This window comes from Argentina anserina, chromosome 4 (assembly GCF_933775445.1).
Source record: "Argentina anserina chromosome 4, drPotAnse1.1, whole genome shotgun sequence".
Taxonomy (NCBI): domain Eukaryota; kingdom Viridiplantae; phylum Streptophyta; class Magnoliopsida; order Rosales; family Rosaceae; genus Argentina; species Argentina anserina.
Genome location: NC_065875.1, coordinates 19,632,257 through 19,704,345, shown reverse-complemented (window position 1 = coordinate 19,704,345; position 72,089 = coordinate 19,632,257). Strand labels below are relative to the sequence as shown.

At 37.0% G+C, this 72,089-nt stretch overlaps 4 protein-coding genes and 1 pseudogene across 5 annotated transcripts; 4 read left to right on the top strand and 1 right to left on the bottom strand.

The window, feature by feature from the left end:
• Nucleotides 1–12,022: 12,022 nt before the first annotated feature.
• LOC126792346 (uncharacterized) lies at nt 12,023–29,569 on the top strand (annotated as a pseudogene).
• Nucleotides 29,570–35,908: 6,339 nt separating this feature from the next.
• Nucleotides 35,909–37,958, top strand: LOC126789869 (protein TIFY 9). The gene is made up of 4 exons (XM_050515937.1): nt 35,909–36,370; nt 36,507–36,624; nt 36,770–36,827; nt 37,708–37,958. Exons 1-4 carry the CDS (start codon nt 36,020–36,022, stop codon nt 37,757–37,759), a joined length of 579 nt encoding a protein of 192 aa, XP_050371894.1. The 5' UTR covers nt 35,909–36,019; the 3' UTR covers nt 37,760–37,958.
• A 5,963-nt stretch (nt 37,959–43,921) lies between these two features.
• Nucleotides 43,922–45,353, bottom strand: LOC126792345 (cyclin-A1-3-like). Its single transcript, XM_050518793.1, has 6 exons — nt 45,258–45,353; nt 45,082–45,158; nt 44,955–44,991; nt 44,567–44,716; nt 44,333–44,467; nt 43,922–44,191 (listed from the first exon to the last, which is right to left on the bottom strand). Exons 1-6 carry the CDS (start codon nt 45,351–45,353, stop codon nt 44,120–44,122), a joined length of 567 nt encoding a protein of 188 aa, XP_050374750.1. The 3' UTR covers nt 43,922–44,119.
• Nucleotides 45,354–53,986: 8,633 nt separating this feature from the next.
• Nucleotides 53,987–54,811, top strand: LOC126789874 (40S ribosomal protein S27-2). Its single transcript, XM_050515943.1, has 4 exons — nt 53,987–54,068; nt 54,172–54,273; nt 54,367–54,395; nt 54,520–54,811. The coding sequence occupies exons 1-4, from the start codon at nt 54,066–54,068 to the stop codon at nt 54,644–54,646; spliced, it is 261 nt and encodes an 86-aa protein (XP_050371900.1). The 5' UTR covers nt 53,987–54,065; the 3' UTR covers nt 54,647–54,811.
• Nucleotides 54,812–55,236: 425 nt separating this feature from the next.
• LOC126789846 (putative pentatricopeptide repeat-containing protein At5g13230, mitochondrial) lies at nt 55,237–61,304 on the top strand. Of its 2 annotated transcripts, XM_050515907.1 has the most exons (8): nt 55,237–57,896; nt 59,146–59,265; nt 59,464–59,549; nt 59,639–59,716; nt 60,166–60,311; nt 60,447–60,525; nt 60,607–61,108; nt 61,195–61,304. In XM_050515907.1, the coding sequence occupies exon 1, from the start codon at nt 55,329–55,331 to the stop codon at nt 57,801–57,803; it is 2,475 nt and encodes an 824-aa protein (XP_050371864.1). In that variant the 5' UTR covers nt 55,237–55,328; the 3' UTR covers nt 57,804–57,896; nt 59,146–59,265; nt 59,464–59,549; nt 59,639–59,716; nt 60,166–60,311; nt 60,447–60,525; nt 60,607–61,108; nt 61,195–61,304. The 2 variants fall into 2 exon arrangements, with proteins under 2 accessions (XP_050371864.1, XP_050371865.1); XM_050515908.1 differs by lacking the exon at nt 60,166–60,311 and having other exon boundaries at nt 59,156–59,716.
• Nucleotides 61,305–72,089: the final 10,785 nt, after the last annotated feature.

Here is a 72,089-nt window from a genome sequence, read left to right as displayed (position 1 = left end):
ATCGTTATAATTAAACTTTATATATTGTAATTTGTTGTAGGAGAATCATCTCATATGCATACTTAGTGTATCTTGTCCTAATTTGTATAGCCTAGTTAGTTAAAAAATGTTATCTTATCTCTGATTCATCAGGATCTTTGATGTAATGCCGATATAGACTATATGTCTATCCATAAAATTATAGTTATTCTCTCGAATTCATTCTACCACGTTATCAAACACGTAGCTCTAGCCCTAAAAACCTTAGGCCTAGAACCCGAAAAAAAAAACCTAAATCCTAGATTTTTTTTTTCCGACCGGCTGCACCTTCCCTTAGAGCCGCCGGCCTCCCCTAGCCCCATGTCAGACCACTACCTCTCGGTGGCCTAGCCTCCTCTGCCGCCGCACCAAGTTGAAGACCAAGCTTCAAGATTATTGCCGAGCAAAGGAGAAGAAAATTCAAGACTTATTGTTTGCAAAATCAAGGTAAATTTATAAATTAAAGTTCATGCTTTCAATGAAATTTACTTTAATGAGATTTTTGTCTTGCACCGGGGACTTTCAAACTCCATTTTTCTTGTCAACCCAATTCTTCTGCTTCTCAGGTGGTCATAAGGATATAACTCCCATGATATCGAGTTTTATGAGCGTATGGGAGTGCCGCTGTTACGATCCGTAGTCGTTGGGAGTAGCTACATATGAAAAAAAATAACAATAAAAAAATTTGATCGTGGCAGTCATAGCCGCAAATTCACATCGATTTGACCCGTACAATTATTTTAAAATAATTTATTTAATCAAACTTGTTTCGTTAATTTGAAACTAACATCTTCAATAATTTTCTTGTAGATGCCTGAAAATACACGAACAAATTTCGACATCCTAGATTCTCTGCACGGCAACATTGCAGCCCCGCCTAGTGATAAAGCATTAATTAAAACGTCTATAATAAACCCTGTAAAACATCATCGTTAGTATAGAATAAGGAGGGATCGTTCTTTCCGGGGAATTGAAGGGAACTCTAAACTTTTAGTGTTAACAAATAATGGGGGGTTTGAGATTGATTATTAACTACTAAAATAAAACCTAAATTACTATATACATGATCGACTTCTCTTTAACAAACTTAAACCAAATTTACCATTACACCACATAATTACAAGTTTGAACCTATCATGCATTCTAATTTAACCAATTACATACTTTTTAGACACCAATACAATTAGAGCCTTAGGGGATCATCTAATCGTGCAAGATTTCAATTAACATTTAGATTGACTTAGGGCCTAATCTAAATTTGCATGCAATCGAATTCAATAACACTTAGAGTATAAATCAAATAAGATTACATTTAAGCACCAAATCTTTGTTGGAGACATGTTTCATGTATGACGTCACCCACTATAGTTTCACATGTAAATTTCCAGAATTTTTAGCACTTTTAATCACACAAATCGAACCTACTTAGGGCATGATTTGATTTGTGTCAATATAGTTGATGAATCTAGTACTCAAACACAATCTTAGGAACTGCATCCAAGCACTAAATTCATATGCACATATCTGAAAATTATCTAAAAGTATGAGAATGATGATTAGAATACAACAATAGAAATACAAACTCATTAATTATAGGAAACCATCAATTCGGCAAATATCCAAAAATCCAATAAAACAATCTGAAAATTTCGATTCTTAATACAAAACAATAATCCCACACAAACATCATACTACAATATTTATAGACAAAGTATTGTAAAAAATCAAAAACGAATAAACCCGTGGAGATGAGTTGCGAGAATCATAAGTAGTAGGAACCTTGGAGGTGTGCCTTCAATGGTGATTTTGGTGGAGATGGAATTTGTATATGAGGGAGAATGATTTGCTGTTTTGATGAAGGATGTTTGAGGTAGTATTTTGGTAGAGATTTGGCTCTTGAATGCAAAAGAGAAGTGATGTTATTTGAGAGGTGAAGCCATGTATATATAGAGGAAAGATTGAGAGTTTGAACTTGCCTCTTTCTTCCTATAATAATGTCATGATTTATTCCCTAAATCATGTCATGTTTTATTTCCTAAATCATGCCATGTTTTATGCCTTTAATGATCATCTTTTATTTAATTATTGCATGACTTAGCTCCATCTCTTTTTCTTTAATTATCTCTTCAATCCAATCTGAAAATAAGAAAATAAAATCATAAGTAAGAGATAATTAGTTTCGAAACCTAACAAGGATTCTTAGTCAAACTAGGGATCTAGACCAATTATGTGTTTTTAACTCATGTAAGCACAAAAATGCATCCAATCCAATACCGCCCAAGACTCTTACTACGATTCAATGACTCAATTGTACAATAATAAGGGCTAAGCAAAGTACAAATTGAGGTAAAAATATGTTAAGAACGTCGCACAAAGTGCTTCTATCACCTAGGCCCTGCAGCCTCGCCATGCGACCCTGCAGTGCTACTTTATTGTCTTTTTCCGATCATAGTTACATGATCCAATGGCTACGTGCTTACTCTTTGGCACACATAAGTTTCTCATGTGATTTCTCTAAGTATCTATGATACCGTTATGCATATTTAAGGGATCACAACTTGTTTTGACCCTTGATATTATAATTTTCTCTTCTCTTAGAGAATATTCGCCTTGTCTTTTCAAAGACTAATTATGTTTTATAGTTTACTTATAGATGTCAACCGACGAGATAGAATGCTTAGCAGATTGTGGAACGACTCACACATTTTTGTGGGATGAGCAACTCTTTACATAATTTGTGTCGTACAAATCCTCTGTAACTTGTCTAATTGGGACTGATCAATTGATCCAAGGGCGTGGTATATCGCAATTCTTGTCACCTAATGGTACTCCCATAACAGTCAAAGATGCACTTATGCACCAGAGGGGAACCAAACCTTGCTCAGTTTTAAGGATATTGATGCCAACGATTATCACCTCAATACCAAAGTTATTAATATAAATGAGTATCTATGTGTTACCTCTTATTATGGACGTCATCATCGTACCCGAGAGATATTTGAGCGTGTAAGTAGTGGGTTGTACTTTACCACACTACGTGCAATTGAATCCAATGTAGTTAGCAAGTCTTTCTATGATTCAGACGCTTACAAAATATGACATAATCGTCTAGGTCATATTGGAAGTGATATGATGATTCGTATATTAAAAAGCATGTGGGAACCCCACACGCCATAGGTGATGGTGGCACAACCATGGCACTTGTGTCTGGCCATGGCTCAGCCTCACAGCCTGCCAAGGCTTTCCCACAGTCCTCTAAGGCCGTGATAGAGCCTCAGGAGTTATGCGATGCCTTTTCCGCGATCTCTAATGCCCATAAATCATTTTGTAATGCTTGTGCATTCACAAAGATGCAGGCAAAGCCTTCCTTTGCAGTTGATAATACACAAAACATTTCATTCTTACAAAGGATCTAGGGTGATATATGTGGACCAATACATCCAGAATGTGGACCATTTAGATACTTTATGGTTCTGGTAGATGCATCGACACGCTGGTCACATGTTGATCTATTGTCCACACGCAATGCTGCATTTCCGAAGCTCCTTGCTCAAATAATGAAACTCAGGGCTCACCACCTTGACTGTCTGATTAAGTCTATTAGACTAGATAATGCAGGAGAATTCACTTCAAAGACATTTAATGATTATTGCATGTCAATCGGGATATATGTTGAACATCTCGTACCCCACGTTCATTCTCAGAATGGATTGGCAGAAGCGACAATTAAGCGGTTACAGCTTATAGCAGCTCGGGCTTTAGTTATGCATTGTAACTTGCCCATATTGCTTGGGGAAATGCAATCATGCATGCAGTTGTACTTATTCGTTTCAGACCCACCGCCAAATAACTTATTAGTGCTAACCAGTTGGTAACTGGATATGAGCCTGACATTTCACATTTACGCACGTTTGGTTGCCCGGTTAATGTGCCTATTAAGCCTCCACTGCGTAAGAAAATAGGTCCACAGAGACGAATAATAATTTATGTTGGATATAACTTTCCAACGATTATCCACTACATTGACCCTCAGACATGAGATCTCTTTACTAATAGATTTGCAGATTGTCAATTCGATGAGACACACTTCCCACATTTAGGGGGATATAAGAACACATATGTTCAAGATAAACGTCGAGAATTGACGTGGAATACCCAACTATGTCTCTTTGGGATCCCCGCACATCTTATCCTGACGCCTTTACTATTGCAAAAGTAACGAGATTGAGTATATCTGCTGCAAAATGTCCTGCGAGGTTAGAAGTCCCGAACTTCGAGCAAGATGTCACCGTACCAGGGCAAGGCTCGGCCGAGCCTACCCTAGGTGGAGGCACGACGACGCTTTTAGCTCCTCCCAAGAAGAGAGGGAGGGCGAAAGGTTCCACCGACTCACAGCCAAGAAAAAGAGCTAAAGTCAAGACACAAACTGATCCACTCATCATAGACTCGGATAACCCGAGCTTCAAGATTATCTCTGATTATAGTTATGTCCATAAATCGACACTTGATGATCTGAGGGACACTTTAGATTCATTGTTGTCATCAAAGAACAAAGAAATCTTATTGAGCAAGTTAAATGCTCTAGAAGTCATGGATAGGAATTTCATGCGGATAGATGATGTGTTTGCTTATTTTGTCACTCGGGAAATCATCGACGACGACGACATAGAACCGCGCTTAGTTGAAGAATGTCAACAAATATCAGATTGGCTGAAATGGAAGGAAGTAATCCAGACGGAAGTAAACTCTCTGAATAAAAGGCAAGTTTTCGGTCCGGTCATTGAAGTACCACCGAATGTTAAGCCTGTTAGACATAAATAGGTCTTTGTTCGCAAGCTAAATGAGAAAGGCGAAGTCCTGCGGTATAAAGCGTGACTCTTTGCTCAAGGATTCTCTCAGCGTCCTGGTGTTGACTATGAGGAGACGTATTCTCCGGTTATGAATATCATTGCCTTCTGATATTTGATAAGTTTAGTGGAATTTGAAAAGCTAGACATGCATCTGTTAGATGTGGTGACTATGTATCTTTATGGGGATCTAGATACGGAGATATACATGAAGGTTCCTGATGGACTTCAAGTACCCAAGTCAAGTAAGTCACGCAATACCTATGCCATTAGGTTACAATGCTCACTTTATGGAATTAAACAGTCCGGTAGAATGTGATATACATGTTTGAGCGAATATTGATTGAGAAGAGATACAAGAACAAGAACTGTGCCCTTGCGTGTTTATCAAACACAATAGTTTTGGTTTTGCTATAATAGCTGTATATCTCGATGACATGAACATAATTAGATCTCTTAATGAGATTAGTGAGACGATAAGCTACTTGAAAGCACAATTTGAGATGAAAGACATGGGAAAGACTAGGTTTTGCTTAGGTTTGGAAATTGAGCATATAGTTGGTGGAATCCGTGTACACCATTTTGCATACGTCCAAAAGATGCTCATGCGATTCTGTATGGATAATGTTATGCACCCTTCTAGTACTCTCATTGTAGTAAGAAGTCTGGATACCAAGAAAGATCCATTCCGTCCGAAAGATGACAATGCATATATACTTGGTCCTGAATATCCATATTTGAGTGTTATAGGAGCTTTGCTTTATCTAGCTCAATGTACTCGTCCAAACATTGCATTCTCAGTGAATTTGTTGGCAAGGTTTAGTTCTCCACCAACTTTGCGTCATTGGATCAGTACCAAGAACATCTTTAGGTACTTGAAAGGTTCCATTGATATGGGGTTATATTATCAGTATTCCGACAAAAAAAATGTTATTCCGGTAAGAATTGATGGTGAAGATCGACACAACGTCGCTGCCATGCTCTCCCGGAAATCTGGACATGGCCATGTCGCCGCCGCCAGTGTCACTGCCGATGCTGGTTCTCAGCATTTGAATGACAATACCTTTCGGATCCACACAAAAGGACGTTCCCAAACTAGTTATGTTTTTATCATGGAGAATATGGCAATTTCTTGGAGATCAACCAAGCAAACGCTTGTTGCTATTTCCTCGAATCATTATGAGATTATAGCATTGCATGAAGCAGTCAAAGAGTGCATTTGGCTTCGAGAAATCATTACTCATATTCGAGAGGCGAGTGGATTAAGTTCTACTACAGCTGCACCTACATGTCTTTACGAAGATAATGCTGCTTGCATTGAGCATATGAAGTTAGGTTACATTAAGGGTGATAACACAAAGCATATTTCGCCAAAGTTATTTTATAATCAGTAACAATAAGAGATGTTGAATACCCAAGTTAATTAGATTCATTCTGAGGATAATGTGACAGATTTGTTCACTAAGTCTCTTCTAAAATCTACATTTGTGAAGCATGTGAGACGCATTGGCTTGCGTCATCTATCAGAGCTCCGAGATTGAGTTAGAGATCAGGGAGATCAGTTTTGTAGGCATCAGGGGGAGTCTACGTCACATGCATTGACCATTTGTAATTAGTGCGTTATACTTTTTTTTTCTTCGACCAAAGCTTTTAATTTTACCCAAGAGGTTTTTGTTTAGCTTGGCAATGTTTTTACCGAGGCAACAATATTGCACTATGTCACATTAGGATCGCGATACAAGGGAGAGTATTGTAAGAGAATCATATCATATGCATACTTGGTGTATTTTGTCCTAATTAATATAGCTTATCTAGTTAAGGAATGTTATCTTATCTCTGATTCATCAAGATCTTTGATGTAATGCATATATATAAGGTTATATGTCTATTAATAAAATTACAGTTATTCTCTCGAATTTATTCTACTGTTTCATAATTATAATTAACACTCACCCCATCACATGTGTTTTATTTTAGTATAAACCAATGATCAGTCCGCTAGGATACGATGTGCTATCGCGGGCTTCATCATGCTGATTCTGGTCGAATTAATGAGATGTCAACCCGTTTCAATATTTGCCTGTCAGAATCTAAATTGGTTAGTATTAGACATAAAAATTGATAAGAACAACTTTGACGCTTTCTATTGAAGATAATGGATATATGTGTGAGTTGGAGCAGTTGGCTTTAGTTGACATTTTTGGCTTTGGGTAACAATTCTTCTATGCCGCCGTGCTTAGCATTAATTGCTTCAGCTTGCCAAGCTACTCCATGCCTTGGAGTGATGTTTCTTCCTTTCACACTTTAGTTGTTAAGATCGGATTTGTCCCTCAACTGGTTCAAATTATCTCTCTGGTTTGTGTATATATACCCCCTCATGTATTGTGTAAATGTCATGAAATATATTAGAGAAAATTCATCTCAACTTCTCCTTCTTGTTCCTTCATTTTTCTGTCACACATTTAACATGGTATCAGAGTAGTGATCCATATCGGACCTGCTTCTGCTCTTCCATTCTTGTTCATTATCATTCTCATAGTTCCATTTTATTACCCCTTATCATTATGACTGGAGGAAACAATGTTTTTAATTCTGTTTCTTTTCTAGTTCTAAATATGAGAGTGTTGATTATAGTTCAACTCCTTGTCTTATGTCTGCCTTGCTTAATGAGTTTAATTATATTTCTTGGTCTAATGTCATGACTCTTGCCATCGGTGGAAGACACAAGTTAGGGTACATCAATGACACATTCAAAAAACATGCAATCTCAGCTCCTGAGTATGAGGCTTGGTTGGCTCAAGACCAGTTGGTTCGATCATGGATGATCTATTCTATGGAACCAAAGATGCAACAAATTTTCCAATACTCAGACTTTGTCTTGAGTATGTGGATTGCTATCAAAGACCTGTATGGTGATTTCAATAACTCTGCATGAGTTTATCAGATCAAGAGAGATATTGTTGACCTTCAACAAGGTAATTTGTCTTTCATTGAGCATTTAGACAGCCTCAAGGCTAAGTGGAATGAACTAGAGTTATATAGACATTTTTACCACTGATAGAGCCACTCTATTGAAAAGAGAAGAGGAAGATAAAGTCTTTGAGTTGTTATCTAGTCTTAACTCTGATTTTAAGGATTTAAAGAGGCATATTCTTATGTCTTCTGAGTTTCCATCTTTCAACAATATTTGTAACACTATGCAAAGAGAAGAAACAAGAAAAATATTATGAATGTTGATGTAGATGTGAGAGAGAAAAAGTCACAAGTTTCAGAGGCTAGGGCTTTTGTGAGTAACAATAGGCCCTACAAAGGCAGAAGACCAGATCTAAAATATTCTCATTGTGAGAAGATTGGTAGGTTTGGTGTTGGTCATCAGAAAGAGACTTGTTGGATTATTTACCATGAGCTCAAAGCTAAGTTTCATGAAGACAAGAAGTTAAGGAACTAGTCCAAGTATGTTTATTCACCAAAGGCCAATATTGCTAGCAGCAGTTCATCAGAAGGCATGATGGATTTTACTGCAAATCCCATTAATTTGATTAATGCTTTTGCAAGCTTCATTCAACAACAGCAATGAGGAAACAAGAGCAATAATTCTACTGCTATGCTTGGAAAATTCAAAGGCCTTCTTGCTGAGACTAATGCAATGGATGAGCAAGAGATTCTATGTATCATTTGTGCAATTTCTACAGCTTTAGAATTGAGTAAAAATCATGATTTTTAGATAGTTGACTCTGGTGCTTCTGATCACAAGCTTAATGATGCATCTTCATTATTGATAGATCGTTTTATTAAAACGTCTATAATAAACCCTGTAAAACATCATCGTTAGTATAGAATAAGCAGGGATCGGTCTTTCCGGGAAATTGAAGGGAACTCTAAACTTTTAGTGTTAACAAATAATGGGGGGTTTGAGATTGATTATTAACTACTAAAATAAAACCTAAATTATTATTTACATGATCGACTTCTCTTTAACAAACTTAAACCAAATTTACCATTACACCACATAATTACAAGTTCGAACCTATCATGCATTCTAATTCAACCAATTACATACTTTTTAGACACCTATACAATTAGAGCCTTAGGGGATCATCTAATCGTGCAAGATTTCAATTAACATTTAGATTGACTTAGGGCCTAATCTAAATTTGCATGCAATTGAATTTAATAACACTTAGAGTAGAAATCAAACAAGATTATATTTAAGCACCAAATCTTTGTTGGAGACATGTTTCATGTATGGCGTCACCCACCATGGTTTCACATGCAAATTTCCAGAATTTTTACCACTTTTAATCAACACAAATCGAACCTACTTAGGGCATGATTTGATTTGTGTCAATATGGTTGATGAATCTAGCACTCAAACACAATCTTAGGGAATGCTCCAAGCACTAAATTCATATGCACATATCTGAAAATTATCTAAAAGTATGAGAAAGATGATTATAACACAACAATAGAAATATAAACTCATTAATTATAGAAAACCATCGATTCGGCAAAGATCCAAAAATCCAATAAAACAATCTGAAAATTCTAAAACAAATACAAAACCAATATTTCCACATAAATAACAACGTACAATCTTCAATAGACAAAGAATTATAGATTAACACAAATAGACGAAGCCATGGATATGAGTTGCGAGAATCACACGTTGTAGGAACCTTGGAGCTGTGTCTTCAATAGTGAAACTCGGTGGAGATGATGATAGTTTTGGGGTGGACGGCTTGGCTAATTTGTGAGGGAAATTTATGGTGGTGTTTTGGTAGAGTTTTGGCTCTTGAATGCTAATGAGAAGTGATTTTATTTGAGAGATGAAGCCATGTATATATAGAGGAAAAAATGAGGGTAGTTGCATCTTTCCTCATATTATAATGCAATGCTTTAATCCCTTAAATCATGTCATGTTTTGTTCCCTAAAACATGCCATATTTTAATCCCTAAAACATGCCATGTTTTATGTTTTTAATGATCATCTTCTATTTAATTTTTGCATGACTTGGCTCCATCTCTGTTTCTTTAATTATCTCTTCAATCAAATCTGAAAATAAGAAAATAAAATCATAAGTAAGAGATAATTAGTTTCAAAACCTAACAAGGATTCCTAGTCAAACTAGGACTCTAGACCAATTATGCGTTTTTAACTCATGTAAGCACAAAAATGCATCCAATACCGCCCAAGACTCTTACTACGACTTAATGACTCAATAGTACAACAATAAGGGCTAAGCAAAGTACAAATTGAGGTAAAAACATGTTAAAAACGTCGCACAAAGTGCTCCTATCAATTATCAGATTTTATATTGTTTGAAAAATCATCACAAGTGTCAGTTGCAAATGGGAAGAAAGTTCCTAGTTTGGGAAAGTAAAACCTAAAGTTGTTCTTTGAACATAAAAATTCAAATGTGATGTTTGTTCCTTCTTTTCCATTTAAGCTTCTTTCTGTTAGAAGGCTTACTCACGTCTTAGATTGTCTTGTCATATTCTCAATTATAAGTGTGATCTTTCAGGATCGAGTCTCGAAGAAAAAGATTGTTGAAGGATTTTTTCTAAATGGTTTGTATTACATTTCTTCATCTGCAAGCTTTTCCAAGTCTCTTCTTGTAGAATCAAACACCACCTCTCATCAGCATGATTTGGGCACATGCGATTAGCTCATCCTTCATCTCAAGTCATGTATTTTATCTCTCCTAAATTATGTAAACACTCTCACATTTGTGATATTTGTCAAAAGTCAAAGTCAACGCGTCTGCCATTTTCCAATTCTATGTCTAGATCTTCCAGGAATTTTGAATTGATACACTCTGATGTATGGGGACCTGCAAAAATTGTATCAGTTGATGGCTATAAATATTATTTGACGTTTATTGATGATTTTTCTAGAACAACATTTGTGTATCTCTTGAAATCTAAGACTGAAGTTGCCAAATGCTTCCAAGTCTTTCATAATCTGGTTAAAAATCATTTATCTTCTAATATTTGCACATTAAGATCAAATAATGACACAAATTACACTTCAAAATATTTTACTCAATATCTCAGTGATCATGACATTTATCATCAAACATCTTGTGTTGGAACACCTCGGCATAATGGAATAGTTGAGAGGACGAATAGAGATCTACTTGAAAAAACCAAATCTCTCATGTTACAGGCTAATGTTCCAAAACGATTATGGTCTTATGTTATTCATACTGCTGCATATTTGATTAATCGTTTACCTAGTAGTGTTTTGGAGTTTAAGTCACCATTTCAAGTTCTTAAGGCCAGAGATATTGATGTTAGTCATTTGAAAATTTTTGGCTGCATCTGCTATGTTCATCTGCAAGCTAAGCAAAGAGACAAGTTTGAATCTAGAACAATTAAGTGTGTGATTCTGGGGTATTCTATTTCTTAGAAGGGCTATAAATGCTATGATCATGTAGCAAGAAAAACATATTTGTCAAGAGATGTCAGATTTGATGAATTAAATTCTTTTTTTCAGAAGCATGAATATGACATTCATGGGGAGCTGCAAGGAGAATTATTTGATGTAAAATCCAACTCATATCTTTGATGAGCCATTAATGTCTGAAAATCCTATTGTTCGGACACCATCTGAAAATTCTCCACCTATCTCTCCTCATCAAACTTCTAGGGTCATTAATACTGACATTCATAATGACTCTTCTGATTCCCAAATTGTGGGCCAATCTTAGCAACAATATGATCAAACTGTGGAACAACCAGTTCAGCAAGAAATTAAGAGATATCCTAGTCGGGATAGGATACCTTCTGTTTTGCTTAAAGGATATGAATCATATACTCCCAAACACATTGCAGTGTTGAACAATGTCTCTCCATCTCACATTGTTTTTCTCAACAAGATTTGTGAAACTTATGAGCCAAGGAATTTTGATTAAGCTAGCAAGTCAAAAGTATGGAGAAAAGCTATGGCATATGAACTTCAGGCATTAAATGAAAACAAAACTTGGAGTGTGGTGCAACTACCTGCATGACATAAGGTGGTATGAGCACACTGGATTTATAAAATCAAATTTCACTCAAATGGAGATATTGAGAGATACAAAGCTCGGTTAGTGGCTAGAGGGTTTACTCAGACATTTGGGGTTGATTACAAGGAGACATTTGCTCATGTTGCTAAAATGAACATTGTTAGAATGTTATTATCAGTGGCAGTGAACTATGGTAGGAGTTTGTTTCATATGGATGTCAAGAATGCTTTTTTACATGGAGAGTTAGAAGAAGATGTATACATAAAGTTGCCTTCTGACCATGCTTAAGAAAATGAGCCTGGAATGGTCTGTAAGTTACACAAGACAATTTATGGTTTAAAACAATCCCCAAGAGCTTGGTATTCCAAACTTAGTTATGTGCTCATTGATTATGGTTTTCAGAGAAGTCATGGAGATTCCTTAATGTTTGTGAGAAATGGTAAGATTGGAAGGCTTGTTGTACTTGTGTATGTTGATGATCTAATTATCGCATGTGACAATGAAGAGGAAATTCAAAATCTCAAGTCCTCCCTTCATGCTACATTTGCCATCAAAGATTTGAGACAATTGAGATATTTTCTTGGAATTGAGATGGACCATTCTTCCAAAGATCTATTTCTAAATCAAAGAAAATATATCGATGATCTATTAGAAGAAGCAAACATGCAACATAGCAGCATTGCAAAAACCCCTTTATCAAGCAATTCAGACATTGAAGCTGCTGGTGATGCTCTCAATGACATCTCTATTTATTAAAGGCTAGTTGGTAAGTTGATATATCTTATAATAACTAGTCCTGACATTATTTATGTTGTGAGTCTAGTTAACCAATTTATGCATGATCCAAACACTCATCTGCTTCAGTTGGTTAAGAGAATTTTGAGATATTTCAAAGGTACTGTTACTAGAGGAATTCTCATCCACAAACATAATCACTTCAATTTGGAAAGTTGTGATTTTGATTGGGTTGGAAATTCAATCGATATAAAATCTACTATTGATTTATGTACACTTGTGGGTGGCAACTTGGTTACTTGGAAGAGTAAGAAGCAATATGTTGTAACTAGGTCAAGTGCAGAAGCTGAGTATAGATCCATGGCCTCCACTGCTTGTGAGTTGTTATGGCTGAAGACATTGCTTACTGATTTAGGGATCAAGTATTCTAAGCATGTTAAGTTGCATTGTGACAATCAAGCAGCTATGCACATTGCTGCTAATCTTGTGTTTCTTGAGAGAACTAAACATATTGAAGTTGATTGCCATTTTGTGCGCAATCAAGTTCAGTCCAAGGTTCTTGAAACCGAGTTTGTTCGTTCTCATGACCAACTAGCAAATGTTTTTACTAAAATCCTTCATTCTACTTAATTTGACAGGTTATTATGCAAGCTTGGTTCAAGTATGACTCTTGAGTCAGCTTGAGGGGGAGTATTGAAAATAGTGGATATATGTGTGAGTTGGAGCAGTTGGCTTTAGTTGACATTTTTGGCTTTGGGTGACAATTCTTTTATGTTGCCATGCTTAGCATTAATTGCTTCAGCCTACCAAGCTACTCCATGCCTTGGAGTGATTTTTCTTCCTTTCACACTTTAGTTGTTAAGATCGGATTTGTCCCTTAACTGGTTCAAATCCTCTCTCTAGTTTATGTATATATACCCCCTCATGTATTGTGTAAATGTCATGAAATATATCATAGAAAATTTATCTCAACTTCTCCTTCTTGTTCCTTCATTTTAGTCACAAATTCAACACTTTCAGCAATTCTCTTGAATTGTCGCCACACACTCATCTTCTAAACTTGGATCATTGCTAGGTTATGCACAACACGATTACTCACCACCACCATCATGTTATCCATGTGATAGGAGCACTTTGTGCGACGTTCTTAACATGTTTTTACCTTCATTTGTACTTTGCTTAGCCCTTATTGTTGTACTATTGAGTCATTGAGTCGTAGTAAGAGTCTTGGGCAGTATTGGATGCATTTATGTGCTTACATGAGTTAAAAACGCAGAATTGGTATATAGTCCTAGTTTGAATAGGAAACCTAGTTGGATTAGGAGTCTTCATATTTCTACGTTTTAGTCGTATTTGCGATATTTTGAGAGTCCTTCTTGTACTAGGAATCCTTATTAGACTAGGAAACGTATCATTTGGGAAAGTCCTACTTGAACTGAAACTCTTTTTGTGAAACTTTCCTAAATGAATTTTCATGTTCTAATAACTTACTTGTTCTAGTAAGTTTCCTTTTTCCAAATTAGAAACTTTCCTAATCTAGCTGAGCTCATATATTACATGTGTCTTTTTAAGACAATAATTGTATAGATTAGGACATAATTTTTGAAACTAATTATCTCTTACTTATAATTTTATTTTCTTATTTTCATATTAGATTTAAGAGATAATACTAGAGAAAATAAAGGAGAAGCCATGCACATGGAGTCATATCATCAACAAGTCATGCAACAATTAAATAGAAGATGATCATTAAGGGAATAAAGCATAGCATGATGTGAGAGAATTAAGAAACTGAGTCCTTGCCGTGGGAAGAAGAAACGAAGAATGAAGAAATAAATGTGAAGATTAATTAAGTGAAAAGAAGAGAGATTGAGCCATGTATATGCAACCTAAAAGCTAGAAGATGATCATTAAATGAATAAAACATGACATAATTTAGGGAATAAAACATGACATGATTTAGGGAATAAAGCATGACATTATAATAGGAAGAATGAGGCAACATCAAAGAGGAGACCGTGCATTCTACTCTCCCTCTTCCCTCTATATATACATGGCTTCACCTCTTAAATAGATCACTTCTCCTTTGCATCCAAGAGCCAAAAATCTAGCAAAATACTACCTCAAATATTCTTCACCAAAAACAACAAGTCGTTCTCCTCCCTATACAAATTTCATCTCCACCGAAATCACCATTGAAGACACACCTCCAAGGTTCCTACAACATGTGATTCTCGCAACTCATCTCTATGGCTTTGTTTGTTTTTTTATTTTCTAAATGCTAATTGAAATCTTACATGATTAGATGATCCCCTAAGGATCTAATTATATTGGTGTCTAAAAAGTATATAATTGGTCAAATTAGAATGCATGATAGGTTTGAACTTGTAATTATGTGGTGTAATGGTAAATTTGGTTTAAGTTTGTTAAAGAGAAGTCGATCATATAAATAGTAATTTATGATTTATTTTCAGTAGTAGTGTTATAATCCAACTCAAATCTCCCAATAACATGATAAGTTTTTAGGCTTTTGATTCCCCGGAGTGAACGATCCATGTTTATTCTATACTAACAATGATGTTTTACATGATTTATTATACACGTTTTAATTAACGACCTATCACCATGAATCTCACAGTCGTCCACCACCGCTGCCACCAACTGGCCCAGCCGCAGCCACCAGCTGGCCCAGCCGCACCAGGCAAGTTCATCACCTTCCATGGCAATTTAGGGTTTAGGGTTTTCTTTCCTAAGTCAGATCATCATTGTTGGGGTTTCGATTTGGGCGTATGATAACAACGGCAAATTTACAGGGTATCCGACGGAGTTTCCTCCACCGGCACATACACATCACACACATCATCAGCATTATCATACATATCAGGATTATTGGCACGCACCAACACCACCGTGGTCAAACCGGCCGGTGCACCCAGATCTAGGGGGTCATCATCATCATTCAAAGCTGCGGGATTGCTTAGTATGGTATCTGCTTTTTTTTAGTTACCAATCTATTTCATTGGTTAGAATTTATATATATTTTTTATATCTGGCTTTTATATTCGAATTGCTTCTTTTCTTATCTATGAATCAGTCCCATTGGTTAGAATTGTTGGTTTGGCCTGTTTTTTTTTTTTTTGGATAGAAGGGGGTCAAAAAGACCCAAGAACAAACACAAAAACAAACTAAGTAGCAGAGGCTACATATCTAAAGTCTAAGTGCCACACAAATCATCAAGGGCAGCATTGACAACTTGCGGGGAGGTTTGGCCTGTTATTGATTTCTCGCCATTCTTGTTTTATTTTGCAGGTTGGCACTGATCGGAATGGTTGTGTTCCTGTACGTGTGGTATATAGCAGGAAATTGATCGACTCAATGATATCTATTAATACCTTCTTTCATATTTGTGTTTCATTATCACTCTTCTCAAAAAAGACAAAATGTCATTACAAATAATAGAATTAGCTAGTATCTTTAGATGATTGGTTCTTTAAAACTGATCGAATTTGTGTTATGTGATTTGCCTTGTGTAATGTGTAGTACTTTGTGTATGGCATCTAAACAACGTCTTGTATAAGTCCCCATTTTATGGCTCACTATGAATTGGTTCTTTGCTTGGGTTAAACACATGTATTCGAATGTAATAAGTGATTAAGTCTGCATCCTCAACTTTCAAATCAAATCTCTACGTGTGTTCAAAACTCTAGGTTCTTCCCATCAGTCTATAATCACTTATTTGAGATCTAATTTAGTAATTTTTACAGTAATAAGCTATTCAATAGTTTAATCCGAGCTTGAATATTCAACTCAGTATTATACGATTGAAGTGGATATGAGATATGCCGTATCATTTAGCCCGCAGATCCGATAAGCCCAAGGAGGTCCACAAGCCCGATGAGTTTTTATCCGGTTCGGCCCGCGAGAAAACCCGCTTATGTGGGTAAAGAACTGAGCTTAGTTTAGAGGTATGAAACCCCGCCCGGCCCATAAAAAGCTCGTGTCTACTAATGTATCATAACATTTATACTGGGTTTAAAATAAAACTATCACATTATGAACTAACTATATGAAAGAAACTTCTTGGGATTAATCGATACCAGCCGATGTGATCAATACTTATATTTAATGACCTTGTAAAAATTTCATCCAATTCGGACCTCGCCTGACCGTCGGAATTTCCGGTAAACTGAAAACACCACTAATATACCATAAGGGAGGACCCATTACCAAGATGTGAACGCCGAAAGCCGTTTGCATATCTGAAAATCACCTAATTTTTGGCACCAATCGTGCGCGGTCGCGCATAGGAAACTCATTTGGCAAAGTCCCGGTTAAAAGGGTTTAAATATGTCAAAACGCCTCTTTTTTTGTTGACCGTAGGTACGAACGGTCAAACTATGTCCAAAACGGACGAAATTTTTACATGGTCCCTAAATATATATACCGATCACATTTGATGGTGTCGATCGACCATATTTCAAACTGTAGTTGTCGATTGCCGAAGTGTTCACTAATGTATCTTAACTTTTATATTAGGTTTAAAATAAAACTATCGCATTATGAAGCGACTATATGAAGAAAACTTCTCTGGATCGATCGACACCAGCCGATGTGATCGGTATATATATTTAGTGACTTTGTAAAAATTTCATCCAATTTTGATCTCGTTTGACCATCGGAATTTCCGGTAAACTGAAAACACCACTCATATGCTCTAAAGGAGGACCAATTACCTAGATGCGAACGCCGAAAGTTGTTTGCATATCTGAAATCATCTAACATTTGTCATCGAGCGTGCGCATTAGAATCGAGAAAATCCATTTGGCAAAACCCCGGTCAATGGGGTTTTAATATGTTAAAACGCCTATTTTTTTGTTAACCGTAGGTATGAACAGTCAAACTATGTCTAAAACAGACGAAATTTTACGGAGTCCCTAAATATATGTACCGATCACATCTGCTAGTATCGATCGACAATATTTCGAAACTAAAATTTATTTGTGACTTTTTTTGTATGTTTTCCAAGAATTATTTTATTGATTTAAAGACATGAATTTGGTTTTAGGCTTTGAGAAAACCCAAATCCAACTATTTTCTCTTTTAAAATTCAAGTCCATAGCCCTATGCATTAGCCCAACTCTTTTTTCTCTCATACGACACAACAATCTCTCACTTTTTCTCAGTTTCTCTATTTGACTTAGATTTGTTCCTCATTCCCTATGTTTTGTATTAATTGACATTTTATTTTAATAGATTGAATCTGGCGTAGGGATCAGTCTCCAAACTTGGTTGGGTTCCAAACCGTTAAATAAAAGTATTATATTTTTTTCTAATACAATCTCACAAGGCCTGTCATGTAAAAGCCCGTAATGACCGCTTTAGATGAGCATACTTGTGAAAATACCCTGCATGTCTCGTTCACAAGCCCTAATATGATATGCGTCTTATATTGATATGGTTTTATATATGCTTTTTTTAAGGGATATGTAGTTTTGGCATTTGGTTGTACTAATGATTGGATATCATGATATATATGGGATGGTATGCCATTTCTTATCCCCGTGCGAGCTCATCTATGTTCTTAGTCGATCTATAAGAACCATATATCTGTTTAAATTTGATCAAGAATGCGTTTGCTTGCTTAAGTCTAAAATGCATGTGTATTAAAATTGAAAAGCCAAATTGGTACATGTAACAATTTAAGGTTGTTGTATGACATGATTGCCTTCGAATTCTTCTCTGTATGTCCTAAACTCCTAGTGTTGTTGTTGGATTAGCTGGGTGAAGGAGAAATTAGAGGTTTCTCTCAAGGGGAGGTTTAAAAGTCTTACCTAAGGCCATCTCTACCTGAGGGCCAAGGGCTTGATATAGCCCCAAAATATGAAGAAACCCATCTCCAATAGAGGGTTATGCTATACCAAAAAATCCATTTAATGGGGGTAAAATGGCCAAGGGCTAGGCCAAAAGTAGCTCTTAGTATAACACTTTGGCATTAGCTCATTGAGACTACATTGGTAGCCCAAAATTTCTGATCTACTCTTCAATGGCTGAGATTGAAAATCAGCTGAATGTTAATTTTTTTAAGTCAATTATATATTTGTTGAGATTTTATTTATTTATTTATTTTAGTAAGAGAATTTATTTATTTATTTCAAGCAATGATTTTATTAATTTGTTCAAAAAAATGCTCATACTTCTTTATATAAATTACTCTATCACCTCTTTTCATATCTCATCTTCCCTCTATCTCATTACATAATACTGTGTTTGAAAAGCATAATGAAAATAACATATAATTAAATATAAGTAGCCCTAAGAGTTGGAGATGATCTTTATAATTGCCCTTACTATGCGTGCAAATAGTATTTTTCAGGGGCTAGAATTTAGCTCAGGGGTTATTTTAGCCCCCCACAGCTGGAGATGGCCTAAGGAGGCACTCAATTGCTATGTCCAAACCATTTATCCTTTAAATCACTTTACAAATACCAAATCTAAGTGACAACTCTGACAACCAATAATCAAGATTTACTTTATATCCTTTGAATAATGAAGATGTATTGGCATCCATGAGTTGATAGAGTTCAAAGAAGATTGAAGAAATTATTGTCAAAATAAGGCTCGGCCGAGAAAGTAAAGAAGAAGACGTCTCCTAGTCGACTAGGAAAGCTTTTGATTCAGAGGTCTCTCTTGCCATTTAAGTGCTAAACTTTCTTTTCGTTAGTTGTTCATCTATATATATGGAGTTATGTTACTGATATATCAATGTGTGTTCCGAGAGAATTACTATTATATCTTTGTGTATGTCTTAGCCTTATTAGGTTTCTTGTTAGAGATAGATTCGCATCTGTATAATAGATTAGGACTCCGAATCTTACGGGATTGTGGTTATGTAATGCCTATATATGCCTCATTATCTATTAATAAAGGGTTACATTATATTCTTTTATGTTGTTATTATTCTCATTTCGTTCCTCCTCAAACACGTTATCATGCACTTTGTTCTAAAATGTATGAGCGACGAGGCCACCACCAGAAACATCTAAACCCTAGCCATGAAATCTTATACTCCGGTAGCCTTTCTTCCTTTTGCTATAGCCGGAAAAGTTGAGAATTTCCGAAGAAATTGTCGTCGAAAGACATGGAAGAAAAAAGAAATCCAAATCGATTTGCTCAGGGCACCCCAAACTTTTCTCTGAGCACCCATTCTATCATCTTCTCATATCTGCCGTCGGCGTTCGTCGAGTCTTGTCTCTATGGCACCGCTGCCCAGCTCTACTCCTCCGGCGTCTCTTGTTCCTCCTACGTCGCTGTTGCATGCACAAATTCCTAGACAGCGGCATAACCCATCGTCGAGACCATGCTCGACTCTGAACCGTGGCTCCAACAGTAGCGCTTAATCAACGAAACGTCTCGTTGTTCAAGTTGTGGCAAGAACCCAGCGGGCTTGTGGCATCAAGAGTAATCCGGCGACTCCAGTCTTTGACGCCGTCACTCTCATTCGATGATCCTCCCGCGTGGCTCCACGCTACTAACGCAGCGCCTCACGAGCGACCCCGTTTTGTAGATCCAAGACCCAACCCAGTGACTGATCGATTGAGCCATGCTCGCCCTCTATGTCGCCGCAGCACCGCACCACCGCTCTTGCCCAGTTCGTCAACTCCGACTTAGTTTCCTGCCGTCACAATTGCCTAGTTCTGCAGCTCGGACCTCGACCTAGCTTGCATGACCCGACCTGAGCCCGGGTCTTGGCCTTCTGCTAGCACAACAACCCGTTTTGGGCCTCAGACCCTATTTGGCTTTTAAACTCTTCTCTTTCCTTTCTTTTTTTTCTATTTCATGATTTAATCGTTTTCTTTGCATGTTTTAGTTACTAACTAAGTTTCACGTGCTCGTATAGGAAAAATGATCACTTGTCGTATTATAGTGATGACACATACGTTAGAGATGGACGTTGTTTTTGCAATCTGCACATTGTTTCGAGCGTATCCCCAAGAGATTTCTATGTCATCCATACGACGATCGAAAAGGAATTTATCAAGCAGCTTCCTATATGACGATCGATTTGCAGAGTAATTTAATTATATGTGGTCTGTTTGGCAGACCAACAAGTAAGTTTTTCTTAAGGTTGCTGCTTTTGAACATATATATATATATATATATATAAATTATTAGGCGCTATTAGCCTTCTTCATGTCTCTTTTCCGGCCTTTCTTAAAACGCCAATGAGACCAAAAAGGGATATGATTCCCCTCTTGGTCAATGTTTTTCGTGTGACGGTCTTGGGGGAGTCAAGTTATTATTTAAAGGGAAGAAATTGATTTCATGTGGTTGTCTGAGTACATCGTTGTTTGGGTGCGATCATGAGAATCGTCGATATGCATCGATTATTTTGTGACCATATACATCACAACCCTTCTAATTCCGGTTATATACTTGAATTATTTCATTTATTCAAAACCAATACAACCTTCGTTTCTTGTGGATGCGACGATATCGCGACTGTTATATGAATGTTTGAGTTTTCTTAAACTCATGTCTATAAACGATAATTCCAAGGGCTATGTACTCATTAATTTGAGTTGAAATCCATTACTCTGAAATAGCACTATTTGATGACAAAAGATCATAAAAATAGCAAATTCTATGGGACACACTTAAAGTGATTCAATAACCGTCTATGATGTTGTATTATCAAAGTTGACCTTGTTGCATGCTCCACATCCAAAAAACACATGTCATTTTTGGCACCTGTATCTATTTATATTTAGAGACATTTGAAGATGAAAACGGAACATTCTTCCATTCTCAAGTAAGCAATTTTTTTGAGCCTCAGGCTAAGGCTCCGCCCCATCTCATACGCAATATTTGCTTTTTATGAATATTTGATTAGTCAATCTATTTTGACTATGTTTTCTGCTTAACATTTTTCAAGTATGACGTTGGCATAGCCATATTTCTTGCTCGACTTTAGGTTAAGTCGTATATTGGAATTTGAAGTTTGTTTGTGTTGTATTAAAGATTGGCAATTCAATAACATTTCTCGAATTTCTTGTTTACAAGATGATCTCGTGAGAATTTTATTTGCCTTACCTTAGCACAAATGGTCGACATTTGCGACTCACGTGGTTTTTAAATTGGCCGTTTTTTGGTTACATGTGACCCTAATAACACTATATTGTGAATTTGGATCATAAAATGTGGAAAACGAACCTTGGAACGTCAAAACTTGACGTCGTTTAGGCCTCTTGGCCGTACTCGATTACTGTTCCGGTGTTTCCGGAACATTTTCCGGCATTTTGGTCGCCTTCTGGCCACTTTTCGGCGTTTCTAGCGCCACTATCCGGTTCTTGCCAGTGTCTGCTGTCGAACCTGCAGCTCCGGCCTCTATACCGGCCAGCTCGGCTGCCGCCGGTTGGTTTTCTGGCAATCGGCGCTGCCGGTTTCCGACGATTGTTTCGTCATTTTTCGGCATATTTCCCGCAGTTTTTGTTGCCACGTTTTTCCAGTCCAAATTTCACCTGGTTTTGAGTTCTTTTGACATGGTTTTCCGGTTAATTTTTTAGTTTTCTCCAAATCGTTTCATAACTCAAACAATTTTATTATTATTGTTGACCACCCGCACCAATTGGATGGTTTTTACCATCCTAATTGTTTGGTATTCAAGTGCTCCAATACCATGTTTATTCGAACTCTTATGTTGAAGAATGTAGTTCTATTGTCATGTGATACACTCGATGGGATTGCACTTTGTTTCAATCCCCCCTCTTACAATATTCTACGATGTATTGTCTAGAGAAGTTCACCGCGTCGTTGATTCTCTTAATTTTATTTTGAGAATGTCCCGCCATGAAAACGAGTGTCTTGCTAATTTTGTAACCACATGCACTGTCCTACAGCGCAGATAGTTGTTTTACGTATCTCGTACAGAGATTGTGTTTTATATCTTCATGCCTTACTAAGTTTTAAAATGCTATACATGCCAATGATAAATTTTCATCTTGATATTTGTGTTTAAAATGGAGAGAAATAAATCTGTCAAATTTCGTTAACAGTAGCTTTGTTAGCATGCAGACATAGTTTTGCTTGCCTGCAGCAGTTGCTTTATGTAACTCAAGATTCTTTGAATCATGGGTTTTGCTGTCTTCTCGGTTTTGACATGATCATTTTTAGTCATTTTGAACGAGATATGATGATTAGAGTTCTTTAAAATTCACATGATCATCTATTTTTCATGTTCACGAAGCGGTTAGAGGACCACTCACCCGTGCTCCACATGGTGAGGTTGTGTGCCATGCACGGTGAGGCCGAGCCTGCCCCTCTCGGCGGCTCCATGGCATTCAGGCCGTCGGTGGCGACATCCCCTCCTTCACAGGAGTTTGTGATGTCTCTCGTGTTTTCTAATGCCTCCATGGCAATCTCTAATGCCCATCGCTCATTTTGCAAAGACTTGTTCTATTGCTATATTTCAAGGAAGTCCTTTATTTGATAAGACTCAAACCGAGAACATTCCATTCTTATAAAGTATTTAAGGTGACATTAGTGGACCTTATCCAACTGAATGCAAACATTATTCGGTATTTTTATGGTATAAATTAAGAGCATCGACGCGTTGGTCACACATCGCTTTGCTTTCCCTAAGGACCGCTGCATTTGCTAAGTTTTTAGTTATGATCATCATACTAAGGGCTCACCACCCTTCACATCCTCTCAAATCTATTTGATTGGATACCGTTGGAGGGTTCACCTCCATGACTTTTGATGATTTTGTTTTGCATATCTACTTGCATCGTCGTTGAACATATTATTCCTCATGTTCGTTTACTGCACGATCTAGCAGAGGCTTGGAATTGGTTATGGGTACTAACATGCCGGTCTTTGCATGAGGATATGTAATGATGTTGCATGCAGCGACACTTATTCGTTTCAGACCCATAACTTGCCAAGTGTTTGGTCCATACTAGATGATTACTGGATACGATCCCAATGTTCTTTTCACTAACACCTATTTGGTTAAGTTGTTTATATGTCTCTCTTGTAGTAATCTCAATGGGTCTACATGAAACGATTAAGTAATTTGGTTGGTTATGATTTATGAATCACCAACCCTTGTCCGCTATTTCTAATCTACAACCGTGTATCTCTATCCTGCGATTTTAGTATAGGGTCACTTTGATAAGACATACATTTTGTCGTTAGGGGGAGATATGAAATGCTCTCATTCCACTTTTAACGCTACAAATTGACGTGGTGTGGCACTATGTCTCATTAGGATCTCGCACTGCTCTGAGTAAGCTATAAGTGCAATGCATTATCGACCTCCAGAAAGTCATAGATTCAATGCTCAATGACTTTACCGATATTGCGAAAGTGACGAGATCACACATAAATGATGTGATGTTCCGGTAAAGTTGGAACTTCTGAAATATGAGAGAATTTCATATGACCCGGTCCTAGCACCGTTGACACCATCCTTGACAATGGAAAGGAAGCCGATTATGGCACCATTGTACGTTGTGGTGTTGTCGGCGCCTGTGGTATTGCACCACAAAACAAGGGCGGCAAACGCAAAGATGGACTAGTAAGGATTATAGCTTCGTTCTTAGCTCCTACCTAGATGAGGGAGAGACCATCAAATTCTTTGGAATCAAAACCAGAAAGAAGCGAGGTGCGTAGGCACAAGTATTTCGCCCATCATCAAGAGATATTCTCTAAACATGTCTACCAACTAAGTTTCTGTGGGACGCTACAGACTCATTTTTTTGATGTTCGAGAACAAAAGAAATCTCTTAATTGATCATATAAGCGCGCGCGTATGTTAATGGATTGATCACCCATTATTGATGATGTATTCGCTTATGCCCTTATTCCGTTGTAAAATATCAACGTTGAGCAATTTGACCGAAGTGGAAATAATCAATACATGTTGAACTAGACTTGTTATGTTAGTCATTGTTCGTAAGTGTAATGAGAAAGATGAAGTCATGCGATATTTACTGGACTTATGGCGCAAAGATTGTCTCAATATCCTAATATTGACTACGATGAGTTATATTTTGTCATTATGGTCATAATTGTTTTCCTCTACTTGATTAGTAGTAGTGTCCATGGAAACTGATTTGCAACATTGATAGTGGTCATAAAATATATGTAAAGGGATATTGACACAGATATGGAAGTGCTTGAAGGACCTTAGTTGCTTGATTAAATGTCTCCAGACCACGAAGAGCTTATGTAATCAGATTGCAACGTTTGAGAGAACGTAGTACAATCGGTTGCAAGAACTTATACCCATACGTGTTCATATGAAAGCCCATTTTGGACTCTCTATTCCGTCTAAGTAAAGATGATGAAGAGATTCAATGAGCTATGGATTCATATATGTTAGTGTTGTTGGGACACTATTGCTTTCATTATGATGTGATTAACTATGCGCATATGCATCGTCATTGGACTTGCATTGTTCCATTAACATGGGTCTAGTTCTACATTTAGCGAATCAATACATTCCTCCCACACCAACGCCGCCGGTAGCTCATACACACTAGCGTACTCGTTAGTGTTTCTATTGACACTGGTAGCATAGAGGATACGTATGATTCTGTCTCGGACCAAAATCAGTCATTCATTAGTCAATTCCCTCATTCCTTTGTGAAAGACACATTGAATGTAACAAATCAGAATCTGTCCAGTTTCGTAGGTCAGCTTCAATGAGACCTACAGAACAGCTCACTCAATTAAATATGGTAAATTTAATACCATTGGAAAGGTCTATGTGTCTACTTCCCAGGGACATCAACCATTTGTTCATAGCTATCGTATTGAGTGAGTTATGACCATTTTAGCAAAGTAGGACAGTTCTGTCCGGATATTTGCAAGTCAGTCAACTTCAACATAACACTGTTAACTGGTCCGATCGAATTATGTTGTGAACTTTATGTCACTAGAAAGCCACGGGTGTCTATTTTCCATAACATTTTACGGTTCACTGATACTTATTATAACGAAGAAGTTATGGCCATTTAAGTGAGTGAAGGTCATTCTACTCGATAATATGATTTTCATTGCAAACTCTTGTTTTGAGATGTTATGCAATCTTGTTTCCTAAGATCTAAGTTTGGCTATGTATAGCATGTATGATCTAAGGATGTATTGCTAGATTAATGATTAATCATTAGCCAAAAACTACTTTTGAGAAGCATATAATGAATGTTGTATACGTTGTTCTTTGTATTCCATGATTATGGCACTAATCAAATGGAGTTGTTTCGTAGACTTCAAAGAGAGTCTACCTCACATGATACTATCAAATGTAGACGGTGTGTTGTGCTCTTTTTTCCTTCGATCAAGTTTTTATTTTTCACTTAAGAGGTTTTTATTTTGCTTAACAAGGTTTTTACCGAGGCAACGATGTGTGCACCATGCAACCTAGGCATGCAACACAAATAGAAGTGTTCCAGGAGAATTACTATTTTAACATTGTGTGTGTCTTAGCCTTATAAGTTTCATGTTAGAGATAAATTCGCATCTTTATAATAGATTAGGACTCCAAATCCTACGGGATTGTGGTTATGTAATGCTTATATATAGGCCTCATTATCAATTAATAAAGGGTTACGTTATATTCTTTTATGTTGTTATTATTCTGGTTTTGTTCCTCCTCAAATAATGAGATCTTTTATCTTTCTTATGAGATAAAGATTGGTTAGTTTTGGGTAGTATTTGATATGGGAATGGAGTTTTTGAATAAGCCAAAAAGATTTTGCCGAGTTATTTTATTCCTTATATATTTGATTTTTCTTTCAAATATAGGGATGAGAGTTTCTATTCATACTTCTAAAAACGGTATTTATATCTTCTTACTCAGTAGATCTCCATTTTGCTTTTATAGATACCTAAAATACTATTTAGATCTCCAAAGTTTTCCTAAATTGCCCATTATCTAATTTGATATATCAAATCATATTACTATCTATTTTTTTCGACTCTATTTCAAATTCATTTATTATATACAACTCGAAAAATGCATAATAATCACACAAACTATCTTCTCGAATTAATTCAATAATGTATATTTTTCATTATTGGTAAAGTATATTTTTCATTCATTAATGGTAACATCAACATATATGAAAATATTTTAACCTCTAATTAATGAGTTTTGTTCATCAACATATATGAAATATTCTAATCGAAGTTTATGAGAAATTCTATATAGTTATATAGTTCATACGTTAAATCGTCCACATTCAATTTGATGTTTATCAACTAAATTAAATTTTTCACTAATAATATTTATCAAAAAAGAAGGTAATCAATTAAATCATTTAATTCAATTTGATATCTCATTTTGGATTGTCTAGTAATAAATATAAAGGATAATTATCTACATTTGTATTTTATAATATATAAGTAAATAATTATTTACTTTCTTGTATTTGTATTGTTATATATTTTTTTGTAATTTTATATTTATTCACTAAATTAAAATTATATATATATATAATAGAGATTTAAGTGACATTTTCAGATGTATGAATTGAAGATCCCATGTAAGGCATGGATCCTTTTTAAATCAAGTTTATTTAGAAAGGTTGTTAAGTGACTTGATGGGATCGATCTCTTGTGATGTGAAGAGATAAGACTCTTATATACAGTGGTACAGTGGGAGAAGAAAGGTAATGATTTTAGGGATTCGTCTATGGTGCAGCGCTGCATACCATACATACTAAATTCAACGGTGAATAGATGATGTCTTAAAATACACGTGGGGTCCGTGAGATATATGAATGGTGGATTAGAAGCGCTGCACACATGCATCGCTGCACCATAGAATTTCTCATGGTTTTAGCGAGAATAGAAGTTCTTTGAAAAAGAAGAGTGGTTTGTAAAATGGTTCATGAATAGTCTTGATTGAATGGTTCATCGAGAGTTAGTTTAGTCCTTAGTGGCTCCATTTGATCGACCTTTGTGGCATCTCAAGAGACCTTCCTCTATTCCCAAATTTCCTATTCACACCCAAGCAGCAAAACTGCACGTGGCCAAGATTACTTGAAGATCGAGATCGAAGCCCGACCCGTATCATATTCCAATTTGCTCGCTGCGTACAAGATGGGGAGGGAATAGGAAAGTTGGGAATAGAGGATTTGAAGCCGGCAAACAAGTAAAGACACCAACGGCCTCCCTATAAATCCGCCACCTCGCTCTCCTCCATATTCGGCCACCTCCTCATTTCCGTTGCACACAAATCACATTGTCAGAGCTCACTCGAGAATTTCAACTCACTCGGAACCACCAACAAGCACAACAACCTCCCCGGCCAAACGGAGAACAACTCGGCCACGTCTCTCTCCACCGGCAACCCCTGCCTCGACCTCTTCTTCTACGTCGTCCCCAACACTCCCTCCGACTACCTCACCGATCAGCTCCCCAAGGCTTGGGACCGCGACGCCCTCACCACGCTCAAGCTCATCTGCAACCTCCGCGGCACCGGTAAGTCCGACAAGGAAGGCTTCCACACCGCCGCCTTCTGGCTCCATAGCCACCACCCCAAGACCCTCGCCTGCAACCTCGTCGACTTCGGCTACTTAAAAGACATCCCAGAGATTATGTTCCGCCTCCTCCAAGGCGATGACTTCAGGAAGAAGCAGAATCAGGAGTGGCGGGAGAAAAAGCTCGCCGCATGAAGGAAGAAAAGGAGCAGGTCATCGGGTCAAGAATCCGGATCCGAAGACGACACCGGGTCGGGTCACGAGAAGAAGAAGAGAATCAAGAGCGAGGTGCCGAGAGAGGAGAGGGAGAAGAGAGCCAAGGAGTGGCAGACGGCGGAAAAGGCCAAGCCGAGTAAGCTGAGGAAGGAGAAGAAGCTCGCCAGGTACAACCGTGACCCGGACTTCCGGTTCCTCCACGACCGGGTCTCGGATCTCTTCGCCGAGTGCATGAAATCCGACACTGAGAATCTCAACTCCGGCCAACTCAACAAGATCACCCTAGCCGCGAAATGGTGCCCCTCCACCAATTCCTCGTTCGATCGCGCCACTCTGATCTGTGAAAGCATCGCCAAGAAGATTTTCCCGCGCGAATTGAACAAGGAGTACGAAGGAATCGAGGAGGAGCACTATGCCTACAGAGTGAGGGGCCGGCTGAGGAATGAGGTGCTGGTGCCGCTGCGGAAGGCGTTGGAGCTGCCGGAGATTTACATGGGGGCGAACCGTACAACAGAGTGGCCTCGGTGGCGGTGAAGCTGTACAAGGACAAGTTCAAGAAGCACGACGAGGAGAGGTTCAGTAAGTACGTGGAGGATGTGAAGGCCCAGAGGGCGAAGATCGCCGCCGGAGCTTTGCTTCCTCATGAGATTGTGGAGTCTTTGAACGACGGCGAGGGTGACAATGGCAGGTCGCGGAGCTTCAGTGGAGGAGAATGGTGGAGGATATGGCGAAGTTGGGGAAGATGAAGAAGTGTGTGGCTGTGTGATGTGAGTGGGACGCCAATGGAGTCTGCGGTGGTGATGGGGCTGTTGGTTTCGGAGTTGAGTGAGGTTCCGTGGAAAGGGCTGGTGGTGAGTTTCAGTGAGAGTCCTGAGCTGCATTTGGTGGGGGGAGTTTGAATGAGAGGACGGATTTTATAAGGAGGATGGATTGGGGGATGAACACTGATTTTCAGAAGGTGTTTGATTTGCTACTCAAGGTGGCGGTGAAGGGGTTTTGTTTTGAAGCCGGAGCATATGATAAAGAGGGTGTTTGTGTTCAGTGACATGGAGTTTGATCAGTCGTCGGCGAATGACTGGGAGACTGATTATGAGATAATTGAGAAGAAGTTTGAGCAGGCCGGGGCAGCTGGTGTTTTGGAATTTGAGGCAGTCCAGGTCTATTCCTGTGCCTGGGAATCAGAAAGGGACTGCTCTGCTGAGTGGATTCTCGAAGAATTTGCTCAAGCTTTTTATGGATAATGAAGGGGAGGTGCAGCCAGGGCCGGCTCTAAGCATGTGCAAGAGGTGCACAGGCACAGGGCCTCACCCATATATCTACACTTAAAGGATTTCTTTTGAACAAAACCTTGAATGGTTCAGTTGGCATACTTGGTTACATTAACTAAATCTCCAATTTTCACTAGTACATGAGTTCGACTATCATTATTGCAATGTTACTTTAAATATAATTTATTATTTCTTTTATCTTTCTAGGCCCTATTTCATTTCTCATTCTTTAGTTTGTAAGTTACCTTTGTGAACTTATCCAATTATGCATATTCTTAATTTTTTTAATTTCCTTTATCCTTTTTTTTCTTGATTCGTTTGGTAGATATATTACTTATTCTTGATTTTTTTTTCATATTTTTTTGTCTATGTTGAATTGATATTTTATTAAAAATAAAAAACCATTAAACTCTAAAAATATATGATCAGGCTCAAATAAAGTTGAAATAACAAAAAAAGTTTTATGCATTTTGCTTGTATGTAACTGAAATTTGCAATGATGTTTACAACTCGTATAAAAAAAGATATTTGCAACTAATTTTTTTAATAATATATTTAAGCATATATTATGTAAGACATTCCGAAAAATTAGGGCCGTAGTTTCAATCTCGCACAGGGTCTCCTAATACTTTGAGACGGCCCTGGGTGCAGCTGGATGTGTTCATGGATTTGGCCATTGCTGGACCCGAGTATCAGAAGCTGGTTGTGCTTGATTGAAGTCAATGGTGATGATGATAGGTTTTTCTATGATAATGATGGTTAGGTTTAGTGAATGCTTGCATTGCTTTGTTTAGTTTCCGCACAATAGCTACAGTTGAAGACCAATGCTTGCATTGCTTTATTTAGTTTCCAGTTTTCCATGCAGTAGCTACAGTTGAAGACCAAAAGTGAGATGAGGTGAAATTTTTCTATGTTTTTGCTCCATTGCCTATTCAGTCTTTTATTGCTTGCTTTATATGAACCTGTTTGTTTTAGTATCTGCAATATTCCTTGACCTTTGTCGACTTATCTTGATAGATGTAATTATCACTCTTTGGTCCTGTTCTGATGATCTAGTGTGTTGAGTTTAATGGAACAACTCAATCTAATGGCAGTCGTTTTAAAATCAGGAAACAGAAGTGCAAAGGTCTTAATGATTGCTTAAAATGCTTATTCCATGGTAATATCTGTTGTATGGGATTGAGTCCTATATCAACTAGGAATAGTTGGGCTGGTCATATGAAGCTTACTGGCACTGCAGTGTTTTCATTCAGTTCCGGTCTAGTTAGTAGCAGAGAGCTTTAAACTTGAAATTTCCTCACAGGTTTGCATTGAAGCTTCAATAATATAAATACTTATCTGCTTGATGTCATGTACAATTGCATGATACTCTAGATCTCTAGTTGCATTCTTGATTTTTGGTCTTTCTGAATCATAATATAGAAGGCTTAATCTGGTCAGTTTAGGCTTATGTGATTTTTTATTCCTCTTATTTGCTATACACTGTCATTTTGAGAGATTGCAGGATAGCTGTTCACCAAGCATATGCTCAACAAATGATTTTTCTCAATGATTTAGTTATGATATGCTTCCATTGTATTTTGTATGTTCTCTGTTCCATGTTTACTAGATTGTTCAATCATACATGCGTCATTTGGTGTAACTCTGCTATCCTGGATTTTGGTAGTTAAACTGTTACAGTAATTGGTAAATAGGGTTCCATGAAGGATGATACCTGGATCTTAGCCGTAGCTGTATTTTCACCAGATTAGTTATCTGAAGTCCCTTAATTCATAAGGAGGATAACCCTAAATAGTTATTGAGCTATGCAGAAGCCTGAAAAATGATAGCTTTTGGTGTGCTGTGTGAGATATGGTATCTATGTTGATAAGTTATGACAGAGAATGTAGTGCTTTTATGAAGAATATTGCCGGTGTTATTTGGTTGCTGGTTTGATTGATTCTGCCTGCCTAATGTGTTTCGTCGTCTGTTGTTACTGCTCTTTGATTAATTCTCATCTTTTCATGTTGAGCGTGATGTGTTTAATGAATTGTCTGTTCGCTGTTGTATATTCTCTTGGTTGAAACTTGAGAGTGAGGGACTGCTCATGTGCTTGAAAAGATCTTCATCTAGAAACTGCATGTCTGGTTTACCATTCCACCATTTCTTACCCTAGGACAACCGCATTGAAAATATTTTTCACCATAGTAATTGCAGATGTTCGGGTGGTACTGTTAAGAAAGCACCTTTTGACTAATGTGCTTGAGAAATGCAGAGTAAATAATCTGAGAAAGACTTTGCAGAACGTGTGACACAGTATCTGGTAGAGAAAATTGATCACTCCTGGAATTAGAGTAGTCTTGGTATGACATGCCAAATTTCACTTTGTTTTTTCATAGATCATCGTTCTATCACTCTTGTTTTTTCTCACTGTGGGACTGAGCCATGTTTAACATCACTTTCTTCTACTTTGATTAGATAAGTGAATGCTAACCTAATATTTTTACTTTTTTTTTTACTTATGCTAACTAACTAGCCATATAACAGCGTATAGCCCTAACAACACTGTAATACTAGTACTAGTGAAACCGAGGAGGTTCTTCACAATATGAGCAGGAGGGCAATTTAAAATCACTTTGTCTATTATGCCTTTGATACTATCTACACTGTTAACTTCCCAGCACATGTGCTTTAGGTTGCAATAACTAAATTGCTGGTTTAGAGCTTTGTAGTTTTGAATCAGGGTACCTTAGGGAGTTTAGGGTGGAGCTCTGCGTTTTCCTGCAGTGACCAAACCTGCATTCACCAGAATATATAATCCCCTTCCAAAAATCCACCATTTGCATTCTATCATAAAATGGGCAAGTTGAAGACCCCAATACACAAGCCCAAGTCACTCACTGCAGTCATTGCAGGCTTATCTCATGAGTCTGTATTTTATTTTGATGGTCTCAAGTGAAATCAGTCCCACATGAGCTACAGTTTTGACAAACCATTCAAAAGTTGGAGCTACGCCGATTGTTAGGTTAATTAAAACCACAAATAGTAATTAATATTTTTTTTACTAGGCTCTGGGTACTGTGACTACTGACTCATTATTTGGTGGCCAGTTTCTTGCCGTCTGTTGCCCATTTCGTTTTGATCTCCTCCACCTCTTTGGCTGATAATTTCATCAATGACTAATGCCTCTCGCACATCTGTGACTCCTACGAAAGCCACAAAGCAACGTCAATTCCAAATGTCCATGTTCCAACCACCTCGCTCCTAAATTATTTTAAGCTTATCGTATTTTCATTTTTCAATAGAATCGTGTACCATGATGATGATCTGTGTTGAGTACACTGAAGAAAAACATATCTCCCATTCTTTTCCATTTGGTTTATGTCATTTTACCCCCTGTACTCATTTTGTCAATTTTTTAAGCAACTTTATTCTGTTTATTAGCTAGCATATGAGTGTATTCGAACAAGGAAGCCTTCGAACAAAGTGATTGTATTGAATTCGCATCATCAATATATTATTATTATATATACGATGATAAGTTTAAATTACAAATGAGTGAAAATACAAATGAAAATACTAAATATAACATGGACACGAGTTGAGTTTGGTATAAAGTTCGTTGATACTTGATAGACCCAAATTACACACGAGATATAACGTGGACATGAATTGAGTTTTGCTTGAAGTTAGATGCAAATCATCTAAAAATATGACAAAACGGATTTCGGTTATTCATATTAATTTTATTACGCTTCATCTCCCGGATAATGCCTTGTTGCATACTTAGAATATCGACATCTTGTGGTGAGTGGTTTACTTACTTGAAGTAGCTAGTTAAATTGATTTCTTTGCTATGAAGAGTAGTTGAAAATTTACTCTCATTATGAAACACGTTTACTCAGTGTTCACGAAATCCTTGCCCTAAAGAGCCTGATTTTGATAGGATTGATAATAAAAGCAACGAAGCAATTGATCAAATCAAGTTGGCAATTCTTCACACATTTCACCGATTAGATCCATCAACAACTCTCACCAACTACGTAGCACGTACCGTCCCCTTCAGTCGTGTGTTTGCTTGCTTTTCCGTTTTGTCGGAATTTAAATCCACCGGACCGTTGAAATGGTTAGTCAATTGCCAGAGTAGCTTCTAAACACATCAATACATCAAATGAGTGAATCAAGCTTACATCAAGAAGCCGCCGCCGACGGCCACGACTTCTTTTGCCGTGTCGATAACTCAAAGGTGAAAATGTGAAATGACAAATAGGGTTTTTGTTTCTCAAAACATGGCTACAGTAACTCTCGCCGGGTTTCAGTCACATTGTTCTCGTGTTTATATTTGGGTAGACGTGACAGGGGTTTGTAGTATTGGAGATGAGAAATATCGTGTTCCTTACTCCCCACTTTCCCAGCATCCACTTCCCCTTGTTTTTAACTTTACCTTTAAACTTACTTTCATTTTTCACGTTGATATAAGGACAGCAATGGTGATATCGTCGTGATTCTGCTCAACTACATCCCTTCGATCGGTTCTTAATCTATATCAACGGTTTAGGATTAATTATTAACAACAATGTCATTGTGAAGACCTGCATGATGACTAAATTAAGAAATGATATGTATTTACATCATTAACAGTAATGATACAAACACTACCATCTATGATTTTAGTTTGGAAATTGCTCACTACAAATGATATACTCACTATTGTTTTGGGGGTCGATTTAAAACTACACGACAATTTTTATGAATGTCATAAGCCCAATTGGAGTAAAATTATGTATCTTATTACGTCATTTCGTCGAAAAAAATAAAAATTGGAGAAACACATCTTTACGACCTATTTTTCTTATGTTACTTTGTAGGTCGAATGCCTTAAGAAAAATATATATAGTTCAAGACTTAAAGAAGATTAAGTATTTGCAGTAGACGCTAGATGCATTTTAAAACTTTAATGATTTTGATATACTTATACATCTTGATCATTCTTCTGGTTGCCTTGTTCTTCATTAGAATAATCGATTTTCAAGATGAGAATTTCGTCGAAGGAGTTGGAGAGCTGAAATAGTAAATGACATTAGGTAAAGCTTAGGCTGCAGGAGAAGGCGTGAGACGTCCATCCTAAGTTCCTAAGAGCATATGATCACATGATCATCCTACTAAATATTAATTATCATCACAATGACCACGTGATGAGAAGGACCAAGAAGTGGTTCTAGCTATTGCACTAAATCAAGAGGCGGGTTACCTAATTTTGGACCTTCCAATTTTCCAAACGGCTCATAATTTATTGTTAACTAAACTTTATACTACTCAAGATTAAACTTTCCCGGAAAACCTTAATTTGATGCATCTACTTTGTATCAACCTGTCATTAAACTTTGGATGTAACGGTCTCACTCTGAGTCGATTATTTTCTTGCTCCCAAAGTCTCCGACCATAAACGTGATAGATTCAAAAGCGCTAAAGGCTTTGAAAATTAATGGGGGTTAGATAAGGCAATGGGATACTAGTACATCAAGTTTAACACGTCAGGTAAGTTTACATAATTTTGGAGTTTGGACTTCCAAGTTCCCAGGTCTCTGTTTGCCCTTTATATGCTTCCATTGAGTCTATATTACCTTACAATGTAAGAGTTAGGATCATGATACGCAAAACTTATTGCATGGCGTGCAACTCGACAATGCAATTGACTATATGTTTTAACTATTATTGTGCATCTATATTAAGATTATTAGTTTTAATCCTTCACGGTGTATTGTGTATTTAACACGGTGCACTGGAAACTCTCTTGCATAATACTGTATCAATCTTGCTGCAGACTATAGTACGCAATTTTTAAGTTCAAACTTTCAAACCCCAAATATATTCAGACAAATGGAAAAGAAGAAGAATTTGGCATTTGAATTGCCCAAACATGCTCCAAATGGAAAAGCGAGGCCTTGAGACTATGAGACAGTCGTACACCAAATTGAAAACGTCAGTGGTCTATCCAACACGATTAGTAACTTATTCATGATATTGTTTTTTCCATGTTATGTACATTAGAAAAAACACAAGAACTATGTTATGTACATTTTTTTTTTTGAGGTGAAGGAGGTCAGAAACTATGTTTATGTACAATTGTACATGGATGGACCGATTCTACTGTTTCTGTAAAATATTAAATATGTTTCTTCCTCGTGGAAGACGTGTGCACATAAAGCCCTAAAAAGACTCAGACAAACACAGTCTGTCTCTCTCTCTCTCATTTTCATGAATCCCGTGCACCTTTTAATTCAAGCTCGTTCCTCGCACCACTTGTAATTCTAGACCCACACAACAGTTTATTCCATCCTCGCCATTATTTAAGAGAGCTCTCCATCCATCTGAGCTTCCATCATTTTCCAAAAACTTCATCTCACAGCTCAAAGTTTCAAACCAGAAACAACAAATTAACCCAAGTAACCGAACCAAACATGCAAAGGCCGGCCTCCCCAACTGTCGAGCTCGATTTTTTGGGAGTTGGGACGACGATGGTCATGGATCACCACCACCCCAACCAGCGGAGTACTGGCGGTGACACCTTCACCACGGCCTTGCCCAAATCTCCCTTCCAGAAGTTCCTCGAACGCGGGAGAAGCTTCCGAGGAATCCAGGCCCGAGAAATGACTCCGAATCTTCTCAGTTCCGAGGTTCTGAAATCCATGATTGCAACCAGGAAATCCGTGGCTGCGACTCCGGACAAAGCCCCTGAATTACCAAAAGGAAAGCCTATGACCATTTTCTACGGCGGCAGCGTCTCTGTTTTCGACGTTACTCCGGACAAGGTTGGTAAATTACATTATTTTTCTTAATTAGATCGGTTAACCAATCTAATTAAGAAAAATAATGTTTTACTTTCACGGGTTCTCATACGTTAATAGTTACAAATTTCAATCACAAAATAGTGTTTCCTTTGCTTAGTTTGAGAGCATAATGAAGCTTGCCATGGAAGAGAAAATTAAAGCTGCTAGAGCTGCTTACCGTCCTCAGGAGCCAAAACAACCAAAGCTGGTGAATGTTGAGGATCCTCTCAACGAAGGTAGGTTCGGCAATTTTTCTCAGCAATTGCATTATATTAGATGACTATGCTTTGAAGCTTAAAACAACTGTGAATAATTAAGAAATTAGTTCTTGGGAAGCATTTCGGTTTTATCCTAAATTGTGTGCTTATTATTATGTTTCAGATCTGCCAATTGCTCGTAGAAAATCACTTGAGAGATTCTTGGAGAAGCGTAAAGAGAGGTAAAACCCGACCACACACGAATTCATTGTTTTTTCCTAAACGTCCTGTACTACTTTAATTTCAGGAAGATAACAAACGATACGTCATTCTAACTTTTAGTATCTCACGTTTTAAAACTATCGTATCTCAAGTTTCTATTTCAGTTTAATTTTAGTTTCTTCTATTAATTAACAACGTTTGTAGTTTTATCTCCCACCAATTTTAAATGTATTTTCATCACTTTATTATTTTTCGATTTCATCTTTCATTTTCCTCCAATTTTTATTTTTATTTTTTTAAATCAAGTAAATGAATTCGTATCATTTTATTATAAAATTAATAAACATTTTTCATTTATCACAACTATTACAAACAAACTAAAGTTCGCAATTACAAAATAAACCAGTATATATTTCATATAGTATATGTTCATCAACCAACAACCATATTGTTATAATAATATGTTCAAAAACTCTATCATAGACATTTAAATATTTCAAAAGCAAAATAAAATGCTAATATAACAATTGGTTAATTTGAATGGTATAAAATGTTGACTATAAACTAAGTGAAATCAATGGAAAATAAAATTACGAAAATGTTCTTAAAAATTGATAGGAAATAAAGCTATCAACGGTATTAATTGACGGAATGAACTAAAATTAACATGAAATAAAAATTTGAGATATCAATGCGATAGTTTTCAAATATGAGGTACTAAAAGTTAGAATGATGAATAGTTGAGGTACTATTTATTGAATTTACCCTTAATTCTAACACCAGTTTGAACAAACAATTCTACTGTGATGAACCTAACTTTGGATAGAAATGATGAATATGTGATCACCTAATATTATAGCGAACTAACGCGTTATCTTTCATATGATATGATCATTGCAGGTTGAATACGGTGTCTCCCTATGGTTGTCACACCGACCTATTAGGAGTCTAGGCCACGCCGGACGTGTTTCACGACCGAAATATGATTAGAAATATGGAGATGAAATTGGAATAGTATTTTAGCAATTTTTGTTTTTGTTTGATGTGTGGAAGGGGCTTGAAGAAAGAGTATTTCCCTCCTTGGCTAGGCTTTGTTTTTTGCCGTGAATGCTGTACAAAAAGCTTTTTCACGTTTTAGTTATTGGGGGGGGGGGGGGGGGTTGGTTTGCTTTACTTTAGGCCACAGTAGCATTGTAGGTATTATTTTCATTTTTCCATGTCGACTCGATCGTCTCCTTCCTCATACTTTCCTTAGTGGTCTTTATGTGACAATTCTTATATGTAACTTCATAATGTGTAACCATTATATTATGACTTTACTTCTTTATAGATTTATCATTATTACAATATATGCTACTCATCATGTGTCACATTTTCGGTGCGACCTAAACTTAATTGCTCTTTAGGTCTTTCTATTAAGTTGCGTGGAACCGACTTCGTTTGGTCATAAGATTGTATAAAACTGAAAATGATTTCATTAGATCAACTAAAGTAAAGTCGCATAAGAAATCCGACAAGAAAAATCATATTCGAAATTGCTTTAGGGCCACAATTTATGAATAATTAACTTGCATCTTGACTTGTACAATGCGTGTAGAAAGAACCACATAATATTCACTCAATATGTTCTTCCATAACTTCATATATTCTTCCCACAATCTCACGTATCATTCACAATTTATTTTTTTTAGTATTTTTTTCTGTTTAACGTAATTGTGATAAATTCGTTGTTCTTAATTTGGCAAATTCTTGAGCTCCTCACTTTATATTAATAGAGATGAGCTATAGCAATTTCAGCATGGCATTGTTTAATTAGTAGCTGAATTAGTGATGAAAAAGTCTCTAGAGAGGAAAAAGTCTTCATTCTAACAAAAAACAAAAACTCAGACCAAGGCACCAAGCCACCATTTGAGAGTGTCCCCTCACGGCCTCACCACTCTCAATACCACCTCCTCAATCACTAACTTCCACCTCTACCCCGGCGAGCCTCTATCTCGACACTTGATCCCCTTGCAATTTAGTCACTTTTTCTTCTCCTGCTCGAGTTTCCATTTCCTTCATTTAACTACTTGGAATACTTGTCCTCTTCTGTCTTGGATCACCTACCTTGCGCGGCTAAGACCAACCTCATTCGAGTCTCCAGCAGATTCCAAAGGTGGTTTTACACTTTTACCTCTGGAGTGTTCTCCAAAGTTCCAAATTTGGGTAATACACCAGTGATTAAAGACAAAGACCTTTCAGTTTCGGTAATTCAGGTTCATCCATCTGCAAAACGTTTTCCTCAAGCAACAGGACACAATACTGTCCTTAGTTAGGTGCCAGATCAAATTCAAATATCTGATTTAACATTAGTGGGGGAGGATGAGCTCCTCTCCATTTTGAACTTCCTAGTGAAGTGTTGTCACGACTCATGAGAACGTGAATAAATATCTTCATCCTGAGAAACACTACTATTTGTACAAACAAAAATGTATTCAAAATTTCAAATTGATCTTCGAGTTCTATTTTGTCAGTTCAAGCGAGGAGATTGGGAGCCTTTAAAATTACTACTCTGGATTATCATGTTAGTTGTGTTTCTGTTTAGCAATGTTTATGCAAATTTCAGAAGCCTAGTTGAATTAATCTTCTGGGTACATTCACCCCCAAACCAGCAACCTGTATTTTCAGATGCACTATAGTTTTACTATACAACATAATAACACATGAATGACATGTTGAGAGGTATTGAGTAGTTACATATTTAAGTCTATCATTAGTTCTCTCACAATGAATTCGCAGCTCTAGATTTCGATGTTGATATCAGATTGCTAGCCCTCAGTGTAACAAGATTATTAATGAATATTGAATTTTAGTATTTTCTTTAGTTTTCTTGAGCTTTCATTTCCTTTTTGCTTATGCATTAATGAGTTTTCATGGTAACAATTATCAAGATCGTTACAAGTGGTATCATAGCCCACATCTAAACATGTCTACGGCGGTGGTATCTCTGGCGGATACTATAGCCACTATCATCCTTACCCATCTCATAATTCGCCCAATTTCACTCAACCGAACCCTTACTCACCATCGCTTCACCACTAATATGCTCAACCAAACCCTTACTCACCACCGCCATACAACTATTCTCCAACCCTCATCAATGGCCATCTATTGCCTCATCAATTTCCCTGCATTTCTCCCACTCATGCACACTGGCTCCAACCATCACCTTACTCACAACCCATTTCTCAACAGCCACTGACCACCACTTTTCCATCAATTTCTAATTACAACTCACCTCATCCTTACCCGATTTCACACAGCCCCTGCAATGAACCCTCACCTCCACCACCAGTTCATCCTCCGAACAATGATATCTCGCACGTGGATACTCCTCCGATTCACCCTCCCAGAACCGAGAGTTCATTCGCGACTCCTCCGCTGACTCACACACTGCTGTCCCAACCAATTGCCAAGCGGTGTCCTCCGGTAGACGCCCCACGTCGTCATTCCCCAATACCCAATCACTCATCATCGCCCATCAAGCAAGTGCTCTCTAGCAGGTCGATTTCGGCCACTAGGGGAGTGAGGAAGCCACACAAATGCGTGATCGAAAGGGTCGTAAACTGCAAGACTAATAAGTACCAGATTTGCAATACTCTCTTGATGCATAAGCCCCAATTTCAGCAGCTGCTCGGTGAAATTGCCCAAGATTATCAGACTGATATGCGGCTCCATAGCTTAGATATGGAACAACCAGAGATTATGGTCAAGCTCGAGGGGAGTGAGAAACCACTGACACTACCACAAGGTTCCCGCAAAGGTCACACATATGCTAAGCTTTGTAAGATGGAATAATCTTTCAAGAAATTGATGGATACCTTCATATCAAAGTTCAAGGAGGAGCTACGGTTGCTAAAGGATTCGTGGCAATCTTTAAGAAGCCAATTGAGAATTCTCTGAAGTTTGGGTCTCTACAGCTCTCATCACCCGACCTTATTGTCGTTGCTATTGATTGTAATCAGGATAAAATGACTTTAAAAATGTGCTGATCTTCATGATGCTAGTAATTTGAAGATAGAAGAGGGATTTTGTGAACTTCGGAAATCTATGGCGTCAATGGCGATGGAACAAGCTCTGTTCCAATCTGAGAAACTGAACGAGTTTAGGCAATTGGGAGTGGGGCATCTAGCTGAAGTGATTGAGTCTTCGGTGCTTCAAATCAATTCTCTGTCACGGACTCAACTTGTCCTTTCATTGTTGCAAGGTTCACTTCCCCCTTCACAACTAGGGTCTCCTTTTACGATGGTAAGCCCCATTCAAGTGCAAGGTACTGGTAGTTTAAGCACAATGGAGGACTCTCCCAGTGGTAACACTCTATCATTGCCTACTGAGCCTGCGTTATCATATTCACCCAAATTTATTAATTCTGGATTGAATATCGATAGAGATGATGGAAAATTGTTTGATCACGGTCTTAGCTGTAACTTGAATACTGCTTTGGGCCCATGTTGTGTGCTAAATGTTTCTAAGGCATTGTGTGCAAGACTTTTTTTTTTGGCAATTGAACTTTCATTCAAAAAACAAACAAAACAACAACAAGAATGAAACTAAAAGAAACAAACCATCTCCAAAACAAGGGAAAGGGTGAAAAACCGAACAACTACCAAAGCTTCAAGGGGGAGGGGAGTCAGCATCATAAAGAAAAACACGCTTTAGGGAGGAGGGAGGATTGGAACAACTACCAAACTACCAATCCACAGGACACACCCTGCATTGCGCAAGAGAGGCAACAAAGTCAACTGCCCCATTTGCATTCCTATTGGCCCAACACCAGTTAACTTGTTGAAAACCTCTAGCCCAACTACGGATCTTCACAATTGTTTGAGCTGTAGACCAATCAATAGTAGATAATGGATTCAAAAGAGTTGAAATAAGGACCAGAGAATCCGATTCCAACTGAAAAGAAGAAAGAGAGCGAGAAGAAGCTAAAATGAGACCCAAAACGATTGCCAAGGCCTCAACATTCATTGCAAAAATAGCATAACAATTCCCATGAAAACCACCAATGAGATCCCCAGCAGCATTCCTAGTTATTGCAGTGATACCACAATCAGAAGAAATTGTGTCCCATGACGCATTAGTATTAATTTTGATGGTTCCAAGCCTAGGAGTAACCCAAATCTTGCAAGAGTCATCAGAAGGAAAATTCTTTACCCACGACAGGCTTGTTAGGTTCTTGGGAACTTGCAAAAATTCTTGAGCAGACATATGAACCAAATAAGCAACATTGATTGTGTCAAAAACCACTTTTGGGAACACCAAATTACACCTCGCCTTCCAGATATGCCAAATGAAGAAAAGTAACTTGGGTAGCAAAGCCCATATCAAAGATTGGTCGCAGTTCATTTGTAGTAAACATCATCTCAAACCACCTGTCCAACGACGTTATTGTCTGTGAATCAACACAATACGAGAGAGGGTGGACACACCAAACTTGTTTGACCAATGGACATTGGAGCAAGCAATGTTCCACAAACTCTGTCTCATTATCACAAAGCGGACAAATGGGAGAATCTGCCAAATGTCTTTAAATCTCAACTCATTAGTGGCTAAAATGTTGGACACATCCCTCCATAAGAAGTGTTTAATCTTTGAAAGAGTGTCAACTAATGAGTTATTGCATGTGAATTAACACAATACGAGAGAGGGTGGACACACCAAACCTGTTTGACCAATGGACATAGGAGCAAGCAATGTTCCACATACTCTGTCTCATTATCACAAGGAGGACAGATGGGAGAATATGCCAAATGTCTTAAAAATCTCAACTCATTAGTGGCTAAAATGTTGGACACAGCCCTCCATAAGAAGTGTTTAATCTTTAGAAGAGTGTCAACTGCCCAAACCCACTTCCACACCTTAGTTGGCACATGATGTGAGCAATTTGGATGAGCGGAAACCATTTTATTCTTTTCCTCACAAGCAACCTATAGCCTGATTTGACTGACTATACACCTGAAGTAGTGGGGGACCAAATTTGTTTGTCAAGATTATATAGCCAAACCTTGTTGCACTGATTACATCAGAAGCTGCCTGAGGAATTAGATGCATGAGCAAAGATAGATTCCATGTCTCAGTTTGTCTATCAATTATGAAGGAAACTGGTATGAAGCAACAGGGAGTGTTACTGTATTCCCGAAAGTTGAAAGAAGGTAGTCTCAGTATCCAATTGTCCTGTCATCTAGGCTGCATGGAATCGGAAACGGGGACGTGGAAGCGAAGCGTTTGAAAGCGCGGAAGCGTTTTTTTTCAAAATTTCTTAGAAGCGGGGACGTTTCGGAAGTGCGGAATAAAATAATATATAATTAAAGATATTAACCTGTATATATAATATTACAAAAACAAAAAAAATAGCAAATTCAAAGTCATTATCCGATTCATAGAAAATTCAATGTTATTGTTACACAACCAAATAAACTCAATAAAAATAAAGACAATACTACTTAATAAGTGTAATTTGGAATTTATCCCAAAGCCACCTTCTCCAAGTTTCTTGTTGACTGAAAAGTTATCGGTGGCAGTGAGTACTGTGGACAAACTAAATATTGGTAGCTCTATGTCTTCGTTCTGTCTGTCATAGTTCTGATTTGTCGTTCCATTGTTTCCAATTTTCTCTACCAATATGAAAGAATAAACATTTATACAATTATTCTGAATCAAACTAAAGTTAAAGCCAATACATGTCAAGCCTTACCATCTACTAACATCAACTAATAAGACTTTCAACTCTTCTGTATCACCACAATACAAAAACATCTCAGCTGCTGCATGATTGTCTCCATTCATCTCTCATTATTTATTTATTTTGACTCACTGCACCATACATTTTTCTTCTTCATCCACATCTACGCAAAGGCAACTACCTCCATCCTCATGTACATAAAGGACACTACCTCCATCTACATCTGCACAAAGGCCACTACCTACAAATACACTACACGAAGGCCACTACCTCCGATTGCACTGCACATAGGCCACTACCTCTCATTGCACACACTACACGAAGATCACTACCTCTGATTGCACTGCACATATAAGGTTTCTGACTATGTATCTCTTATAGTGTGGAACAAAGTATCTATACAAGAACAATTGAAGCGCAATCTATCTTTGTACAAGGCCAGCTTCTGGTGAGCTCTGAAGAACGATACGAATCAGAGCTAACTGATTATCCCACAACAGTAACTTGCGATCCAATATGCATAGGGAGTGTGACCGGAATGAGCCTCACCAACTCAACAAAAAACAACATACATCGAACTGTGAACTTCTAGTTGCTCGGGTGGTGGAAGAACTCTGGAGGTATTGACGGAGGGCAGTACTTCTTGGCCACGAACTTGTACTAAGGTGGAAAGAAATGTCTCGGATTAGAACAGGCCATTTGGACATGAATATAAGTTCTTATGAATTTCAGAAGAGCCATACGTGCAGCTATTGGATCATTATTACTTCACTGAGAGAAAGGAAGAAAGAATCTTCTTACCTTGTGTTGACAGTACTTCTCTCGAACTGCAGCTAAGTTAGAACCACTGCCATTACAACATAGGTGATGCAGCACTTTAACACAATCACACAGATCAGACGCTCGGTAGTTTGTGTAATGTCTTAACGTAGAATTCTGGACAAAAAAAAAAGATAAAAAACCGAATTCCATGTCAAGCACGAGGGAATAAAATGTCTTGGCAAAAAATATAATCTGACAAATAATTTACCATACCCAAGGCTTCTGTGAAGGAGAGAGTATATATTTGGCCAAGAAAGTAGCATAAGCAGCAATCAGCGATGGGGCATAGCCAAGCGTGCAGTATTCTAGAAGAGATAACTCTGCAATATAGTGGGCCAAGCACTGGAACAGCACTGGTGGCACCTAAAAAAAGTTGTATGTTGGATGTTGGCGATGCATCAGCATTGTTTTGATATCAAAATGGGAAAATAGATAAAATGCATCATATATATCAGCAGCCCAGGATCAAGTATCTGCTTTCATAAATGACAGATTGACCGTCACAAAGAAACTGAAAGTCAATTTGACCCAAACATGTAAGGACCCAAATATTAATGTACAAAACTAAACAAGAATAGGCAGCCAAGTCAGAAATGTATACCTCACAGCTTGTTCTTTCAGCAACTGAACAAAACCGCCTGCAGAATTGTCACAAACCAGAAATCAACATCCATACTAACAGAAATAAACTTCATGTTTGACTGATAGTTAACAAAACTAGACATGACCTCAAAAAGCACATAGCTGTTGGAGCTGCCATTTCAAACTTCAAGTGATCCAACACATCAAATTCCATTTGCAAAATCTGCATCCATCATATAGCTCAGGGACTGGCAAAATATAGAATCAACCAACAGAAAGAGCATCAAGAACTACAACAACAATAAAAAGAGAGATTACCTACCTCGTCCTTGAAGTATGTATTGTCCGTAATGTAACAGAACTCTTTCACCTCTGGAACATGAATCTCCTCATATTTACTGGAAAAGTTGGCATTCATTTCAGTTCGTTACATACAAAAAACTCATACTTCATATGCTTATAAATATATTTAGATAGCCAAGGAGATGCAGATCATCCAAAAATAAAAATTATTCCATAAATAAGAAACAACTTAGGATCGTACGCTGCAATCATCATGCAGGCAACACCCAGCAGTTGCAATCTTTGTTTTTTCATCGCATTGCCAGAAAATGAGAGAGACGGCGAAAATCAGATTGGAAAAGAGAACAAGAGGCACTGGGCTTCTCCGATTAAAAGCTGTGCGACTTTGATTTCACAAGATTGGGCATGAAATCGACTGGATTGAGACTAGGGTTTTGAAATTGGGGAAAACGAAATCGATAGCTACTGAAAATGAAATTAGCGGAAGCAAGAAGATAAACAAAGCATCTACAACATGAAGAGGTCCACAGGATCAAGAGCCGTAGCTCTGATACCATATCACTTCCTTCCGGCCTATTTGACGCTTCCAATTTGGAAGCTCGCGCTTCCATATCGCTTCCAAACCACCTTTTTCTCAGAATCGCGCTTCCGGCCGCTTCCGGCGCGCTTCCGCTTCTGAAGCGCAAAGCGCGACTGCAGACAAGCTTCCGTGCTTCTCAGCCTACCATAAATCCACCGTCAAACTTGACCCAACTTGCCACAACAAACCTCTCTAAAGAAAAGAACGACCTTCTAGAAGGTTGGACCATGCCCAAGAGGGAGAGGCACCCTGAGCGGCGTTCATCAGATCTCCATCAGGAAAGTATATACTTTTTAGAACCCTTGCCCAAAAAGCATTCAGATTAGATAATAAACGCCAACATTGCTTGGCAAGCAAAGCCACATTAAACTCATGTTGATTCTTGAAATCCAAACCACCTTTGTCTTTCGCACAATTCATCAACTCCCACTTATTCTGATGAATACCATTAGTAGCCTTGTTTCCCCACCAAAAATTTGAAAGGGAAGATGAAATTTGGTTACATACTGTAATCGGAAACTTAAAGACCGTCATGGGATAAGTCGGAACAGCCAAAGCCACAGCCTTAATCTTTGTTTCTTTCCTTGCTTGAGTAAGAGTTGAAGCATGGCAACCAAAATCTTATTCGATAGTTCAATAATCTCCTGCCTTGTAGTTGGACTAAAGTAAAGTGACGACTTTTAGATATTTATAGATTGTCCTGAAGCAGTACAATACAAGTTAAGGATATTCGATAAAGTCTCACAGTTGAACAATGTAGCTTTAAGAAAAAACAGTGAGTTGTCAGCAAAGAAGAGGTGACTCACAAATGGACATGTATGAGAATTACGAACTGCATCCAAGAGATTCTGAGAGCAAAGTTTACGAATCATATAAGAGAGCACATCATTAGTCAAAATCTTATACCCAAAATTGCATAAAGCAATGGGACAGTATTGAGAGGCTGACTCCGGATTATCACCTTTTGGGATTAGAGCCAAATAGGTACAATTGAAGTGATTAGATAGGGTGTCCGAGTCCAAGGACTATGTAGCAGCTGCATGAACAATTTCTTTAACAATCTCCCAATGATTGTGATAAAAACTTCCTGAAAATTTGTCCGGCCCTAGTGCCTTAAGAGCACCTAGATCAAGAACTGCATTCTTCACCTCCTCTATTGTAATCTCTTTCGTTAGTTCTGAATTCAGTTCAGTAGAGATAGAACACTCAACAAAATCAAGCACAAAATCAACATTCTCCAACTCTGTAGCTTTATACATATCATGAAAGTAATTTGTGAAATAAGAAACAATATGAGATTCAGAGGTTAACCACTTCCCATTCTCATTCTTGATGCGCAAGATCTTGTTCCTTCTCCAATTAGAAATTGCAGTTTGATGAAAAAAGTGAGTGTTTAAATCCCCTTGAGCTAGCCAACTAATCCTGGATCGTTGTTTCTAGTACATTTCCTCTAGGTTCCAGTAATAGGCAATTTGATCTGAAGTCGTTTTAACCTCATTCCCAACCTGATCATCATCATAATCTAGCAGACTTTGTATTCTCTGGAAATTAGTAAAGACTTGTTTCCCAAAATTTGGGAAAGAATCTTTGGACCATTTCAATAGGGCTGACTTACACCGGATCAGATTAGCAAACCAAACTAACCAAGTTGAATCAATTGGGGATGATCTCCAATTACTTGTAATAACTTGAAAACAATCTGGATGAGGGTTCCACATATGTTCATACCTAAACAATTTTGAAGATAGAGATTCCTGAGGCACAGTGTCAACCATGATGGGTCTATGATCTGAGGGTAGCTTGGGTAAATGGGTGACTTGAGTTCTTGGATACTTAACATTCCAAGCAACATTCACTAGCCCGCGGTCCAGATGTTCTTTGATAATCAACTACTGTGTTGAATACAAAACCAGGTATAGTTGGGTCCATTGAACCCCAAATAAAATAGGCCAACCTTAGACAAAAAAGCTTGGAACAACTTAATTCTCCAGTTTGGTTGGGGCAAACCTCCTCATTTCTCATGAAGCCAAAGAATTTCATAAAAGTCTCCCACACAAATCCAAGGAATATTTCTAGAAAAAAATACATAGTACATGGAACGCCAAAAATTAACTTTCTGATTAGCATGAGGTGAACCATACATACATGAAACAAAACATGAAAACAAATCCGAAGCAAAACAAATGGAAGCATTAATATAATTTGCCAAACTGGTAATGCAAGTGACCTGGACATTACTATCCCAAAAAAGAGCAAGACCTCCACTACTCGTTGTCGAAGGATTTACAACATACATATTGTCATACTGCAAGTATTTCTTCCAAATTTTAGAGTTGCATCTTGCTGGTGGGTCTCCATTAAAAAGAGCATATTAGGGTTGTGTTTCTTCTTCAATTTCTTCAAATTCTTGCATGTCAGGTCAGCCCTAAGCCCTTGACAATTCCATGATAAAAGCCTAATTATCTATCTGTGATGGTAACAGACCAGCTATCACTGGAAAATGCTCATAACAGAGATCTCAGACATATATGAAGTCATCCGAACAGCAGTGATCCGCTAAGTAGGTACTTTGATTTCGAGCGGTGCCAATGGGGCTGTTAGGGAAGAAATGAATCGGTCATGAGTATTAATTAGGTATTTGATTTGGGGAGACTATGAAAGGTAAAAATCAAAGGTAGATCTGAATAGTTGGAATCAGTGAGAAAGGTCGATTGATTGATCAAGAAAGGATATGAATTGTGTGCATGACTTGATTATAACACTGAGGGGTTAAAGAAGGGTGGCCACTATGTACTGCAACTAAGCTTCCTTGGAATTGATAAGAAGGTTCGTGATAATGGTGGTGGCAACCCTCTCTTCACACGTGAACATATGGCTGGCATTGTCCCTGTGCTAATTCATTGTTACACAACTGCATTTGAGAAGTCTTGATAGTATACATGAAGTTAGTGTTGTCTCTCAAAATGTCAATTTGCTAGTATCATGTGTTAAGTCTGGGGATATAGAAACCAATCCTTGCTTTTTATTCAGTCTTGGGGTTGTGCATCATTATGAGAAATCTGTGATGCAACATTTGAGATTGCAAAAGGAACTATCATGCATTAGTGATACTTTTGTTATTGGTGATGATAGCTATGTCCCGGCTTTACTGTTTGGAGCTAACATTAGCAATAAACTTGTTATTGGAAGCTTGACTCTCCATGGCCACGAGTATCCCATCATTACTATAGTGGGAAGATAAAAAAGTATGAGGATTATTGGTGTTCATCAAGTTTGTAGTGGTCATCAGCCTTTAGCATGGTACAATTCTAATCCATGTTCAAATGATTACTCTCATATTTCATCAATTGATATTATTGGAAGCTTTTGTTATATTGTGCCAAGTAGCATTGAAGTGACTATTGTTGTCTTATTGAATATCATTGTGGTTACTGTGAGTGATTTGAGGCAGGAACTAAATAATGCATTGGGAGTTGAGGGATCATGGCTGGTCTTTCAAATACTTTTCCCTAGTTTTATCCAAGAGCTTATAAATGGATATTGGCAGCTTCAATTGCTCTTGTCTTATGTTGTTATGCTTGAAGTGGGAGAACCATTTACAACTTGGGAGTTACTACATACAAGGGTTGGAAACTGTGAAAGAGAATGTCATGGAGTTCTTACAAAAACCAATGGAATATGTGCTGCTCATGCAATCATTCCACTAGAGAATGCATACTTGGCATATGAAGAAATTAAACAGCCTTTGTTTCTAAATATCATTTTCCATGTCCTTGGTTTCTCTACATTTACATATGATAATCCTGACTTCTTATCCCATCATCTTGGTGACAATAACCTTGTTGCTCTTCATGGTATTGACAACACTATTGGATTTTTGAACACAAGTGTTATTGTGTTTACCATATCCTTTCAACTAGTCAACCTATATGTTTATGCTCTTGCTTTTGCTCGGTTGATTGAGATTTACAAGGACACTAATGACCATGAGTTAACTGATCTCATAAGACACTTCAGGCTTGAGGTCAAGCATGTTCTTTAAGCGGATGGTAATATAATAATTCTACTTTTGACATGGGCTACCTATCACTTTGGGCCTCCATAAAATGGGTCAATGGACCGGGTTGTTTTGAAAACGGGTTTTTAGGGTTTATATCACTATATAAGGCAAAGTAGTATGCTTGTAAGGATATTGATGAATATTGAATTTTAGTATTTTCTTTAGTTTCCTTTAGCTTTCATTTCCTTTTGGGTTTTGTATCAGTGGCTTTCCATGGTACGATCGTTATAGTTTATCTTCTGGTTCATCGATTATCTTATCATATCTTATCATACGATTAGTCTTGAGGTAGCGTTGAAGCAAGATCGGTTAAACTTAACTCAATAAAAAAACACATTTTACGATAGACATCAAATTAGGTATGTACAAGATCTTTCTTTCAATGTAGAAGAGAATACATCAATTATTCTTATGATCCAGAAAGGAATGAGGTTTCTTTATGCCCGCAACAAAACACGAGCAACACTATGCTAGTTCGCTCGGTTCTCACAAGGCAATAACCAAAACACTTGCAACTAAGTACAACCTAGAACAATACTTGAAATTTATACACAATGAACCAAATTCGTTGATTGAGAGTGAAGACAGAGCAGAGCATCAGTTTTAGAACACTCGAATTTTGGAAGCTTCATGGTTATTCACCAATCAGTTTTACAATTCCAAATGTTTCTCATCATTTGCTCTTCCATCCCTTAATCAATCTAAGAAAAAAAAATCAAAATTTTGAGCAAATTGCTAAATGAATCAGGATTGAAAGAGTGAGCTTGAAAAATCTGGACTAGAGAGGTGGAGACTAAAGGAAGAAGCATAGTACCATGGCTTTATATAGAGAGGCATATAAACCGAAAACCCTAACATCACCCAAACGACACCATTTACTAATACTAGCTTTCCTACACGTGCGAAGCGCTGCTCAACACACATTTTCATTCCGATTTGAATCAACTTGCAATTGCTCCACATATTTAACGAACAATTTATATAACTCAGTGAGTTTTTTTTTCATTCAATTTAGGCAAAATTACCAAAATACACCCCAAATTTGGCTAAAATTGTCAATTTGTACCCTAAACTTGTATTTGAGTCAATTTACCTCCTAAGCTTGGTAAAAATTGCCGATTTGCACCCCATCCATTAAATTTAACTGTTTTCATCCAATTTTGCGTCAAATGTTATGCACATGTGGGGTAATGTTGTCATTTTCTATTTATATTTTTCTTAAAAACAAATACAAATATTCTTTAAAAGGAGGATTATTTTTTAATCAAATTATTTATTTACATCTTTTTTCTACATACTTAACCATACTTCGAATTATATATTCAACATACCCACCCATTCAAATATAGTGTGTTGTGTATATATATATATATACATGGGGTTTTTCAGGTAAAGAGGTCCTTATCTAAGTTTAAGGTGCGGATTTTCATTTTTGACCAACTTTGCGATCGAGTTTTCACATCTCCATCGTTAAATATCTAGGTAATAACGTATAGATCATCTCCATAAAATTTCAGCCGATTCTATAACCGTTAAGGTACTCATAACTTCGATTTTCTACTCAAAATATGAACGATTCAAGTTCGGCAAATTCAATACGTCCATTAGTTTTTGATTAGTTCGATACCTTAACGATCATGAAATCGGCTAAAATTTTGTGGAGATGATCTAATACGTTATAACCTAGATATTTGACGGTGGAGATGTAAAAACTCGATCGAAAAGTTGGTCAACAATGAAAATCTGTACCTTAAGCTAAGATAAGGACCTCCTTATGTGAAAAGTCTTATATATATATATATATATATGTACACATTGTTGGAGGATGAACGAAACGAGAATAATAACGACGTAATGGAACAAAACGTAACCATTTAATTATTGATAATGAGCCTATATATAGGCATTACATAACTACAATCCCGTAGGATTCGGAGTCCTAATCTATTACAGAGACGTGAATCTATCTCTAACAGGAAACCTAATAAAGCTAAGACACACACAATGGTATAATAGTAATTCTCCCAGAACACACATTTATTTTTAATTTTCAATGTATTTATTTATATTTTTTAAATATCTTTTAACATACTATATCACGTAAAATAATAAATATATAAATCAATAACATGTTTCGAAAAAAAATTGTAACAAGTGTTCATCTTAAGTAATTTTATTAATTTATTTCATTATTAAATATAAATAAATATATAATGACAATATTGCCCCTCAAATGCATGACATGTGACTTAAAATTGGATGAAAAACATTAAATTTAACGGATATGGTGCAAATCGGCAATTTTTACCAAGTTTAAGAGGTAAATTGACTCAAATACAAGTTCAGGGTGCAAATTGACAATTATAACTAAATTTGAGGTGTAAATCGGTATTTTTACCTTCAATTTATATATAATATGGTCAGTCAATTTATATAAGTTTTAAATTTTAAAACTCATGCAGAGGATATCAACGGTAATCCCAATCAACATAAACAACTACACTTTTACTCCTATATTCTCATTGAGTTCTCTACTTATCCCCCTTTGATTTGAATATTAATCAATGATGTTTTATATTCAAGTGGCTAAAGGTAATAATAATAATACAGGGCAGAGTTTCAATTAAACCAAAAGTCCCTTATACTCTCATTCATCTCAATCTTTTTTCTCAATTACTTCACTATACAAGCATATATATATATATATGTATATATTACATTGAGGAGTTAAACTTCCTAAGTTTGTATTTCATCAGAAGAAACAAAGAAAAAAGCAGGAGGAAACGAAATACCCAAATTCTCAAAGGCAGCTGCAAATCCCAAAGGCTCTTCCTCTTTCCTTCATCTCCTCTGCATGACTGCATCTTCTTTCCTCCTATTAGCATAACCCAAACTGCAAATACATCTACACAATGAATGAATAAAGGAAGTTCTCTGTAACATAAATTCAAATGATATCTGTGGTAATCACCAACGAACAAAACCAACTCATTCATTATTTAAATACGCTCTTATATTCTCAGTTCTCATTGTCCTTCTCTAATTGTGCCCCTTTGATATCAATCACTTCTCTAATTGGACAGTTGCATACGAACTCTAACTCGATCATCGTAATCTTTTTCTTCAATTGTTCATTATGCAAGCATATATATATATAAATATATATATACAGTCCATATCCAGAGTGAAGGTTCACTCTGAAGTTTCAGAGTGAAGTTCCAATTTTGGCACACTTTTCGGTCAAATTTTTTCAGTATAAGCGATTCAATATTTAGGTATGCTATTCAAGATCATCTCTACAAAATTTCATCTAATTCGGACATCGTTGAGGTATTGAAATTAGATTAAATCAATAAATGAATTAAAACTGTTCAACGTGAACCGTTCGTGTAAATCTCAATTTTGAAAGCTCAAATCATTGTCAAATTGGATGAAACTTTATAGAGATGATCTTGAATAGCATATCTAAATATTGAATCGCTTATGGTGAAAAAATTTGACCGAAAAGTGTGCCAAAATTGAAACTTCAGTCTGAAACTTCAGAGTGAACCTTCACTCTGGATCCCTATATATATATACATAAGAAATAGGAAGTGAAAATTTAGAAATTGTAATCCATCAGAAGAAAATTAAGGAAATTACCCAAAATCTTAAGAGCAGATCCAAAGTACATTTTCTCTTTCCTTCCTCTGCACCTTCTTTCCTCCTGTTGGCAGAGCCCAAATTAAAATCGTCCTCAATCTCCCTGATGATTTTCTTCATTTATACTCTCCAATTTATCTAAACTCTACACCGTCTAAGAAAACTCACTCCCCACGTTGAAGTCTCAAATCTCTTGCGCCACCAGGGTTCTACACCGCAAGCAAAAGGAAAGAAAGGAGTGAATTAGGTTGATGTCGTTGCAGCAAACGAAGGCTACATATGTGCTTCAACCCGTCTCCAACCTCAATAAACAGTGCTGACGGTGAACGGTCGTACCCGCTTCGTTTTAGTAATATTTTAATTAATATATAAGAAGAGATCTAAACAAAAATGACGAGAATAACCTTAATTGATCGAGTGGCCCACATCGTTCTGTTCGGTTCATATAAGAAGCCCCTGCTTCGCGATTAGGTCTTCCTCTTACTCAGTTGTGTTAGGTTTTTCCTGAAGCTCCTGCCGCCGAAGCTAACAGCGATCTATTCAAGATGGTGAGCTGACTCAAATGTTCTTGTTCTTTAACGTATTGATAACCCTTTTTCCCGATCTAAAACATTTGTAGTTTTAACTGTTGTTCGGGTTTGTGGAAAATAGGTGCTTCAGAACGACATTGATTTGCTTCACCCACCGGCTGAGCTCGAGAAGAGGAAGCACAAGCTCAAGAGGCTCGTGCAGACCCCCAACTCTTTCTTCATGGTAACTACAATATACCCTTAACTCTTTTTCGCTCTGTTCAAGGAGTAATTTTTGTCTTTCAAGGAGTAATTTTTGATTTGTAAACCTGTCCAGGATGTGAAGTGCCAGGGTTGTTTCAACATGTAAGTCCATGCTAATTTTGAATCTTCAGTTTATGTTCTATTGGATACAACAAAGTTCAATTCCGTTGATGTGTTAGTTTCATTGTGTGATTTTAATGAAGCGAAAACTTTATTTGTTGTGCAGAACAACCGTGTTCAGTCACTCCCAAACTGTTGTGGTGTGTGGGAATTGCCAGACAGTGCTGTGCCAGCCGACTGGTGGCCGTGCTAGACTCACTGAGGGTTGCTCTTTCCGAAAGAAGGGAGATTGATCTGTGCTGTTCTTGCTTTTGCAAAAGGCTAGATTGTGAGGAGGGTTCTCATTTTTGTAATGGGTTCTTAGTTCTTTCTTTTATCTGTGGTTCTGTTGGTGAAATCTTCTGCACATTTGTCTTATGTGGTATTCTATGAAATGAAATTTAGTTGATGACTCTTTAGATTTGGATTATGAGACGTCTGCCTTCTATTACCAATGCTTTAATCGGAGGATTATGATCTTATTGCTATTGTTCTGTTTTTCTATTGTGGCGTTTTCTATTGTTCTGTGCTAATGGCCATATAAATGATCGGATTTTGCAAGCAAAGTCCCAACTTATTTCAAGCAAACCAACCAGACTTGTTCTCGATCATGGAGACTACTCATTTGCACGACTGTTACAAAACCTATGCTATTGTATAGTATACCGAAATACTGATTGCCGTAAACTGAATCATCAACCTTCTTCGTTCATGTTTTATTGTTTAGATTTTGCGGCCGTGAATCGAAACATACGAGTGTAGTCCCAAAGAAAGCAATACAAAATGAACAAGTTTCGATAAGAAAAACGCTGCCTGGTCATTTACAGTAATGGAAGTCATCAAACAATGGGGAGAGTCATAAACACACAACGAGCTCACACTCTGAATTTAAGTACGCCTTCCCGCTAAAGCAACTCTCTTCTGATTTTGGCGGCCATGCTCGCACTGATTTCTCTAAGAAAATTTTCCACACATTGCAAACCCATTTCTTTCTCAACCTTTCAACGATGTGGCTACGCTGCCCAATCCCTCCAACACTCGACATTCCACCCACAACTCCCCAACCCAGAATTCGACTCCCACTCCTACGCAGCCACTCTCCAACACCACATCAGAAACGCCGACTTCACTTCAGCAACGGCTCTTCACTCCCACATTGTCAAGAAAGGCGCGTGCTTGGACTTGTTCGCCCACAACATTCTCGCCAACATGTACGTCAAAGCTGGCCTGGTCGACAATGCACTCAAGGTGTTCGACGAAATGCCCCACAGAAATGTGATTTCCTTTGTCACCTTAATCCAGGGGCTTTCGGAGTCTCAGCGCTTCAATGACGCTGTGGAGCTGTTCAGCAGGTTGCATAGAGAAGGCCACGAGCTGAACCCGTTTGCGTTTACTAGCTTGTTGAAGTTGCTTGTGAAGATGGGACAGGCTGAGCTGGTTTGGACTGTCCACGCTTGTGTTTATAAGCTCGGACACGGCTGCAATGCCTTTGTTGGAACTGCTCTCATCGATGCATACTCTGTTTGCGGCGAGGTTGGGATTACTAGGGACGTGTTTGATGGGATTGTTTGCAAGGATATGGTAGCTTGGTCTGGGATGATAGGGTGTTATGCTGAGAATGGCGGTTTTGGAGAGGCCGTTGACCTCTTTTGTCAAATGAGGGTGGTTGGATTTAGGCCTAATAATTATACTTTTAGCGGTTTGCTTAAGGCCTGTCTCGGGTTAAAGGTGCTGGATCAAGGGAAGTGTGTTCATGGATATGTGATAAAATCGTGTTATGAAAAGGATTTATATGTGGGAATTTCGCTGCTTGATTTGTACACCACGTGTGGAGATGTCAATGATGCTCGGAGGGTGTTTCAAGAGGTGCCCAAAAATGAAGTGATTCCTTGGACCCTCATGGTTTCACGGTATGCTCAGAGTGACCAATGTGAAGAGGCGCTGGGCATGTTCTGTTGGATGAGGCGAGCTTTTGTTGCTCCCAATGAATTTACATATGCTAGTGTGCTGCAAGCTTGTGCAACCATGGAGAGTTTAGTTTTCGGGAAGCAAATCCATTGTCATGTACTTAAGGTTGGTCTGAACTCAGTTGTCTATGTTTCAAATGCACTCATGGATGTCTATGCTAAATGTGGACAGATGGAGAACTCGATGGAACTGTTTGTGGAATCATCGAACAGGAATGATGTGTCTTGGAACACGATGATTGTTGGTTATGTCCAGTTAGGTGATGGGGAGAAGGCGTTGACTTTGTTTTCAGATATGCTTAGATGCCAAGTGCAAGCCACAGAAGTGACGTACTCTAGTGCTCTCAGAGCTTCTGCTAGTCTAGCAGCCTTGGAACCAGGACTTCAGATTCATTCAGTGACGCTTAAAACCCTATATGACAAGGATACTGTAGTTGGTAATTCTTTGATAGACATGTATGCCAAGTGTGGGAGCATCACAGATGCTCGCTTGATGTTCGACAAGATGAAGCAGCAAGATGAAGTTTCATGGAATGCAATGATCTCGGGATATTCTATGCATGGTCTCGGTAAGCAGGCTCTAAAACTTTTTGAAATGATGAAGGAAACAAATTGCAAACCTAACAAGTTAACCTTTGTTGGTGTCCTTTCGGCATGTAGCAATGCAGGACTGTTAGACCAAGGACATGCTTATTTTAATTCTATGGTTGAGGACTACAACATTGAACCATGCATGGAGCACTATACTTGTATGGTCTGGCTACTAGGGAGGTCAGGGCAGCTTGATAAGGCTGTGAAGTTGATTGACGAAATTCCATTTAAACCTAGTGCTATGGTATGGCGTGTTTTGCTTGGAGCTTGTGTTATCCATAATGATGTTGAGCTTGGAAGAATTTCTGCCCAGCATGTGCTCGAAATGGATCCCCAAGATGAGTCTACGCATGTGTTGTTGTCAAACTTATACGCAACTGCGAAGAGGTGGGATAATGTGGCTTATGTTAGGAAAAACATGAAAAGAAAGGGAGTAAAGAAGGAGCCGGGCCTAAGTTGGATTGAGAACCAGGGTACGGTTCATTATTTCACCGTGGGCGATACTTCACATCCTGACATGAGACTGATTAGTGGTATGCTGGAATGGTTGAAAATGAGAACCTTTAAGGCAGGCCATGTTCCCAATTGTAATGTTGTTATGCTTGATGTTCATGATGATGAAAAGGTGCGCCTCTTGTGGGTACACAGTGAAAGATTAGCTCTAGCATTTGCGCTGGTTAGAACTCCAGCGGGGAGCCTCATTCGTATCATAAAAAATCTTCGGATTTGTGTGGACTGCCATGCCATGATGAAATTGATATCAAAGCTCGTGCAGCGTGAAATAATTGTTAGAGATATGAATCGGTTCCATCACTTTCAAGATGGGATTTGCTCCTGTGATGACTACTGGTGATTGCTTTTTATTGAGATTCTGGTCTTTGAAGGTGATTTCATGACGTCTTCCCGTCGCACACACAGAAATAGAATGGGATGCATTCTCTCACAGGTAATTCCATATTTATGACCAGCACCATGAGCAATACTGTGACTACATGATTTATGTAGTGTTTGAAATGTTGGCTATGCCACAGAAGTCAAAGAAGAAAACAAAAAGGATGCCATACAAAGTACAGACAAGATTATAATTTACCTGATGTGATATCTTGTGCCTCAATATAGTCCAGTTTGTAGAATTCGATACATGCACACACACAGAGATCATGCTAGAGACATTTTTTCATCAGTGCATTACACTTTTGGTGATATATATTTGGCATTCTAGCAGGGATAAACTATCCAGTTCAACCTTTTTGAATACCCTGATGAAATTTGCACCTCTATTGCTAATTGGCATTTCCCAACATTCCTTCTGGGCGCCAAATTCCAAAATGGGCAAATGAAAACCACGATATCTAATGATCTTGTTAAATGCTGTCTTGTTGATAATTCAGAATTTTTCTCTTTAACTATTATATATATTTTTATCTCTGGCACCTTCTTTGTATCCCCATTAAAATCTCTTTCTTCAGTTTGTAAGTTCAGAAGAATGAAATGAAAAAAAATATGATCCACTTTCCCTAGAGATCAGCCTCCCAATTATGGCCAAGTGAAATGATAGCATAGATTTGATTAAATGATGTCATCCGTTATCATTCTGAGGTCATGAACTCCTGTTCATATTCATCATGTTTAGCAGCACCCAGTTACATGAACTTGTAGCCATGCATTGTCCCTGTCGTTGTTACTATGCAGCTCGAGTAAATTGCACCACTTTTTATCCTTATCCAGCAAGAATAAGATTTGATCTTGGATGATCATGCACGGAACTTGAGCCTGGAATTTTATAGCTTTTTTATTTTTGTCTTTTCAGCATCTTCTTGCAAAGAAAAAATTTGTTGATACATTGCATAAATGAATATGTCATTCGTGTGGTAAGTGGTAACATAGATTTCTTTTCTCCATATGTTATATGGTCTTCAATCTAAAATATATTGGACAACATGCTTAATGGACTTGTTAATCCACCGACCTAATACAGAAGCAGTTTTTTTTAAAGCCGGAGTGGATACTTATAGTCATTCGCTATATGATTAACTGCCATCATATATCTGCTATATACTTTGCATCACATAATAGTTTTAGTCATTTGTGACATACGACACATCATATCGCACTTATAAAGTTTTTCGTATTGCACTCCAACGTATTATTCAATCAAAGTTACGATTGTGATCTTAAGTTTTTGACTTTTGAAGAATGTTGTAGGTGGTAGTGGATTAGAACAATGGTGGATTAGGCAATTCTACTGCAACTTGCTCCATGGTATCAGCACCAGGAGTCAATGTTTTTATCTGTTCCAAAGTTTATGCAAACAGGTTTGAGGCTAGGAATGGAAATGTTAGCCTTTGGGTTATAATTTCTGTTTTGATGATAGACATGCACTTCATCCCTAACTAGTCTGAACATTACTACTATAATAACATGATCTATGACATCTAGCCTCACATATTATGCATGTCCTTCAACTTGGCTGCTGCCTATATCTTAATGGCTGATCTTTGATGTCAAATCAGGGAAATGACTATACTGGCCAACCTTGTGAACATTGTGGGGGTACAAGTCTTTGTGCACATCTATATTACAAGAGCTAGTGAGCATGGTATATATCACATGTTGAAAATTTATATGGATAGTTGGTGCATAGATTTTTTGGCAAGCCTGAACCATGTTTTGTTTTGTTTATTACAGGAAGAATATTGTGGATTTGCTGCTTTTCTGTAACTAGCTGCCAATCTTCATTCTCTTCAGAGCGAAAGTATGAATCAGGTAGAAGAGTTTCTACATAAGAAAATATATCTCAAATGTCTGTACAATTAATAATATTCCGTTTCTAATCAATAATAAATAATTGCATCTCATTTGAGAGACTTGGCTCTTGAGAAAGTTGCAGTTCATCTTACTGAAAAAAAAGCTAGCTTGAAAAAGAATTGACAAGCCAACCATAAAACCCCCACTATCACTAGGACTACAAATTATTCCAATTAATGTTGAATTTCTGTTCTACTTTTGTTCTCACTGTGTTCCACTGAGACTTATTACAATTTACAATTAATACATCCAACTCCAGATGAAGCAGTGAATTAGGTTGCATAGTGGAAATCATTATCCATAACTTAAATTCCTTTAATGTTGATCATTTCCTTAATTATATCATCTATTTACTATATACATATCAAGGTGTCGTTTAAAGAATGTTGCCTTTGTATATTCACAAGGAAATTGTTTGATACTAGTAGCCTTGTTCAACACCAAATTCAATGGTTTCAACTGGCAGACCAAACAAATATTACTGAGAGAAGGGTAATGTTTTCTATTTTACCCAATGCCCTTCCAACAGAATCTCAGTGTTGACGTTGAACAAGTGAGCAGTATATTCTTGTCTTCTTTTCCAGAGTTAGTACTGCCATGGTGTATGTGTGCCTATTTTTTCTAGTTCATGCTACTGATAGTAACCATTACTTAATTTTGTTTTGTGCTTTATTCATGTATAACTAAGAGCTGGACAGAAAGGGAGTGATGGTTCATCAGCAGGTGTTAAGCAGTGTGTTCTGTTGCCAAACCAAGAGTTGATCAAGGTTCGTCTGTTTGACATCACTTAATCAAGCCTGATACTGCAGCTTCATTTTGTAAACGCTCTATTTCTCACACGTTTGTAGGGAAAGATAGTCTGACTTACAGAAGGCTAGACTTTCAGAAGATCTCATGCATCACTTCTTTGGTAATAGATTTGAATTTGGCTCCGGGAGTCTGGGTAAGCTCTCAATACCTATATTGCAATTCACACCAATTCGCCAAAATTTTTCCGCATGTCCAAAAATTAGTTGCTCACTTTTATAATTGCTTGATTCTACAGAGCAGTGAAACTTTAACGTAGTTTCCAGTTTGTATAGCTCTAAACTGAAACTTCAAGTAGCTTCACCGAAGTATTTGGCAGTGGTCACTGAAAGTCTCCATTATGCTATCATTATGTATTCTCATACTCAAATTTATGATCATCAATCTGACTAACCTATTTGATGTTTTAACAGGAGGGGCCTAAATTAACAATCCTATCTGATTACTCATTGCAGAAATCAGTTGTTTAAATCATTTCATCTTGTAAATTCAATGATAATTTGTAAGTCATAGCGTGAAGAAATTATTATCCGATGGTTGAAAGTAAGTTATCTACCATATATACTTCTAAACTCCTATATATCTGATTGTGGAGGTACGTTCTCAGTTCATCGTTATCCCTTGTACAGAAATATGGTCTTAACCTATACTTGGGCCTTGTCTCAAGTTGTACGCGAGGCCGAATCTATACACTGAGATTGCTTTGGACGCTGTCATTGATCTCTTAAGTAAACCTGAGGGACTTATTGTCAATCTTTCCAATGCGTGAAGGCTTAGTATTAACAAAACACTTACTGAATTGCTTTACAAGTTATGAAGATGGAAATAATACTTTTCCTATTCGTCAAATGCCTCGTTGGCTATTTGGGCGCTGAGCCACTAGGAAAGTTTTCAGGGTCACAAATGGTTCTTACAATTGAGCAAGTGGATGATGCTTGTGTGCAAATGAAATATAAGAGTTCTTTTATTGAAATAACTAGAATTGGACAGTGCGAAGAGAAAACTAAAAAAATCTCTAGCATGCATTAGAAGGCATGGAGAAACATGGAGGTTTTATTCAGATGGTGTGCCTGGTATAATACACCAGGAAAGGTAGATTACTAACATGCACGTACCAACCCATAACGCACCAAACCTAAAGAACAGAAAGACTGTCCCAATGAAATTGGAACTCTATTCCATTAGAAAAATGACAGTTCTCATATGTCGTTTGCCTTTTTTAAGTGGTTTGCTAGTTTCCCTATTGGATCGTGTTTAATGTTACTTCATCGAAGTGAGGATAAACAAGAAAATTATACTTCTATTCGATTAAACGACATTCGATCGCCATCAATCAATTAATTTGATTTCTTAGTCAATTTCAACTTCTCTACAAAACTACACTTGATAAAACTTGGCTTTATGTGTGCTCTTAAATTTGGAACTTTGGCAAAAGTACAAAAACTTCAACGATAGTGTCATCAAAATGAAAGTATTGATGAAATTAAATTTTGATTAACATTGTCCAACATGCAAGTGCTATATGAAGATATCGAGAACATTGTTTGTGATATTATGGGCAATTATCAAAACTATATATGTATGCTTCAATTAGGAACATGCAGTAACCTTTACGATGGACTATGGAACCTAATCAAACAAGAATTAATCATCATAAAACATCATATAGATATGTTTTATCCACAATAACATGAACACGAACATGAACCCGAACACGTACATGTTGTCTTATATGACAATTGACATGTGCACTCATCATATTTATTACTACTCTTCCACTCGTTTTTATTTGTAGTAATTTGTACTCCCTCCTAGTGAGGAATTATTATAAAGCCTAGAGCTAGCTAAGCTAGTTGTTTATTATTCATGTAGGCAAGCACGACATACACGACATAACGTGTTTTGAACCATGCCAGCAACACATGAATTTTGTGTTGAGCGCCTGAGCCACCTCGCTCTATCTTTTTCATGATTCCCCTGCATACCACGAAAGAAGAAGTGATCAAAATCTTTAACAGTCGAGATGATTTTTGTTTAGGCAGTTGAGCTGAGTTGATTGATAAATATACGAGCTATCTTGTCAAGATCTTTTAGTGAAAATACACGAAAGACAGAGAGAGATAAAGAGAAAGAGAGATGCAAAAAGCTAATATGATCATGATGATCATTTGTAATTTTCAGTGGCCGGGCCGCCGAGCATTGATCCATCTCATCATCTGTTGAATGACTTGAATCATCGAAATCGAACTAGTAGCTATTCACGTAATCACGTTCCCATTACCAGTTAATTGTTTAGATCGATCACAACTTTCTATCGCTAATCAAACGTCCACGTGACTCAACCATGACAATGCAAAGCATTAACTCCCTCATCTTTTACAACCTTGTATATTTGTTTTCAAATGAAGCTCAATAGCTACGCAGCTAATATAAAAGATTAGGGTTTGCTGCAGAGAGAATATACATCCATTAAACTTATAAAATTCTGGTACGTAATGATGATAAGCTGGGTTTAGAGTCAGTAAGCAATCAGAGGACCATGAAACAGAGAGCTTTAACATCTAAAATACATATATAATATATCACAGGTCAATATCCCCAGATTAGGTATATTTATTAATATCCCCTGGAATTTCTCAGCAATATTTACTACTATTATTATTCCTTTATCAAGAAGAAAGAAGAAGAAGATGATGATGATGGCTGGCGGGAATAGAAAATGAGCTAGAGAGGGAGGGAGAGAATGTTGGGGGCATCGGTGGGTCCCAGAGAGGAGAGCCCCCCACGAAGTCCGGCTTTGCACGCGCAGTCAGGAAGGTGGGGACCACGGATTGCAGTCCACGCCTCTGTCCATGCAAAAATTTATTTTCTGAAAAATATTTAAAAAAAAAACAGAAATTACAAAAAGGAATAAAAGAAGGCGTGGAAATTTATGGCCCCCATAGAGAGAGGAGAGAGTGCGTTGTGTCGGGAATATATCGAGGGCATACGCTGTTAGCGTGAACCAGCATGCACCCTATTGACAGATTCTTCCCTCTTCGACTTGCGCATGCTGCATTTGCATGGCTATGGTTGCCTTTTTTAGTCTTAATAATTATTATAACAAAACACGACGTCGTGTAAAAAAAAGAAGAGAATAAGGAGGGGGAAAAAGAAGGAGAATGAAAACGAAATCTGTGTCGACGGTGTCGTTTAGCTTAGCTCAGTTAGCCGAACATAATAAGGAAATGCATGCATTGAGATGGACTGATGGACATGGTGGTCGGTCTGTGTAATTGAGAGAGAGAGATTTACAATAATAGAGCCAAGGTTGTGAGGGCTATAATGTATCCAAACCTACCTCACGAGATAGCTCAGGCTCTACTACTTTTGATCTCGAATTTTGGGGCGTATATACAGATAACAGATCTGATATATCATCAAGTAATTAGTGATGTGAATCTGTGATTGCATCATTTTCTGTTGTGAAAGGAACGTCTGTATATACCTAACGTAAAGCTTTAAGAATGCGAAAATACTTCAGAGCTTCAGCGTGTTTACAATGTATATACTAATACTGTAGCAACAGTGGCATGGTCTGTGGATACAGGATATGTATGTGCGGAGGTCAACTCCATTTCCAGTGTATAATGTAATGATGCTTACCCTTGATCTAGCACGCCTGATTGTAAACGCTCGTGACATTGACTTGATGCACCGGGAAGATTTTGCTCGCCTTTAACGTTTTCTTTGTCTTTGGTAAAACATAGCGCTGAAGGAACTCAGAACTAACCGATCCAAGATCGATGCCAAAAATAAACCAAACTAATGCAGGATATATGTGCGCGTCATTCTCAGTGATCACAACGTCTAAATATGAAGAGCTGAGTTATACTGTGAGAAAAAGAAATTCAGTAGAATACGTATGAGTTCACGATTCATCACAAAATATATATGATCGCATTCATCGATCGACTGAATTCACAAGAATTATAAACGATCGTCAATTGCAATAAACAGAATCAATGATTATAGAAATGTTTCATGACACATACTTTAGGATGTGCGCAACACATTTGTATAGGAGCTGGCTAGCAGCCAAGAAAACTACCATCATATATGAGTAAAGCAAAAGGAAAGCGAAAAGGTTTGATTGCCTTCAAAGGCCGTTAATTGACATGCAAAAGTTTGAATAAATAGTATGTTCGTCATCCTATCTATATGGATTCGTATATTGTATTCCGTTGTTACAGTATTCTTGGATAACTTCAATTAATTATGTGCTTCAGTTATCGCGGGAAATATAACTTGACAATTAAAATACCGGAGCCGAAATATTGCAAAGTGATGTCCTAATTGATATGTTTGAGGTTTGATGCAGACTAATCTCTAAGGTTTGAAATTTGAATGCTGGCAAGCAGCATGTCTCGGAAAACTTTTTCCTTATTCTCGTTCTTGTTCAGACTTCAGAGAGAGAAAGAGTGCTGGGGAAAAAAAGAAAAAGAAAACGCAAAGGTGATGATGTCCAAGTCAATTTGAGTGTAATTGCAAGCACATTTTGGTAGTAAAACTATTATTCAGTACAGAAAGTGGTGTAGGTTTTGTAAATAAAGAAAGCCAGATTCTGAAAACCCAGCCGGCCAAGGAAAAAGAGCAAGTATTAATCGTATATAAAGGAGAGAGTCGGGAAATGATGAGGTTTATGTGACGATTGTGAGTGGGAAGCTAGCAGTGAAAAGGTAATAAGAAAAAGATATAAAAACACAAATAAAAATAGAATATCTACGCCAACCGGTAACAGGGCTGTATATTATATAATTATTTACAAGTAACTGAACAAAATGATCACACTGATGATAATTTAATTTAATTAAATTACCACATTAATAATAAAATTATTAAATTTATTTTACAATATTATTGAAAAAAAATATCATCTTTACTACAACTTATTAAAAAACTTACAAAATGTTACAAGTGAATGAAGTGATTACCTATAATTATCTAAATAACAATTTATTTAATAACGATTTGGTATCATATAATATACATGAGGTACTTATGAAAATTCCGAATACTAGGCTCGGTACATGTGGAGAGCTGCTTGCGCGCTGTATCAGTTTGTGCTAGTTATTAGTTAATTTGGTTTGATCACTGTCGATTATTCTCTTTTTATTCGTAGTTAATTAAGTCCCATGCATGTGTGCTTTGATCAAATCACCAAGCGTGCTCTGTATGTTCTGATGACTGATCCCTCACATATGAAAGTAAAACATCAGCAGCTCTCTGTTTTATTGAGTTACTGATCAGTATCATCATATTTGGTTATTAATTTTGATAGCTATTTTAGTACAAATCAGTTGCATAATCAATAAGCTAGTCAAGGCAACCCGCAACAGACCTTTTTATTCCATGCTTAATTTTATTATTTTGATTAGTAATGAGCTCGCAGCGCCCTCGCACTATATATATATATATATATATATATATATATATATATATATATATATAATTTCTATCCAGAGTGAAGCTTCACTCTTAAATTTCAGAGTGAAGTTTCAATTTTGTCACACTTTTCGGTCAAATTTTTTCACCATAAGCAATTCAATATTTAGGTATGCTATTCAAGATCATCTCTACAAAGTTTCATCCAATTTGACAATGATTTGAACTTTCAAAATTGATATTTACACGAACGGTTCACGTTGAACAGTTTTAATTCATTCATTGATTTAATCTAATTTTAATACTTTAACGATGTCCAAATTAGATGAAATTTTGTAGAGATGATCTTGAATAGCATACCTAAATATTGAATTGCTTATAGTGAAAAAAATTTGACCGAAAAGTGTGACAAAATTGGAACTTCACTCTGAAATTTCAGAGTGAAGCTTCACTCTGGATAGAGATTGTATATATATATATAGTCTTTATCTAGAGTGAAGCTTCACTCTGAAATTACAGAGTGAAGTTCCAATTTTGACATACTTTTCGGTCAATTTTTTTCATCATAAGCAATTCAATATTTTAGGTATGTTATTCAAGATCATCTCTACAAAGTTTCATCCAATTTGACAATGGTTTGAGTTTTCAAAATTGAGATTTACACGAACGGTTCACGTTGAACAGTTTTAATTCATTCATTGATGTAATCTAATTTCAATACCTTAACGATGTCCGAATTAGATGAAATTTTGTACAGATGATCTTGAATAGCATACCTAAATATTGAATCGCTTATGGTGAAAAATTTTGACCGAAAAGTGTGCCAAAATTGGAACTTCACTCTGTAATTTCAGAGTGAAGCTTCACTCTGGATAGAGACTATATATAGCTTCACTCTGAAATTACAGAGTGAAGTTCCAATTTTGACACACTTTTCGGTCATTTTTTTTTCACCATAAGCAATTCAATATTTAGGTATGTTATTCAAGATCATCTCTACAAAGTTTCATCCAATTTGACAATGATTTGAGCTTTCAAAATTGAGATTTACACGAACGGTTCACGTTGAACAATTTTAATTCATTCATTGATTTAATCTAATTTTAATACCTTAACGATGTCCAAATTAGATGAAATTTTGTACATATGATCTTGAATAACATACCTAAATAACATACCTAAAAAAATGACCGATAAAATTGGTCCCCCCCCTACCACAAAGAAAAGGAAATCTTGAATATGAATCGGGAGAACGAGGATCAATGTCCTGTATACGTGAGAGGGTTTGCTTCCGGGACATGCAATGCAAAGTGGTAAATCCAAAACGGAGGAATTTATAGAAAGTTGGCCCCCTTTTCACGATGGAATGGGAATGGATTTATACAAGGAATGAATATTTGTGAATAAAATGATCGATAGCCCTTGCCCCATAGGGCCACATCCCATTTACAAAAGGCATCTCCTCGATCGCACAAGACAATGATACATGATTGTTTGTATCCACTAGGCACCAAAAAAATTATAGAGATCGAATACTACTACTACTACACAACCCTAGCTTGCTATTATCTTTTCTCTGGATGACTAGTCTTTGTCACCAGATTGCGAAAGAAAGGATGTTGTATGCTTTTTGTGCTCTGTTTTGTTTTTTGTTGCAAAGGGAATTAAGGTCAAGAAAAAAAAACAAAAAGACTAAATATTAAAACAGATTCATGTGTGCCTATATTTAGCATTATTTGTCAGATCGTCCAAGAAAACCTGCGCAACATGGTCAGGGGATTAACAAACTCAATCAGCTCTAACTCATGAGAAGTATTATTTTTGACTAAGACATCATCAACCATATTACACTCTCTAAAAATATTATAGAGTTTCAGATTGTGTAGTTTAGAAAATCATAGAAACATAACTAACAACCATGAGACTGTTTTGTGCGATGAGTACAGAGACACAGACATATAGAGATCTAATTTCAAAAGTTTCAACAGTAGGGATGCAACATTATAAAAGCACACAGTAACTAGCACGATGAATACAATGTCAATATGATGTGTTAACCTAAATGAGAAGTAATAAAACTGAGTCTTCCATAAGAGTGATAAGACCCATCGAGCTTGAGCCGACATAGGTGCGTAGTGAGAGAGAAAACTTAGGGAACCTAGGCCGCTAACATTGCGCGCGCTTCTATCAACAATCAAGCTGGTTTGAAAATATTCTTTTGATTTTATTGATACTCAATACATGGTTCATGATAACTTATTCTAATTTAGGTGATTATAAGTTCAATTGCGTATACCAGTGAGGCCGTGAGTGTGGGTATTGTAGGGTTTATAAAGCACTGATCTCTGTTTCTCTATACTCTTAGGTCGGCCCAGAAAAGCTTGGCTGCAGTAGTACTTCGTTCGCTAGTCAATCGTCCTGTACTAGCATATAAGATATACACATATCTATCTTAATTAGTGAGTCTTCTTTCTTTACTTTACGCATACTAGAAGCGAACTCTCCGAGGAGACAAATTCAATGTTCGGCTTCTGGCCAGAATTCTATGTCGAACTTTAAAGGGTTTTTTCACCCATAACTACAATTGAGTAGCAATATTTATGAATAGCAAAACTTAGATATATTATACCATGCGTTCCAAAATAAGGGTAACATCCCATTTAACGATCTAAAATTTGAAGCTCTAATACCCCTCAAAGATGAAAAAATAACAAAAATGTCATTTTTTATATACTTGGCCAGTCTCAAAAAATAGTTTCATTTCCAAATCGTAGAACCAAATCAAAGAGTTGTAGAGGCTGATTTCTGAAGATCAGTGGCCTCGGAAGCGCAGCAGAGCATGGTGGAGTCTTGTTTCTGAGGATCAATGGCCTTGGAAGTGTGGTGGAGTCTTGAGATATGAGGTTGAGTGACCTTAGCACGCAGGGGAGGCTGATTTCAGAGGTTCAATGACCTTGGTACGCGACGGAGCACGGCAGAGTCATGATTATGAGGATCAATGGTCTTGGAAGCGGGGCAGAGGGCGGCATAGTATTGTTTCTAAGGATGAGTGGCCTTGGAAGCGCAACAGAGTCTTGAGATATGAGGTTAAGTGGTCTTGGATTGCGGCGGAGGGTGGGGGAGGCTGATTTCTGACGTTAATGGCCTTGAAAGCGCGGCGGAGCACTGCGGAGTCTTGTTTCTAAGGTTTAGTGGCTTTGAAAGCACAGTGGAGGGCGATAGGGTAATGAGATCTGAAGGCCAGTAGCATTAATTGTACTTAATTTCGACTGTTCGCCTTTAATTCGTGGTTTATGTTGTTATTGAGGTTCAGTGGCTTTATATGTGCTTGATTTTTATTGTTTTGCCTGTATTGTATCATTTCATGAAAAATCCGAAAAGTTATTGAGGTTTAGTATCACTATTGCTATGCAATTAAATATTAGTAATGTTGGAAAAGATTTTCAGTTGCTTATTTGTAAGAGATACCATAGGTTAATGTTATTGAAATTCAGTATTATTATGACTACTTGATCATTTTTGCGTTTAATCTATGTATAAGATGGGCAAGTATATGAATACTTCTAAAGCTACTGACATTTAATAAGGGAGGTAGATCAAATTTTATAGAGAGAGTTTGTTACAAGTTAATCCATTGAACATTAATAACAAAATTAGAACATTCTTATAGAGGTTTAGTACCAAAAAATTGATTAGGTGAAAGGCTAACATGTAGGTACCAACTTTGTTGGATGTTCATGTCTTTTAGGCTGTGATGCATTTGTTGACCAATTGAGTATTTTTATGTTGCTGAGACTGTAATTGGCTTTTGTGATTGATAAAATGCCACCAATGAGATTTGTATTCTCTTGCTACTGAACCTCAGTAACATAATGAGTAATTGACTTTCATTAGCACTCAGGCACAATTAGTAAATGCTTATGTTTTAATGATGTAGTATGAAATAAAAATGCACGAGTGGTATATCAAATGTGCTGTTTTGCATTATATGTGTGTTTATCTCTTAAAATGATGAATTAGTATTGTTATTTAGGGTCATAAGCGTTATAATACTACGATTGTAATTGTACTGAGTGTCAGGAAAACACTTATTTAGGGTTTAGGGTTTAGAAATACTTAAAGTTATTCAGGTTCATTGGTTTAGGATTTGATGTGTTTTTATGTGAGATGTTGCTTTAAATTGATAGTTGAGGTTTAGTGGCCTTGGAAGATTGAGATCTGAGACTAAGTAGCATTAGCAGTAGGTACCTTTTACTATTTATTATTAATTCTTGATTTTATGTTTTTTTATTATGGCTCATTAGCATTTGAGATGTATTATTTTCATTTATTTTTGTCTCTTATGGTTCCATTTCAAATTAAATCACCAAAATTATTGAGGTTCAGTAGCTTATTAAGAGTCAGTGGTTTATAATGTGTTGGTATTCATGTGTTTTTACCTTTAATTAATAGTTTGATGTTGTTATTGAGATTTAGTAGCACTAGAGGTACATTATTTCTATTTTGTTTGTCTCATATTGTAACTTTTCTTGATCAATCCCAAAAGTTATTGTGGTTACCATTGTTTTGCTATGTGGGCTGTGAAATTGTTTTAATTGTGTCTCATGATTTGCTATTGAAATCAATGGTGTTGTTAGCTATTGAGCCTTAATATCATTATTTTATTATTCACGTTGTGAATTGCTTTGATTGTGTATATTATTTATTATTGAATATAAGTAATGTTGCATGTTATTGAGCATTAGTAGCTTTATAAGAACTCATGCATATATCTGTCAAACTTACTCTAAGTACGCATATATGCATATCTTATAGTACATATTGTACCTCAATAGCATTTTGTCCAGAAGGGTGGTGAATCGCGGCGGAGAGTAGAGATATGAGTCTCAGTAGCATTAGTGGTACACAATTCAATTAATATGCTTTTGTTTCTTAGTTTACTGTAGCCATTGAAGCTCAGTGCATCAGAGGTTCTTGATTTCCATCTTTTTACATTAAATGATACTATTTCTATAAAAAAATCTTAAAATCATTGAGGTTTAATAGCTTATTGAGAGTCAATGGCTTTTTATGTGTTGGTATTCAAGACCGTTTGCCTTTAATTCGTTGGTTACTGTACATATTGAAGCTCACTGGAATTAGAAGCGTGAAAGAGGTTGATTTGAGGTTGAGTGGCATTAGGAGCACAACATATGTTGATTTATAAGCCTTAGTAGCATTAAAAATGGAGTATAGGGCCATGGAGGTTGAAATTTGATGCTCAAAAACATTTGAAGTGTGACGGAGCAGAAAAATTGATATGAACCACATACGATGCAGAAAAATGCATTAAGAATATGTAAATGAAGAATTTGTCTAGTTATTATATTATAGTGGACACAAATGAATAAGGATATTTTTGTAATTTAATAGTTAACAGAAGTTAATCAAAAATTGTGTCAATTGTTTAGCGTGTGACCGCATGGAAAAACATAAAACATGGCTAATTATTGGTAAATATTGACATAAAACTGTAGTTAATGGTAATTAAGTAAACTTTAAATGATTACTAATCCCTCATACCTGCTTTATTCTAATTGCATAGGCTAGGCGAAATATTAATGGTATGATATCCCTAAAGATTAATTAATTAATTAATTAATTAAGGTCTATTACTCTATTTATCTCATAATCTCAATAATAACTAAACTCTAAATCGAGCAAAGTTATACACAGATTGTGTTTATGGGCTATGATACCGTGAAGGCTACCATGCATTATATAAAACTAAGGCATAAAAGTGAAAGGAAACCAGAGAACTTAGGGGTTGTTTCAATATCTTGAGGTATAAGTAACATACCCTCAATTATAATTTTTTGAACAAAAATTACAATTTAATGAACTAAATTTACAACATTAAGAACAAACAACATGCGTTTTTTATATTTATAAATAACTAAACAAATTTACCACACTGACAACCATTTTTCCATAATTTTGTAAAATGTTATAAGTGAAGTATTACAACTAGGGTACCCTTATAACAAATATAACTATATTTACTCAAAACATTTCCTTATTTACCACAATGACAACAAATTTGTTGTGATATCAGTAAATG

Coding starts and splice junctions, on each gene's coding strand:
- LOC126792345 (XM_050518793.1), bottom strand. CDS start 45,353: ATGAATGCCAACTTTTCCAGTAAATATGAGGAGATTCATGTTCCAGAG. Junction 44,468..44,566: donor CTCCTTCACAGAAGCCTTGG/GTATGGTAAATT, acceptor TTTTTTGTCCAG/AATTCTACGTTAAGACATTA. Junction 44,192..44,332: donor AGAAGTACTGTCAACACAAG/GTAAGAAGATTC, acceptor TTTCCACCTTAG/TACAAGTTCGTGGCCAAGAA.
- LOC126789874 (XM_050515943.1), top strand. Junction 54,274..54,366: donor CCCCCAACTCTTTCTTCATG/GTAACTACAATA, acceptor AAACCTGTCCAG/GATGTGAAGTGCCAGGGTTG. Junction 54,396..54,519: donor TGCCAGGGTTGTTTCAACAT/GTAAGTCCATGC, acceptor TTTGTTGTGCAG/AACAACCGTGTTCAGTCACT.
- LOC126789846 (XM_050515908.1), top strand. CDS start 55,329: ATGCTCGCACTGATTTCTCTAAGAAAATTTTCCACACATTGCAAACCC.
- LOC126789869 (XM_050515937.1), top strand. CDS start 36,020: ATGCAAAGGCCGGCCTCCCCAACTGTCGAGCTCGATTTTTTGGGAGTT. Junction 36,371..36,506: donor TCGACGTTACTCCGGACAAG/GTTGGTAAATTA, acceptor TCCTTTGCTTAG/TTTGAGAGCATAATGAAGCT. Junction 36,828..37,707: donor TTGGAGAAGCGTAAAGAGAG/GTAAAACCCGAC, acceptor TGATCATTGCAG/GTTGAATACGGTGTCTCCCT.